We start from the raw sequence: 58,259 nt of genomic DNA on the forward strand, positions 1-58,259 counted from the left end.
CAAACACAGAAGTGGATGCTCACAGTCAGCTATTGGATGGATCACAGGGCCCCCAATGGAGGAGCTAGAGAAAGTAACCAAGGAGCTAAAGGGATCTGCAACCCTATAGGTGGAACAACATTATGAACTAACCAGTACCTCCCCCCACCCCCCAGAGCTCGTGTCTCTAGCTGCATATGTAGCAGAAGATGGCCTAGTGGGCCATCAGTGGAAAGAAAGGCCCATTGGTCGTGCAAACTTTATCTGCCTCAGTACAGGGGAACGCCAGGGCCAAGAAGTGGGAGTTGGGGGAAAGTGGGGGGGGCAGCAGGGGGGAGAACTTTTGGGATAGCATTGGAATGTAAATGAAATAAATAGCTAAAAAAAGAGAGAGGGGAGATAAGTAAAAGGAGCTAGAAACAAATTAGCTAGATGAACTAACACAAACCCAAAAAGACAAATATAGTATGTGTGCTCTTATATGTATGTGTTTCTGTAAAAACCTTCAAAAGCATGCTAAAATCTGTATAACCACAGAGGTTAGGTATAGAGTTAGGTATTAGCAGGGAGGAAAGATTCTACCTAGGAGGAGAAATAGAATATAGAGTTAAGGATGAATGTGGGAGAGAGTGAAATGGGAGAACCAAATAGAGGCTGGAATGGGATGTTCAAATGAAGAGGGCTAAGGAAGGATATCTGTGGAGGAGCATATAAAACTAAGGCCTTTTGAGGAGACATAAAGAAACCTAATACAGTAGACGCTTCCTAAAATATATACACATATAAAAGAAATCTAAGTGGAATCACCAAGTAACAGGAGAGGCAAAGCCCCAACTAAACATCTCTCACCACCAAATAAAATCTTCAGTTCCAGGAATAGGTTATCATCTAATCCTCTTCTTCACCAAAGGGGCCTATGGAACTCCCAAACAACTCAGACTATTGTCATAGCTATTGATTGTTCTCCATAAACTGATCATAAGGTTCTATCTCTGAAAACAACACCTACCTAACTCATTACACAGAGAGAAATCAAGCTGGTGAATACATAAAACATTCACCCATTTGTCTAGTACTCATGATACTCTGCACTCTCCCAGAGGTGAAAGGTAAACCCCAATCCAGCTACAAACTCTTTGATCTACAATGGTGTTTTGCCTGAAAGATGTCTTAGTCCAACAGTGGCACAAATCTTGTGGAAGTAACCAATAAATATCTGATTTGGTTTAAGGCCCAATTCATGAGAGAGAATCCATATGCAACACTGCTCAGGCAGCCAAGGACTTGATAATAGTCAGGCCAGAGAACTAAGAGAAAACCAAATACTACTGTTCTGCTAAAAGAACATAGCAGTAAAATGACTCCTAACAGCATTCTGCTATCCTTAAAGACCGGTGTCTTGCTCAGCCATCATCACACAGACATCTTCCAGCAGCAGATGGGAACAAATACAGAGAGCACAATTGTGTATTAGAGAGTCAGAGATCTTAAAAAACTAGGTTATAAATGGTATGTCTCCATTAAATCCTTCCCCTTGGGGCTCAAGGAACTCTACAGAAAGATTGTAAGAGCTAGTGGGGATAGAAAATACTAAGGAAACAAGACCATATAGACACAGCTAGACTTAGCCACATATGAACCCACAGAGAGGACCTGTACAGAGCTGGTCCTGATGGCGTTCCAGCACTGAGAAGGGAAGTGGACACAAACCTCCATTCCTCATCCAGAAACTATCTCCAATTTGTAACTGCTAGCAAAGGAGAAATTAGATTTCTCCAGTGGAGTCTCATGGGATTTACAAATCACTTAAAATAGGCCCCATATAAAACAAACTCAGTGATATTTGGGGTTGGGGAGTGACTCACAATAATTTGGGCACTTTTTAAAAACTATTTTACTTACATTTTATGGTTTTCAATTTTGCTCTTCTGGGAATTTTGTGTTTGTGCATGTCTGTGTCTCTGTGTATTTCTTGTGCCTTTTCTATGGTTCTGTTTATTTGTTTTGTCCTATCCTGGTTTCTTTTTATTTTATCTTATTTTTTACATGCTGTTTGTTTTACAATGAGAAGGGGAATGGATTTGCATTGATCAGGAAGCAGTGGAGATCTGGAAGGAGTTGGAGAAAGGGAAACTGTGGTCAGAATATATTGTATGAAAAATCTATTTTCAGTTTAAAAGAAATCAAAATTTTCCTATAACTAAATGGAAATAAAACAACACACAAAGCCTCTGGGACACACTAAAAGCAATCCTAAAAGGTCAATTTATAGCTCTAAGTACCCACAATAAAAAATCAGAAACAGCACAAATAAATGACTTAACGATTCAACTCAAGCAGTCTGGAAAAACAAGAACTAAACCCAAATCCACTATATAGGAAGAAATAATTTTAAAACATGGCATAAATTAATGAATTAGAAACAAAAATATACAAAGATTCAATAAATCTAAGAGCTCAGTTTTTAAAAAAAATGCAAGATTGACCAATTCTTAGTAGAATTAACTAAGAGAAATAAAAAGTAAACTCAATTTAATACAATTAGAGATTAACAAGGAAACAGAAGAGCAGACACCAAAGAAATTCAGAAAGTTACAGAGGAGTGTGTTAAAAAAAAATTCTCCACCTGGAAATATACACACAAGTAATATTATGTGGACTGAGAAGGTTATAGTTAAGAATATGTATGTTCATAAATAGTTAAGAATATGTGTGTATAGGCATGAACATATATGCCTGCAATAACAATGAATAACCCAGGGTCCCAAAATGAGTTATAGATCTGAACAAAGAATTCTATTTAAAAAAGGAGAGAGAGATTTTTTAAAGTATTCAAAGGCCAAATGTCTTCAATTCTACCCTCTCAGAATACAAAGACTGGTGGATCTCTGAGCTCCAGGCCAGCCTCGTCTACATAGTAAGATCCCATCTCAAAAGAAAAATGTCGCCTTTAATCCCAGCACTAGGGCCGCAGAGGCAGGCAGATTTCTGAGTTTGAGCCCAGCCTGATCGACAAAGTGAGTTCCAGGACAGCCAAGGCTACACAGAGAAACCCTGTCTCGAAAAACCGAAAAGAAAGAAAAAAAGAAAGAAAAATGTATTCAGCTTCCTTTACCATCAAGAAAATGAAAATTAAAACTACTTTGAGATCAAAGCAATAACTGACAGCAAGACCTGGCAGGAAGTAGTGAAAGAGGAAGCCTTGGTCACTTTTGCTAAGATTGAAAACTGGACAGCCACTACAGAACTCAGTGGGGAGAATCCTTGAAATCTTAAAATAGAACATAGGACCAGCTATACCTCACTCTGAAATACACTCAATGACTTGATATCCTACTAAGAGATAATTGTACTTTGCCACTTTATTCACAATAGCTAGGGAATGGAAGCAGCCTATATATCCATCAACTGGTGAATTAATTGTAAAAAGTGATATATTTACATAATGGAATTCTATTCAGTTGTGAAGAAAAAAATGAAACCATAAAATTCACAAGTAAATGAATGGAACAGTAAAACATGATATTGAGTAAAGTAGCCTAGACTCAGAAAGACACATGATTCACATTCTCCCTTACTTTCAAATCCTAGATACAAATCTTTAAGTGTATAGTTTGGCATAACCATAGAAGCTGGGAACGTAGAAGGAAACCACTGGAGAGGAGAGGGAGCTCTAGGAAGGAGGACAACAAGACACAGGTGCTATCGAGTGACTAGGTTTACAGGCCTACTACATATGACCTGTCTTCGATTGACAAGGCATCAAATGTAATCACAATCCAGTTGGTTGTTCCAGTACAGTCATGCCACTATTGCACCGGTGAGTGCATCTTGCCTAGCAAGTCAGTATTGCAACTTGTTGGCGTCCAGTGCTGGGTGAGATCATCAGTCGTTTGGTGGTGGTGGTGGTGGTGGTGGTGGTGGTGGTGGTGGTGTTTGGTTGGTTTTGGTTTTTGTCTTTTATTCAGAGGCCTGAATACCACTTTTAGCACTACAAAAGTTTGACAACAGAGAAGAAGACCCCTGGTCAGCTTGAAATTAATCTCTCTATGTCCTACAACCAAAGTATGTGGTGATGTCTTCAGCAATTCGATCCTAGTATCTATGATGGATAACTAGAAATAATGGCAATAGGCTAAGACACTTGCAGCTCTCTGGAGTCTCTCATAAGGAGGCATCCCATGTGGAGCACTGGGGTTTTCACTTGGCAACCTATGTCTTCGGGGAGCAGGATTAAGCTTCTTAAATAACATTATTTGAAGCTATTAGGTCTGCAGTTGGGTATGAAGGTGTCTTTCTCCCAAAATACCAGCTTCCTCAATGTTCCCTATAATTGGCGCAATCTCTACTTTCCAGAAGAGTCTACTGAGTCATCCCTTCTTCAGAAACTGGTCGTAAATGGATATCCACGTACAAAATCATACCCTAGGATAGACGTAGAGGGCAGAGGTGCTCTGTCTATATCCATAACGCTCTTATCTGCTCATGGAGCAAAGCCCAGCCATGTTGAAGTATACTTTTTAAGTGACCCAGAGAGACCTTATTAATCTGGCTTGACACTGATGCCTAGCAACTGAATGTCTAAAGAGTACAGGTAGAGTTGTGACCTTAGATTTGTTTGGTTCCAGTAGAATATTCTTAATTATTTTATCTCCCCACAAAGAACATGCATCAAAGATTTTCCATCATTCTTGCAGAGGAGCCAACTTAAATTTCTTTTTATTTTTAAATTGGTTATCTCTAGACAACTATGCTTAGATGAAAATACCTAGGAAACTCAGAAAGGAAAAAAAAAGGTACAAAATCTTCAACATCTGGTCTACATTCTCATATTCCATAACAAACCCTGGAGATAATTTGGTGTTTCCCTCGGGGGTATATGTGTGTTGGTGGGGTGGGGTGGGGTGGTGGTAGAAGATTTCTTTTACTACAATAAACATGAGGGTCAGAATCTTGGGAGTGCTGGCATTGGGTCACTAGCTTTATCTGCAGATAAACATTTTCACAAAACAGATAATGGCTTGTTTTCTACCTTTTACATATATTTCCCGAAGCTCACCAAAATGATTGTCTTCAAAGCCCATGTCCATTATCCCCTTACTGTGTTCCCTGCAATCAGCTCTCAGAATAAATACAGGGGCTGGGTTACAATTTAAAATAATGAGAGCCTGCAGGCCCAATGTCCTCACATGCAATACAAGGGTGTGGACTAATTGCAGGAGCACAATTTTTTTTCCTGCATTTGCCTCACTTTGATTGGTGGATTGGCGCTTTAAATAAAGGTTTCTGATCTTTCCAGAATGAGAGATACAGAGAGAGCCCCAGGAACAGTCCAGAAAAAAATTAATCTTCTTTTCTTAGAACTGTTTTGATTGGCATCATCAGGCCTGGGAGCACAGTGAATGTCAGCATCTAAGGTAAAATGTGATTTTATCATTTCCATGTGTTTGCTGTAAATTCTCTTTTCCTATCTCCAGATAACCTTTACAAAGAAGATTTATCTTCATTTATCACAAGATGCTGAATAACAGCTTATTTCAACCATTAGAATATTCCAGAAAATATATTACCATTAACCTAAGAAAATAAACTTATTTGTATGACTTTTTATAACTATGTTTGTGACTATTAGTGATGGTGCTAATTTATAAAAGTAAAGAGGATAAGCACACCTGCTGATCAGATCTGCTTCCATTCGAGAGTGAACTGACAAAATGCATCTCAAGGTTATTCATTTTTAGGAAGGAAAATCACTATCCAAGCAGATAAATACACTCAACTTTAACTTGAAGGCTGAGTCTTGACATGGTTCTGTGTTATGACCCAAGCATAGGTTGTATTTCAAATTCTGAGTTTAAACAAAGAATACAATTCTGTAAATGGTGACTGAAGGACGCATTTTATGAAGCAAAGCATAGCATTTAAGGAATATTCCTGGAGGTTGTTCTTAAACATTCATTCAAATTGCAGCTTCATAAAAATAAGTACTCAGATCCATAGCTTAGCTGCTCGTCACTCCATTCTGAGAGCCACTGGTTTAGCAGCATTTCGCTTTTGCATTTTAGCACTTTTGCATTTTTGAGTTTTTTAACCTGATTGTCTTTGGAAGAACAGCCACACACTCTTAGAAATATACTTTGACCACTATGAATGCAATTTTGCCTGAGGTAATTTTCCAACCCAACTGTGTTTTAGATTCCACTTTTCAAAATGAAGGGCCTGATCCTGTTCCTGTCCCTAGTGAAAATGAGCCTCGCCGTGCCGGTAAGTCCTTCCCTTACCAGGGATCTCAGGCTCCTGCATCTGACTACAACAACCCCAGAGACACTCTGTCCTGACACTTCAGGCATGCATTCACTCAATTTGTAGCTCCCAGTGAGTCAGTGGTCACAGTGGCTACATGTCAGCCTTATCATCAAAAGGGGATAAGTAAATATAATTTTTCTACTCCAAACAACAATTTGGAATATTTCAAAGGCAAATTTTATGTCTTATGTCACTCTTTTAACAGGTAGAAGACTACTACAGCATCCTAGTTTTCATCATGTTTTATTATCAAGTCCTTGCTAGCACTATGAAATCGAAATCAAAAGGAAAAATATCTCTTGGGGGGAGGAGTATATGTCTCTTTATATTAGCAACATTATCACATGGCTATAAACTGTAGTTCCAGTTAAAGCTAGTAATTAGCTGGCACATTTAGCTGTTCTACTACCCAACAAGAATTTTTAAATGAAAGAAAAATGGAGGCAGGCTCCCTAACTTGCCTTTGGATGATAACTGAGACTGGGGTCCACTTCAGCCATCAATCATCAATCTAAAACATTGGCACTCTTTGAATATACAGTGATCCACACGTTAGTAATTTAGAGTCACCCTGAGCAATGGGGAAATCACGTGTTTCCTAAGTGACTGCCTGTCAGATCAGGTGTCTCTGCTTTTAATTTTCCATAGGGAATGTATCCTCTGTCTATTCACATCCATGTAAAAAAATGTTCCTCTTTAACTGGTGACTTGAAGCAGATAGAAATCAGACTACCTTGCCCTGTAGTTAGAGTACTCCAAAATGTGGAACTGGGGCACTTACCAACAAAGGTCAAGGAGGCTGTGCTCTCATAATACCCCGAAAATCTGAACATCCTCCTGTTACACACACTGACATGCACATATGCACAGAGGCACACACAATCAGTCTCCTTGTCTACACAGCTCATCTTTTTCTCTACCAGAAGTGTTTGATGCACATTTTTAGTGCATTTCCTTTAACACATACCCACAATGAATTGTTTAGAAAATTTTGCACTGTAATTAAGAAAATGGAGTACTTGCATAAAAAAATTAAGGGTTAAAAAAAAAAGTACAGAGTGTAATACCTTAGCCTCTTACTCCTGAAGGATAATGGCCCCACTGTTCCATACTTGAGGGATGGATGGATAGGCAGGCAGACAGGTACTTTCAGTATAAATGAAGGAAATTACAATACTAACACAACATAAATGAGGATATCCATGAAATCAGAGAATTCTCAAGATCCAATTTTCTAGTAGGTAGAGTAGCTTATAATTGATCCAGCACATTGGAAGCTGGAAATATTGTGAATTAGAAGCCAGTTTTAGCTACATAACAAGTTCATACCCAGCCTGAGCTAATTACCAAGACCATATTTAAAATAAATGAGTCATTTTTATTTGAAATTTAAAAATCTAATTTCTCTAATTCTATTCTTCCAGTCTCCACTCACCCTCACACACTGGTATTTGTGCTTATTAACATATGAAAAATTAAAAGATGCTTAGAAAGAGAAGTATTTTATAATTTTGAAAAGCTATTTAGAAATATGTTTGTGCTTCACAACAGCATCCTACTTAGTACAAGAATACTTTTTATTTAAGGAAAGATACCCACTATATGATCTGAACAATTTAAATATATAATTTTATTATTTGTATTTATGCACATGTGTGTGTACATATGGGTATGTGCACATAAGTGTACATCCCCAAAGGTGTCAGAGGCATCAAACCCCCTGGGAGCTGTCATTACAGATGGTTATGAGCCACCTGACATGGATGCTAGGAACCAAACCCAGGACCTCTGGAAGAGCAACAGGGGCTGTTAATGGTGTACCATAAGTCCAGCCCTGATCTAAAAAAATTAGAGATCCACAAGCTTAAACTTAAAATAATCATTAAATAATAGCACATAAGACTTGTTAAAACCTCTTAAATGGGAAGCAAGATAGGTTCTGTATATGATTTTTCTCAATGAATAACCTCATACCATATCCCATAACCAAAAGCACACCCATATATAAAAAGCACAAGGAAATTCAACCCCTTTGCTTTTACATGTGATCATATTTATGACTATAAAAATCTTGTGTTTTCTTCCCTTCCTTTAATTCTCATTGTAAATGTTTCCTTTTAAAGCAACATAAAACTAAGATAAACATACACAAAAAAGCTGATGTGAGAGAAAAATTACTAAGTATAATAATTCCTCCAGATAACTTTAATTCTTCATTCTATCTGAAAATCCAAGTCATCTGAATAATAAACCAATATGGCAGCCTCTCCACTTGACATTTCATTCTGCAGTGACCTCCTACTCCAAACATACATTTAGAGAAGTTTCTCAATAAAGAACTCAAGATCATTCATATTTCCATTTAGGCATTTCCTCAACAACCTGGGGCTCAAGGCATGGCACCTCCTGGCATGGCTAGTTTGAGCCTTGAGGTATGTATCATCAGAGGCATTTGTGTGTGTGTGTGTGTGTGTGTGTGTGTGTGTGTGTGTGTGTGTGTGTGTGATTTCTATACTAGCATGTCCCTGATTGTAGATAAGCATGATGCTTTGTTTCTCAGTTTTCCTATTCCAGAAATCTTTGACTATCATTCGGAAGAATTCTAAAATTGTTAATGACGTTCACTACAACTTTATCTCATGATTCTACTTCATTTTTAAATTCAGAGATATTTTAAGTTTTAGGACATTCATATGTGAATTCATTCACATTTGATTCATATGTGAATCACAGTAACTGTAACAATTAATAATATATATATATAAACTATTTTCTGTGTTGAAACCCATTATTCTGTGTTTGGAAACAGCTTACATTTAGTTCTGTTGCTTATATCTTAGATGATAAAGTCTCATGACATAAACACACTTGGACACACTTTAGCTTTCTAAAACAAAGTGTTATCAGTATCAGTAACATGACTTTACAATTGCTCCTGTACAGGTTGCTTTTTTTTTTTAACTGCAGATCCCATAAATAATGCATTTTTTGTTTTGAAAACCACAGTGAAATAGGAAGATTTTATAACGAAGAAGCTAATGGAAACACAGATAAATTTCACAGTTTTTCACAAGGTCAGGCAAGATTTCATCTGAGTGCAATCAGTACATGTGTGGGCCAGATAGTTATTTCACATAGAAGCTAATTTCATTTAGGTGGTGGTTTTTCTCTCAGCTTTTAGCTCAAATTCAATACAAGCAACATTCTTTTCCATTTAAAAAGTAAATCTAGGCCAGGTGTTCACCTATAATCCCAACATCCAGGGAGACTGAAGAGAGAAGGAGGATCGAGATTTGGAGACCAACATGGACTGTCCAAGGAGACCCATCTCAGAAGGAAGGAAAGAGGAAAGGAAGGAGAGAAGGGAGACAGGCAGGAAGGGAAGAAGGAAGGAAAAAGAAATTTAAGTGAAGGAAAAAGAACGGGCTGATAAAGCAATAGTCTTACAACTGTCCATGTATTGTATTTGAAGGAACTGTTTTCCTATGTCTCAGTGTGACACCAGATTAACTAGTATTTTCCCATTTAATCAATGACAAAAGCAAATGTACTGTTTTCAGACTGAACATGACAAAGCTAGATTTTACATTTCTTTCTTTCCGTAACAATTTGTGTCTACTTTAGCTCTATTCAAGTTGCCTTACCCCAAGACTTGTATTGATATTAAATGTCATGAGAACTCAGTTGTGTCAAATGGACATCTAACATATGTTAGAGCATTAACCCACTTTTTCTTATAGACAATGAGACAGTTGGGAAGCTTGCAGGGACTCAACGCACTTTCTCAGGTAACTATAGGAGATGAATGAGATCTTCATAAACACTTTTTAAAATATTTATTACAGCATTGATAGTTTGTGGTTATGACAGCAATAGTAGTATAGTTTCTAGAATTTACTTATTAATAGGTAAATACCTAAACACTGAGAGAAGAAATGAGTGATTAAGAAAGCCTTAAACAGCCAGGCGTGGTGGCACATGCCTTTAATCTCATCACTCGGGAGGCAGAGGCAGGCAGATTTCGGAGTTCGAGGCCAGCCTGGTCTACAAAGTGAGTTCCAGGACAGCCAGGGCTATACAGAGAGACCCTGTCTCAAAAAAAAAAATCCTTAAGCAAAATAAAGTGTGATGGTCAAGCATGAGCCCCACTCCAGTAACCCCAGTCTTTGGGAGACTGAGGCAGGAAGAATGGTTTGAGTTCGCAGTCAGCCTGGGCTACACAGTTAATATCAAAAGACACATTTTAGTAATATTAGTATGTGCTGGCAGATGAAAGTAGAAATAATATAGCCAGTACTCAGGAGCTGATGCACAAAGAATGCAAATTCAAGGCCAAGCTGGGGACATGCAAAGTATAAGCCTTCCTCAGAACACCAACAAAATAAGCGATCGGAATATATACATTGAGTTACCTTAAGTAAAATAAAATTACTTATTACACTAATAATTTTGTTAAGTGGTCCCAAACACAAATTCCTAGAGTGATAAATCACCACCAAGTTTATGGTATATTGTGACACGCCCAAAACATAATTTAATTTTGTTGGAAGGGAGAATTGGCTTACCATTCCACACAAACCTGCATCACTTTTGCTTTTGGTTGCTATCTCACAATCCTGAAATGTATGTATGCTTTCTTTGTCTCTGTCAGTATTCTAGACTTGGCTTTGGAAAAGCACTTAATAGTTTATGGTTGCACGGACTCCTCCCACCGCATAACTCTTTCCCATGGATAGGACCAAGGGAACATGAAACCCAGCAGGTAAGCTAATTGCATCCATGTGTTCAAACTCAAGGTTTAAGACCTTTTCCTACTTTTGTTATTACAATAGCAGCAAACACAAATTAGTAATTGACCAAAAATTCCCCTAACACCAAATAAATCAAGTCCTATAACTCCTGTTACTTAGGGAATATTTTTATTTTAAATTTGTAATTTATTTCAAATATCCTCTGAAAGAAGAGACCTACAGTAAAGATATCAGGAATAACGATGAACCTCAAAAATAAAAACAGACTATACTCTGGATAACTTTCATTTTAATCAACATTTCCTAATTACGTAAAGACTAATTTCAAATGACAATAATCATCCTGATTGAAAACACAATGAGCCAAACAGGGACCAATATATTAATCTTTCAACTATTATTAATTAGATTCCTAATAAGTATATTATCCAAACTGTGGTCTGGGGTGGGGGGAGAGACACGAAAATAAGGACATGTTAGAATGGCTAAAAGGCTCATGGAATTTCCAACTGATGGGACATATTTCAAGGTGCTAATAGTGAGGTAGAAGTAATGGACAGCATAGGAGCTGACACATGAGCAATGGCTGAAGATGAAAGGCAGAGCCAAGTTAATATGAGACTTCCATACCCGTTCCAGGAGTATGCAGTTAACATACAGATAATATGCAGCCAATCACAAGTAACTGGTAAAAAACAAAACCCACAATAGTTTAACATTACTCTTAATTCTACATGGACTTGCATAACAGCATTATCTACAAGGCCACAATGACCATATGAATTGTGTTATTATTATTCCTTCACTTGATTGCTTCCAAAATAGATTTATGATGAAACATATAAGTATTTTGACTATCCTTTTAATAAATCACAAAATATTGTAAGTACTTATTACACTAATTCACATATCAGGTGTTTATTAGTAGCAATAATAATTTGTGAAATACCAAGGTATAAAATCTGTCAGTTGACTTAGGACAATCCCCCTTTTTTTTTTTTTTTTTTTTTTTTTTGCTTGTAATTTATTTTTCTATCCACATTACATCCCAATTGCTGTGCCCCTTCCTACTCTGTTCCCTGTCCCACCCTTACAAATCCCTCCCACAATTACTCCCTCCCCTTCTCAGAAAAGAGGAAGCCCCCCTTGGATACCACCCAACCCTGGGACATCCAAGCAAGACCAAGCATTTCCTCTCCCATTGACAAGTTCATATAAGCCAGTAAGAAAGTGGCGAGATAAAGATACATGCAGGTAGTGGTAGTTACCCAGAGGGAATGAGTCACACCCCCAAAGAGTGCAGGTGTCGAGATTTCCGCACCCCATGAAACAATGGTCCCAACAAAGGTAGAGAGGTAAGTATGTTTAAAACTTTCTCAAATACTTTCTCTGAAGTATCACCTCTGCCTCCTGTGTAAACTCTGCTTTAAGACTACTCCCTTCCAAACAGCAAGCCTCCAAGTACTTTGCTGTAGAAATTCTAGGCACTGTGGTTCAATGAACCATCTCTTTCTGACATTCTTTTCAAATTTCTCTACAGTATGAATATTCTTTGCCTGTGCATCCCCCACCTCTCCCATCACAGCCATCCTTGCAGCCTCACCAGCCAGGACTGAAACCCTTCCTCCAGCCCACTGCTGCAACCGGTGTCCAGGTCACACCCCAGAAGCCAGGGCCTCAGCCTCCAATGCACCCTGGACAGCTGCCCTTGCAGGAAGGAGAGCTGATAGCACCAGATGAGCCGCAGGTGGCACCGTCAGAAAACCCACCAACACCTGAGGTAATTCTTTGTAGCCCACCTAAGTTACTTCTTTAAAATCAGATCAGGATCACCCACTAACACAATGAAACAAAAACCAACTGGTAGGACATACTTAAATAATCACATCTCTCAGACCTAACATGCTAAAAAATGAACACTTTAATATTCTTTCATGAGACATAAATATCTATCTCAATCTTTTGCCATCAGAGATGCCAGGTTGCAAAAGATCTGCACCTCTAACCTTGGCTTAATTAAACCATTCCTTGGGAATAGGACACCTCAGAGAAGTCCAGGCTCACTACCTGGGGGTTTTCGGTGTTTTCGGTACAGTGATTGTGTCCTCTGCAGATAAAATACAGCTATGCAAAATTACCTTGTAATATTGTAAGGAAAAGAACAATGGACAGAAAAAGGAAGGTGCTATGTAACTCTCAATACTATGTGGCATGCATTTAATATTCCCTCATATCATCCTGACTACACCCTATAAAGAAAACATTATGAACCCTTTTAAGCCCAAGAAGATGCCAGGCTTCGGACACGCCTTTAATCCCGGGACTAGATCACAGGCAAAGACAAGAGGACCTTTGAGGTCAAAGTGAGCCTGATCTATAGATCGAATTCCAGGATATCCAGGACTACACAGAGAAACCCTGACTTTTAAAAAAAGAAAATCAATAAATAAATAAACCTAAGCTTTGAGAGGCTACAAAAATTTCCAAGGATTACACTAATAGCCGAGTCAAAATTGAAACCACTCAAGTATGTGCCAACTCCAAACCTCATTACCATTCACTCTATAAGGTAGAACAAACTCAAGATAGACATTATCATCTCCCTGTCATTCACTTGAGCCATGTCAATATAAGACAACTTTAAAAGAATAGGTTATCCCAAGACTTAGAGAATAAGACAGAGAGACATCTTAAACTGCTCTATTATAATCACAAACTAGAGGTGTACTCAGTTTGTCTGTTTTGAGTGACAGTTTTAATATTTCTTCATGGCACAGGTACCAATAATGGATTTTGCTGATCCACAATTTCCAACTGTAAGTACAGATTTCAATAAGGTTCTATCCTGGAGGAAAAATATATATGTGTCTATATTTCAAAGAGTTTGAGTGAATTTTCTTCTTTTCTTATTTACCTATAGGTATAGAGTATTTCTGAGTTTCTTTTTCTAAATATTAAGTGCTAAGTTTTCACACTAATCAATCAAAAAAATGTGTTCCTGGAACTCTTAAAAGTCCCTCAGTGTGTGCATATCATGTGTGTTCTTTTGTGATTGGGTTATGGAAGCCCACATTCTGTCAAAAGCATCAGGATGATATCCTCCAGATGCATCTATTTGCCTAAGAATTTCATGAATTCATTGTTTTTAATTGCCAGACCTGTGTCTCTAGTTGCATATGTAGCAGAGGATGGCCTGTCAGCCATCAATGGGAGGAGAGGCCCTTGGTATTGCGAAGATCATATGCCCCAATACAGGGGAATACTAGGGCCAGGAAGTGGGAGTGGGTGGGTTGGGGAGCAGGGCGAGGGGTGAGGGTAGAGGGGGCTTTGGGGATATCATTTGAAATATAAATGAAGAAAATATCTAATAAAAGAAAGTCCGTCCGTGGAGGTTTGCCTGTGTTGACTGCCTCTTCTGCGTTCCACCTCTTAAAGGTGTTCCAGATCGCCCGTTCAATATCTCGGGGACCAATGGCACACAACAAAGCATCTGCTGTAAGTGTCTGCTTTCTACATCCACATCTGTGTTTGAAACTACTTAAAAGGTTGATCTTGGGGAGGTTCACTTTTTTATAACTATTTTGTTCTGCTCAGTTTTACCCAGGAATGTTTTACATGTCTTATGGAGCAAACCAATTGGTAAGTCCACATTCTGTCAAAAGCAGCAGTTAAAAATCAATAGCATCTTGAGGGCTAAAAACTATAGAATCCATACCTAACACAAGATATTCCAAATATATAATCCATAAATACCTACAGTCATGATTTACATAGTAAAGTGGCACACTTTCTAATTGCAGAATTCCAATCAGACACAAACACAATCGCATTAAAGAAAAGGTTAATTTTAAATCTGTTAAATTGGCTCTATTTACTCAATAATAGTCAACTCTGTACTCTGCTCTGGACACAGAACTATTGAGTCCTAAGAGGATACTGAGTGGCTTTTGATATTGTCTTGAGTAGATGGCTTGAGTTCATACAGTGACGCACTGTTTCTTTTGAACAGAATGCTCCTGCCAGAATTGGCTTCATGAGTTCAGAAGAAATGCCTGTGAGTACTACCTTCTAACACTTCTTAAAACAATGGCCAGGGAGAACAGCTGCTGTCTACCAGAGGCAATGACTGTGAAAGAACCTAAAGGATTATTAGACTTCAATTCCTCTATTCTAAAACTGACAGCTCAATTCTGAAGCAATATCAAAAGATTTAAAACACTTCAGAGCTGAGAATGGTGGTGATGCACAGAATTCCAGCCCTCAGGATGTGGAGGCAAGAAGATCAAGAAGAGTTCAAAGCCAGCCCCTTGACTTCATGAGACCCTGACTCAAAAATAATTGCTTTTTCATCACATTTTCTAATCATTTGTTCCTGAGTGGTGGCTATTTTTGAGCCCAGGATTTTTGTTCTACTCCTCGTATGTGAACAGAAGAGTCACCCCTCCAAGAGAAGTCAGTAGAGTGAACCACAAATCCTTCAAAGTGAAAAGGATGTGTGGTTCATACAGATATCTCTTACCTTTTAGGACTATTTAGCTCCCCCCTCCCATGTACCTATAGAATTCTAAAACTTAATGTATTTCTTTTGCTGCCATGACCATGGGAGGCATAATCTAGGACTATTTATACTTGAGCAGAGCTGTGTGATTTTGTCATTGTTTTGACTTATTTTAAATCTCAATTTTAATTTTTCCATTACATTTATTGTGCTTTTCATAAAAAAAATTACAAAATATTTTGAGAGAGAGACAAAACATACTTAGATTAACTAATAAGAGGGTAATGATCATTCATCTTGAATATTTAATTTCAGCAAGTTGTGTTGGTATTATTTATATAAAATACTCTTTCCTCCTACTTGGCTTTTCCCTAGGCTTCAGCCTTGATGCCATCTCTAGAAATGGCTCCGTGAACTTCTGAACTGAGTTATCCTACTTTTCTTCCTCTTTCCTTCTAATAACAACAGGGTTGTTACCCTTATCCTATGAATGGGGCATTCTTCACAGGGAACCTATTTTCCAACTTAGTAGATTGTTAAGCCCCACAGCATGTTGTGTGTGTCCGGCACACAGAAACCACTAACAAGTGTGAGATGTTACTCTTCTTTTACTGGTAGCATGTATGTACATGTTTTAATTCAATAGTTATTGATTTGATATAGTTTAGCTACATTTTGCACCCTGACAGATGTAACTAGTAGCCATTTTTGGGAGAAAGGGTCAAGTTGTTGAGGGTCTAGAGAAATTTTTCTTTTTCTTATGCTTTGTTTTTAAAAAAGAAAGAAGGGGGAGATGGGAGGAGAGGGAGAGAGGAGGAAGAACTGGAAACAGGAAAGGAAAAGGAGGGAGGGGAGGAAAGAGACAGAAGGGAGGAGAAAAGGGTGGAAGGAGAGGAAGAGGGCAGAGGGAGGGAGGAGACACAGGTGGGGATAAGGGAAAGAGGAGAGGGAATGGAGAGGGGAAAGAAAGGAAAGGAAAGGAAAGGAAAGAAAGGAAAGGAAAGGAAAGGAAAGGAAAGGAAAGGAAAGGAAAGGAAAGGAAAGGAAAGGAAAGGAAAGGAAAGGAAAGGAAAGGAAAGGGCTAGGAAGAAGAGAAGGGGGAAAGGAAAATGAGAAAGAGGAGGAAACAGAACGGGGGACATAAAAGATAGATGGAGGGAAAGAGTTAAAACTCATACATATTTGAGGGATACTGAAAACATGTCCCCAGACATTCCTCCTCGACCAAGGCATAACGAAGCTTGTGTTTTGTTTCATGATGGTAGAGCCCTTTTCAACTGCTTACTGTTTTCTTAACTATGGCAGAGTAGTAGTAGAGACCTGCCTTTCCTGAAAGAGACCTTCTCCTACCCAGATAAGTGGAGAATCCTCTCCCCTATACTTCAAAGCCAGTTCTATAAGAAGTGTGTTTCGACAAAGCAGTCAGCCAACTCGCTGTTGTGTTAGTATTTATAGCTTCTCAGTGAATATAATTATGTACAATTGTATGGAATGAATAACACACAGTAATTGTGTCGCTGGTGGATGTTTGTTTTCCAGGGAGAAAGAGGAAGTCCCATGGCCTATGGAACTCTGTTCCCAAGATTTGGAGGCTTCAGGCAAACCCTTAGGAGACTGAATCAGAATTCACCCAAGGGAGGAGACTTTACTGTGGAAGTAGATTCCCCAGTGTCTGTTACCAAAGGCCCTGAAAAAGGAGAAGGTCCAGAAGGCTCTCCACTGCAAGAGGCCAACCCAGGCAAACGGGAAAACCCTGCTCTCCTTTCACAAATGGCACCTGGGGCCCATGCAGGACTTCTTGCTTTCCCCAATGACCACATCCCCAGTATGGCAAGGGGTCCTGCAGGGCAAAGACTCCTTGGAGTCACCCCTGCAGCTGCAGACCCACTGATCACCCCTGAATTAGCAGAAGTTTATGAAACCTATGGTGCTGATGTTACCACACCCCTGGGTGATGGAGAAGCAACCATGGATATCACCATGTCCCCAGACACTCAGCAGCCACTGATACCTGGAAACAAAGTGCACCAGCCCCAGGTGCACAACGCATGGCGTTTCCAAGAGCCCTGATAACCTTGACATAGCAGCTACTTTGTGTATGCACAAGCTTTCCAGCTTTGTCCCCATAGTACCTTGTTGCTAAAACACTTACTACCCTTCCGCAGTGAAGGTGTTAAGAGCACTAAGCATATATTAATAAATACAAGTGGCTAGAAATAGTGTAGGTCCCTTCTTGCTTCCATTCTTATCGAAATAAAATGTATCAACTGTCTCCGTGACTTAGAAATACTCTCAATGATATCAGAGCAAGTCTAAGTGTTAGCACTTGGTGGTAGAGCACGTAGCTGTCTTAGGCATTATAAAATTTCTCTTACTACATGACATTATTATGCCCAGGAAATGTGACACTGCTTCTTTCTCTACACAAAAGCACTTAGTTTCAGAATTCCAAAGTATTTCATTTAAACCTTATTAAATGGTGATTGGTGGAAAACCCTGACTGCTATTACTGGTTTCATATATTGGATTTAAAATTCTTATTTATAGAATATTTTATTTAATCTAGGAAAAGAAAAGGCAATTGGCCTATTTTAAATAAAGAATTTTTCTCACTGAAAATGTCAGGAATTGTATGCTTATTATTTATATGTATTTAAATAGTAAAGAAAAGCATACTCATCCCTTGTTTGCCACTCATTAACTTATTTATTTTATCCAAAGTTCTCTGAAGATTTACATAAGTCCTAAGCACTATGCAAGGTATAAGGTTTATGGTCTCATCCTTCAAAAATTAGAATGGACGCAACTGATAGGTATCACAGTAGTAACAAAACAGATGGTCTAAAGCAAGCTCAGTTACTGTACATACATTGTCTCACACTACTGCAAAAGATAAAAGTGTACTCAAGCCTACTATACATTACCAAAGTTCTATGAAAAGACCAGGTCCTGGTACCACGGAGAAGATGCTTCTGAGGGCCAGCCAGATGGCTCTGCAAGCAAAGACACATATCACCAGGCCGGATGACATGAGTTTGATCCCCAAGGACTCACATAGTGGAAAAAGAGAACTGACTCCCAAAAGTATCCTCTGACTGCCACATGTGTGTCAGGGCACATGCACACACATGCACACAAAATACATGTTAGTTTTTAAATTAGAGAGAGTAAGGCTTTTTGTCCAACCTAAGTGACATTAGAGGAGCAATGAAGGACCAGACACGTTTTCTTAGTAACATAAAGGTTTGCAGAATGAGGCCTCCAAGAGTAAGAAACTCAAGAGTCATTTGTATAGCAGTAACATAGGAAGTGGGATGTAGGAAACCACACAGGCTTACTACCAGGGACTAGCTGTGTACACATCAGAGCAGTCTGCCTGAAATAAGAGACTGTGAACCCAGTTTTAGACACCATTGAAAATGAGCCTCCTGCTCCTCTCTTTCCACTTTTACTAAGTTTTCTAACCCAGGTTTTGAACTCTATAAAATTAAATTCTACCCTATCCCCTGATCAGAATATGATCAAAGAAAAAAGAGCCTGAGATGTTTCCCAACCTAGAACACTTCAGGAATGTTAGGGAGCATGTTGTGACAATTTCCTGCCACTTCCTCTTCAGGCAGGGCTCTGTCCTCCCAAGCTTCATATACTGGGGTGGGAAAGATGCATAAGATAAAAATTAAGTTTTCCTTCTCAGTGACTGGTAAAGGTACAAGGGATGGAGAATGATTCCATGGGGACTAGCAGACACTTGCTGAAACTTACCACTGCAGACAATGCCTCTAAAAGAAGCATGAAAAGACATGTAATTGCATTTGAATTCTATTCTTGACATCATATCTTAAAATTTGTAAAACATTAGATATGAAATGTAATCTCTATATCTGCTCTTGATTCCTGTAACAGTGCTGCTCCACCCCAGGCTTAATGTTGGGATCGAGCTAAACACAGAGATAAATTGCTGAGTCACACATCCTTTTCATCTTTCCCAACTGACCCATTTGATAGAAAGAAGTCAGCACAATAGCAGCAGTAGCATCTAGAGGATAGATTTGTTCCCGTTATCTGATGCCGTTTTGCTTTTCCATCCACACTGCACACATAGTCCTCTGCTCCTTCCTTGTAATTCATAGCACTAGGGAGACCACATGTACTGTAAACATCAGATCATGGGTTCAAAGTTGCTTCTGCTATTAGTATGCTGGGTACTTAATAGTGGTAATATCTAAATCAATTTTTGTGAGAAAAAATATGTTGTTGAGTCCTTGAATGTCCTTTATCACTTCCACGTGGTCATTTCCAACACTGACTTGGTACAAACAAAATACCCACGGAAAGAGGCCAAATATCACTTGAAGGACGGCCATATTAACTATTGAGTTTCTTCATCCTGTTTTTTTCCTACTAGGCATTTACGTGAGAAAAAGGTGACTTCAAACTATATCCCACCCTGACAAGTTTACCTACCAACCTTTCTTCTAGACTCACCTCACCACTAATCTTTGATTTTATTCTTTTCAAATTCCCGACCAGGAGACAAATCTGGAATTTCCTGGATAAATATAATCCTGACTCTCAGATCATCTCCCTTGCCACACAAAACAGACGATCAGACACATCATTTAAATGACTACAGTTCCTGACAACTTCCAGCGGACACCAAAACACGACCCAGAAATCCATGAGCACACTGTCCTCTGCATAAGCTGCTCACAGGCAGAGCAGCCACACATCTGATTCCTCTGAGGTGGGGTACATTTCACAGTGATCACTGATGATTACATGACACAGCAGGGGTAAACTAGCGCTGCCTAAAGCGAACCTGGACATATGGCATGGCACTCCTTGTAATGACAGACCTAGAAGTGGATGGAAAGCTCTCAAACTTAAAAAAATAAAAATAAAGTGTGGGGAGCAAGAATGTGGAAACCTGAGTCTGTTGCTTCTGCAATTTGTGTCCTCTAGACCTGCTGCCATATCCTCGTTTTCACTGTTGTTGTACCCTGCTTTACAGTTCAATGGGTACATACACAACATAGTCAAGGGACTCAGATGACACAATCACTTTCAGCACCCACAGAAAAGCACTTTGTCTCTGGCAGTATAGGATTTACCTTTCACAAGGAAGCACCTGAGGTTACATGATGTTATCTTCCTGCCAGCACTGGCCATGTATCCCATATTGCTCTAGATACTTCTAACATATTGAAGTTTTCTGTGACTTAATATCCATATGATAATAGAATTTACTTTATAAAGACCCCTTTGTTTGTCATATCCTACTCCAAATGTTTAGCCTTCTGAGACACCCAATATGTGGTTTTGCTGTCTTCAGCACAGAGTCAAGTACTACTGGACTTTTTCCCTATAGGTAGCATAAGAAACAACAGCTTGCTGATACCCTCAGCTATCCCAACATGCCTCAGAACACAAGATCTTTAGAAATACAATTGTCCCATGAACTTCTACAGGGTTATGCGGAGTTAAGTTCTACCTGAAGCTTGCTACTTCATATTAATAGAGTGCTGTGGCACTGGTTCAATGTCCTGGGTAGTCACAATGCCTTATAAGATATAAATAACCAAGGACTCTGAGAACTGTATTATAACAGACTGCAAGGCAGTTTATCTAGTCCTAGATTAAATCACGAACTAGTATGTCCTTGCTTTTTAAAAGCAAATTGATTCTGACATTTCAAGTGAATGGAATGGAAAGAAAATGTTTACCAGATCAATAACTATGTATCAAGTTCCACCCTGGAAAGTAATATGCAACTAGTATCATTAATTGAATGAGTTCGCAATAGTCCACTTTAAAACCCCATGACACATAGTGCTCCTTCATAATTGCCAAGTAGGTTGATTAAAAGTAGAGATGATAGGACACCCTGTCAGCAACTCTAATCTCTTTAGCATCCTCTACAAGACAGAACACTTTATTGGGAATGATGAAGGGATGAAGTTCCAGAAGTTTCCTTCCAGCTGATATTTATATCTTATAAGGCATTCATACAATCAGGTTTCATGGCTGGTGTAGGAAGTATGGAAGAATATGGCTCGTGAGCAAGTATAACTATTAATACTATATACTATGAGGCTGAGGAAGAAATTGTATGATAGGTGCATTGAACCTGCTGTTAGATAGATGTGGAACAAAATCTCACTGCTCATTTGCTAGAAGCATCGATTAATAAACTACCAGTGATTTTCAGATCCTACACCACTGTATCATAGTTCCCCAGAAGTCTGAAGTCTAGATATCTCTCTTCACTCATGATACCAAATATGGTTTCCCCAGTAAAATGTCTCAAGTATTTTCACTGAAAGTTTAAGGAAATGTAAATGGTATAGACATGTAGCCATAATACAAGGTCATGCCCCACAGGGGATCTAGGTTTAGGAGCTAAAATAGGAAACCATGAATCCCACTATAAGTCCAGTTAGGTTCAGGGATCCTATAATTATTTAACACTTTTTAAATGTCTGAGAATAAAATATAATTACATCTTTCCCTCCATCCCTTCCCTTCCTCCAACTCCTCCCATGTTCCCATCTGCTCTCTTTCTCTCTTTCAAATGCATAGCCTCTTTTCCTTTGTCGTTGTTGGTCTGTTTGTGTGTACACGTATGTGTGGGTATGTGTATGTGTTTGCGTGTGTGTGTGTGTGTGTGTGTGTGTGTGTGTGTATTCCTAAATACATAATTACAAATTGCTCAATCCACATGTTACTTGCATGTATATATTTTCTGACTGACCCACTCAGTCTCCCTGGGGAAGACTATCTCTTCCCTTCTCAGCATTCCTTAGCTGCCTGTAGTTCTTTGTCTAAGCTTGAGGCCTCATGAGCTTTCGCCATCCACTTTAGCATGGCTAATGATGTCATCAATGTTCTGATCATGTTTAGGCAGGCATCCTGGTGAGACTTCGTGGGTGTAGCTCCTGACATTACTACATGACATTGCCTCATTGCAAATTGCCTGTTCCCATGGATCTTACAATCTTTCTGTCTCTCTTCTGCACTAAGCCCTGAGCCTTAGGTGCAGAGGCTGTTCTGTGGATGTGTCAATTGAGACTAGGCTCCACAACTCTGCATTTTGGTCACTTGTAATTTTCCATAGTAGTCCCAGTCTATAGCAAAGAGAAGTGTCTTTGATGAGGGGTAAAAACTACACTTATCCCACTGAACTCTGGAAAGAGATGTTGATCCTAGAATTCTTATGTGGAGCAACAACTTAACAAAATAGCCATTTACTTTTTTGCTAGAGAGCTATGATCATCTAGTGTCATAGTATCCTTGTCAAAAACCCTGATCAGTATTACAGCCTATAGTTTATTGTGGTCAGAGCATCTTCTGTGTCTCTGCGAGATAAATTCTGCTGTCTATCTGCTGTTTCTAATACTTATTTTTTCCCACTGAGCACTCAAAGCAGCTGCTTTAGTTACATTTGCTCTATGGAGACTAGAACCAAGGAGCTCATTTCTAACACCTTCAAGAAAGAGTGTTTACTGGGATCTTCTGGGGGAAAATGGTGAATCAGACTGGTCAATATAGTATCTCATAATACAAGTGCCTGGTGTAGCATAAAGACAATATTTGTATAACATTTGAATAGCATTAACTTATATCAGATGATATCATTTTTCCATTTACAGATGCAAAGAAGAGGCATCTTTGAAGATTTTTCTTCTCAAGTGTTTAGATTAAAGTAAACTACAGTGAGTAAGTGGGCAAACATGAATCATCTTGGGGAAAAATAAAGATTTAATTCCACCTATCCTTTTATGGGTGATAAAACTAATGCTCAGAAGAAAGATGTCTTCTTCATGTCCTAGTTGCTTTGAAAGGCAGAAATCCAGTCAATACTAACTGTACTGGCTAGTTTTGTGTCAACTTGACACAGCTGGAGTTATCACAGAGAAAGGAGCTTCAGTTGAGGAAATTCCTCCATGAGATACAACTGTAAGGCATTTTCTCAATTAGTGATCAAGGGGGAAAGGCCCCTTGTGGGTGGGACCATCTCTGGGCTAGTAATCTTGGTTCTATAAGAGAGCAGGCTGAGCAAGCCAGGGGAAGCAAGCCAGTAAAGAACATCCCTCTATGGCCTCTGCATCAGCTCCTGCTTTCTGACCTGTTTGAGTTCCAGTCCTGACTTTCTTGGTGATAAACAGCAGTATGGAATTGTAAGCTGAATAAACCCTTTCCTTCCCAACTTGCTTCTTGGTCATGATGTTTGTGCAGAAATAGAAACCCTGACTAAGACACTAACCCATACCTGTTCCATCAGAATTAAAGTATATATTTTCTTGAAATGCTATTGGAAGTTGTGAATGACCTTCTTCAAAAACTACATGGAAAGAAGTCACAAGACTCTGTCGACAATTTCACTGATTGCTCTTATGACTTAAAGTCCATCCTTGGATTAAGGTTAAGAAATTTTAATATAATTGTTTAAACACCAACCAGTGTATGGTATACATGAGATGAAATATTCAAACTGAACCAGATTAAGTGCTTAAGTTTCAGTAGGAGTTAGAATATTCTTTTCACAAAAATGAGTCTGAAAACACAAAAGCTGTGAACTTCATATGAGTTTCTCTTTGGTTCAAAACTGCTCAGCACTAAGCCCTCCTGGTAGTTCACACCTGTAATTCAGTGCTCAGACGGTAAAGGAGAGAGGGCTTCTGCAGGTACAAACCTACCCTGGGCCACAGTAAGGCCTTGCCTTAAAAAAACAAAACTGTTCTGCACTAAAAGATTACATCCTGTAGACAGCACGGCAGCCAGTTAAATGACATCAACAGACAGATGTGGTTCCATCTGGTAAAGGGAGACCCAACCAGAAGGATAGATGTGGTTCCATCTGGTAAAGGGAGACCCAACCAGAAGGATGGATGGTTGCTTTCTTCCATAAACGTAAGAGACAGAGAAGACAGAAGAAGCAACAGCAGCCATAGTCCACAGAAGCCAGACATTAGAAACAAAGATTTCTAGTCTAAGAAATGATCATTATAATGCTGTTTGCTGTAACATCTTTGCTGATGCCTTCAGCTGACTCTCTGAGCTTTCATCTTTCTTCCAGGCTCAGCAGCTTTTACCCAGAGACTCATCTAACAACCAGTTTGAAAATGACTTAAAGATAAGCTGTAGTGAGCACAGTGAAGGAAATAACTGTGGGCTTTCCATGGTGGATAGGCATTTACATTCTAATTTATTCACAAGCCAGACATGTATGAGCGTTAAAGATATGCTTTGGGGAAACTAGCATTAAAAAGGTCAACCCTGGAGTTACATGTCTAGCACATTTTAGACATCATTTTTAATGGCTTCTCCAAACATGAAGCAAGGATAGATTCCCAAAAGACAGAAACAGGAGAATGTCTATTAGTGGTGAAATACTGTTACTGCTTTTAGTAGGTAAAATTGAAGAGAAAGGGGAAGAAAAGAAGAGAAAGAAAAGGAGGGAGAGGGGGAAGGAGTGGGAAGTGGAAGGGAGAGGAGAGGAGGGGAGACTAACTGATTATCTGGGCTCTCTGTCTTTATCAACCAATAGCTAAGTAATGCCATTAGTTCTGTTCTGCACTAAAAGATTGCATCCTATAGACAGCATGGCAGCCAGTCAAATGACATCAACAGGCAGACGTGGTTCCATCTGGTACCAAGTCAACATAAAGAAAAATAGTTTTCCCTTCCACAGCAAATTTGGAAAGATTTTTGTCCTTTTCTTTGGTCTTGTATTGTGTGTGTCAAGCATGGTTTTTGTGGAGCTATCATGCTGTTCTAAGGATTAATGTCTATCTTCCATCTTACTGTTCTATAAAATGTGTTTGTTCAGTAAGGATCTGAGTGACTGACAAGTACCACGCACTGTGCTAGGCATTAGGAAGTAGTAAGAACAAGCTCATGCCTTTAATCCCAACACTCGGGAGGCAGAGGTAGGCGATTTATGAGTTCAAGGCCAGCCTGGTCTACAGAGTGAGTTCCAGGACAGCCAGGGCTACACAGAGAAACCCTGTCTCAAGAAAAAAAAAAAAAAAGGAAGTAGTAACAAACAGAATGCCATGTCTGTAGTTCAACCTCAGGTCATCACAAGCCTTATGGAAAAAGGACACTGGATATTAAATGACTGAAGAACATTCTCTGAAGAACTGATACTTGAATACAATTATTTCAAAACAGAAATTCCTGAGTCACTAGCAAAATGTCAGACATACAAACTTTTTAAAGAATTCTAAATAAAAACTTCCTTATAATTACAACCAGAAGAATAATTAAATGCCAGAGTGGTATCTGCAACCTAAATATTTCTAGTCTGGCATCTGTCCTAACCCCTGGCACATTCTGAAGCACCTTCTTGGTCATGGTGTGGCACCAATGGGAGAAAAGAAATTGGGCAACTTAACCTTGACTCCAACCTAATTTTATTTTAGCTTGAAAATGAAGTAAACAGTAAGCAGAAATCATCATACTAATTCAAATCTCAATTCTGCCCATTTTGACTGGTGCCAAACTTTCTGTTCCACAGTTTCCACATTTAAAAACAAGACAATAATATTATAAATCAGTGGGGATTGGTTTTACGGTAGAACTAAATCCTAAAATTGAGAAACTGGAAACAGGAGAATCAAGAATTTAAGGTCAGCCTTGGATATATGCCAGAATTAATCTAGCTTTGATACTTTGTCTCAAACAACAACAATAACAAAAACAGGGAGAAGGAGGAAGAAGAGGAGGAAAAGATGAAGAAGAAGTAGAAGAAGAAGAAGAAGAAGAAGAAGAAGAAGAAGAAGAAGAAGAAGAAGAAGAAGAAGAAGAAGAAGAAATTGAATTCACCATCCAAAATTAAATAATAAAACTCAACATTCACAATAGTGATTTCTACATATCAAGAATTCATCAAGTGTGGCATGATGGCACATGGCTATAATTCCAGCCCTCAGGAAGCAGAAGCAGGCAGATCTCTGTGAGTTCAAGTCTAGCCTGGTCTACAAAGCAAGGACAACCAAAGATACACAGGGAAACCCTGTCTTGAAAAACAAATAACAAGGATTAATCAGGTAACAGGTGTGGTTGTGAGTGCTTTGCTTTGTTTTGCTTTGTCTTGTCTTGTTTATTTTGTTTGAGATGAAATCTCATTCTGCAGCCCTGGGTGGCCTGGAACTTTCAGTATAGATTAGACTAGCCTCAAACACACAGAAATCTACCTGCCTCTGCCTTTTAACTGCTGAGATTGAAGGTATGAACCACAACACCTGGATATGACCCTAGTTTTTAAAGCTAGTTATACCTATAGTGTCTTTTGTTACACTTGTAAAAACATTCTTTATGCAATACCTGAGTTTAAAAGCCATTCTCATAGTGCACAAGCTCCTTGGTGACAAAGATAGCATTTGTTATATTCAATTCATTCTCCCCAGCCCTACAACAGCTCACCAAATTTTAATTAAGCACGCATTTCCCATAGTGATTGGGAAAAAAGCTAGTAAAAGTTTTCCCAGTAAAACTTGCCAATGGACACTGACTTCATTAAGGCTGCAACTTAGAACTCGCAATCTGTTCTCACAAAAGGAAGCTTATGGCACAACTAACCTAGCTAGGTTTTGTAGAACTGTCTTCTTCATGAACATAATCCCCTCCTTCATGCTTCCATAATCACCTACCATAGCAAGAAAATTCCATCACGCTGATGCAGGTGAGCTATATTTGCTCAGCTGAGACATTTTTGACACCTAGCAAGCCTAGACACTCTATATCCACTAGAGAAAATGGACACTATAATCAATGTTGTCACCAAGATTAGGACATAATGCCTATGGACACACAGAGGACAGAAAGACTGGCTCTGCCAAGAAAGGAAAAGAAAGTTTCACAGTGAATTTATTTTTAGGCTGCCTCTTAAAGTAGGGATGAATTTTTCCAAGCAGAAAAATTAAGAGGGAAGTTATGCATTCATAAGCCATTCATACAGACAGACAAATATGTAAAAAGATCGGAAGAACCCTGAAAGAAGAGTAGAACGCTATGACATACATGTCAGGATGTCAGGGAGACTGCATGGTGGTATGTTGATAAAATAAGAGAAGGTGATAGTGAACTTGTATAGCCACCTAACATGTGTGCACTGTGTTCTCTGCCTCCCAGAGGAACATCATGGAGATTATAGAATCATACCTGGAGTGGAGCAAAGTAACCAGACACACGTAGCATGAAAAGGGAAGATAGTGGAAACATGAACCCAGGTAGGACTATTTTCCATGTCTGTATCTTTTTTTCTTTTTTATTTAATATTTTTGTAAATTTTCCACAAGTACAGTATTTACATCATTTTCACACTTCCTTCTCTCCCTCTCATTTCTCCCATGTCCCCACTCTGCTCCCTCTAAAGTATATATGACCTCTTCTTCTATACTTATTATTGCTACATATACACAAACACACACAAACTTAGCATGTCCATGTAGTGTTGCTTCTATTAATATGTGTTTAAGGCTGATACATACATTGGGATTAGAACTGAATAAACTATTAGGAGCTCATTCCTCAAGGAAACAGATTTTCCCTGAGAGAGCTCAGTAGCCACTGCTTCATCTAATGGTGGAGCCTTAGGAAATCTCTTCTCCACATTAGCATGTCAATTAGTATGGTTATTATGAAGGTCTTGTTTGAAGCAGCAATATTGCTGAGATTTCACAGATACATTCACCTTTCCATGCCTAGATCTATCCTACAATCTCAGTCCTCTGGCTCTTACAATCTTTCTGACCACTCTTCCATGATACTCCCTGAGCCTTAGGTGTGGGGTTATGTTGTAGGTGTACCAGCTGGGATTGGATACCCTACATCACTGATTCATTGCATCTTGAATGGTTGTGGACCTGCCTCCATCTGCTGGGGAGAAAAAAAGAAGCTTTATATGATAAGGGATAAGAGCTACACTTATCTGTGCACATAGGATAAATAGAATGTAGTCAGGAATTTTACTAGTTAAGGAAAATGGCAGTAGCTGGTACTCCTCTATAGTCTATGGCCTCTTTGCCATGGGTAGGTGGCTAGGTCTATAGTACTAAGTATGAATTTTTCCCTACTGAACGAGCCTTAAGACCAATTAGACAGCTGTTTATTACTCCCAAGATATAAGTGCCACTGTTGCACTATAGAAGATATCTTGTGGTGTCAGTCACTGTGTTCTTGAGACATAATACACCTCTGGGTAGGACTATTGATTGTTCTCCCTTGATATATCACATGGCACCTTGTCAGATACAATGAGAGTTAGTCTTTGTGGAAGAGACTTTCAGGTCAATTCCAATCTAGTTCCTCCAAGTTCTGTGTCCAAAGATGAGATGTCTTCATCAATGGGATCCATTATCCATTACGTGTGTGTGTGTGTGTGTGTGTGTGTGTGTGTGTGTATAACAGAGAGAGGGGGAAAGAGATCCTCACTGTTGTTTGTTCTATCTCTATCTCTTGTTCTCTTTTTTCTCCCACTACTATTATTTGGTATTATAAGACTCCAATGTGAAATATGAAATCAATTGTTAAGATTAGCTCAAAACAGAATACCTCATGTGAAAAATGACCAATACACTGATAATCAATGCCTTCAAATCTAAATCTAACCAATTGTAGATACCATGGAAAATCAACTATCCAGAGTGTTGTGGCTCGTATCTCTAAACCCAGCATTTAGGGAGCAAAAACAGGCTGACCTTTATGAGTTTGAAGGCCAACCTGGTCTACATCATGAGGCACTCTTTCTCTTGATAGATAGATAGATAGATGATAGATAGATAGATAGATAGATAGATAGATAGATAGATAGATAGATAATAGAGGAGAGAGAATATATATGTATGTATGTATGTATGTAATGTATGTACATACACACTTTAGTTCCCTTATATATTCAATAAGAAAGTTTGATTGTCATGTTTTACTTAAAGGCACACATATTTCTTGACCACCTACTATGTTCCACATACTAATGATACAGCAATGAGTATGACAAACAAAATTTCCTGCCTTTAAAGCGCTTACACTGTGGCAAAAAGACAACAAAAGTTTAAGTTAGATAATATTTGTGTACTGGTGATGAGTGAGATGGAGAAACATAATGCAGGAAGGGAGGACAGGCAGGGTGGGTGACAAGGGAGCACTCAGGGAGGACTGAAAGTCCTAGAGGAGAAGGGAGCACTCACGAAGGACTGAAAGTTCTAGAGAAGGAAGTCTGGCGTAATCCCTATAAAGCACAAAGGCCTGTGTAGCTGGAGAACACAGGGACTCTACTTTAGAGGCTAGAGACCAGAGGGATAGGATCAGATCATACAAGGCCCTATGGGAACTACAAGGACTGTCTTCAAGTCAGGCTGTGATGAGGAGCCACTGGAGGAGAGCTGCAGTCCAACAAATACATTTAAAGTATCATTAGCTGCTAATTTGATAAGATGCTGAAGAGGAGCAAGAAACAGAGGCAACAGTAATGCAATGTTCTGGGCTACCGGGATGGATGAATGTAAAGTGGTCTCATTCTGTGTCTGTCTTTACAGTAGAACTGAACAGATGGCCTGAGTTAAGGACAATCCCAACCAAGACTTTAGGCATGTGAAACCAAAGCAACCAGGACATGACTCTATAACACTCCAAGTGTCTATGTTTTGTCAATTTTTTTCTTTCTTTGTGGTAGAGACTTCTATTTATTTAGAAACAAGTTTCATAAAAACTGAAAGTATTTACTGTCTTTTAAATCATTTCCTGTCTTCAGAAAGCGTTAGAGTAAAGTAAAGATTATAGTAAAAATTCTTTCTTAGAAATCCTACTAAAATATGCAGCTAAAGAGAAGGCTCAGCAGCTAAGAAAGCTGGCTGCTTCCAGATGACCCCAGTTTGGCTTCAGCATTCACTCCAGTGCCACAGGATCTCATACCCTCTTCTGGCTTCATCAAGCATGCGCACACAGACACACACACACACACGGCATATACTTATACAGACATATAAATAAATTTTTAAAACACACCCAAAGAAAAATGCTCACTTATTTCAAAGTCTCAGTCTTTTTCCAGTTACTTATTTTTTATTCTTTCCATTGTATTGTGTTCCGATATGTCTTGTAGATGAGCAGATGTTGAATTGTGGGTGCAATTCTGATCCTCAAAACAATCTTCTAATCAGAGGAAGGAAGAGCCAAGATCTGTCCAGAACTGGAAAACCCTTGCTGGTGACACTGAAATTCCTAACTCTAGTGCTGTTCTTTTGTGTTGTCTGCATTTGCATAGGCCTGGGATGAAAGGAATGCTGACAGTTCTCAGAGCAAATCCATTCCCTGGTATCCTGACCTCTGTGTATCTGAGACGTATACAGCTCCAGCTCCTACTTACTGATCAGTTGTGAGGAAGGTGCAGTTTGTTTGGTCTATAAAAATCTTAGAGTCAAACATACTTAGTAAAGATGATGTATGATAGTCATTCTTTGGATGGATGGGTGAATTTTGGTGAACACTAGTATAGTACAAAATCCATAAACAGGTTTGTAAATAAATGGTCCTGGTACATGGAATGGAGCCTGGGCTGTATGTATCCTTTCAATATAGACAGTCTGTGGAATGCTACCATTTCTGGGAAAAAAAAAGTGATTAGGTGTTGTCTGGGAAGAAATGACGTAAAAGACTAAATGAGCTTCAACATTTTCAATCATCTAGTCTGCTCTACCAGTTCATTTAGAAGTTGACTGGTCTTGCCTGGCATACAGCATACCCCCAATACTGAATTTTTTTTCTCCAGCAAGAAAAGCAAAGCTTTTCACTTTTTCACTTGCCATTAGATTGTTAAACATTCTTAATTCATGTCAGTATTTGGAACTGAAATTGTACAAACACATGTCATAAAAGTTCACAGCCTACTTCATCTTCATCTAGGAAATCTTTAAACAACACTGGAGCTGGTGTCCTGATGCCACTCATAAAAACATACACATTGTGTATGTAATGTGTGCGTGTGTGTGCATATGTGTGTGTAATGTGTGTGTATGTAGTCAGTGCATGTGTGTGCATGTGTGTGTGTATGTAATGTGTGCATGTGTGTGTGTGCGTGTGTGTATGTGCATGTGTGTGTGTGTGTTTTAGTAAAAAAAATTAAGATTGCATTTTTTTTTCAACAGTAACATGTTGCTGGTAAACGACAGTACATATTTGGCAGTGTAATTATGAATACTAAACAAGTTGTTAATGGCACTAAGCAGTGCCTAACACACAGTACAGAAAGGCAGCATTTTTATACATCCCAAGCTGATTGCACTGTGAGAGAAGAGCATCTAGGGGCATTTATTGTCACTACTTTCTGTTTTCATTTCATCTCTGTTTTATGTTTCTATTCTCAAAAACAGTTATTAGTTCATGGCTAACAATGGACATGAGCCTAATAGAATTAGAAGGCAGCATAGGAATCTCATAAAGTTTCCCCACAGTTAGTTGAGACAGGTATTTTTCTGTCCTGTCCTGTTGGGGGTCCTGTGGTTTGGGTTTAATAAAACATATTTCTGTGGTTTCCAGCCACCTTCAGTACACAATTCAAACACTGCTGGCCAACCTCACTCAGGAAAGGCTTCCAGGGATGGTCCTTCTGCCCAACTCTCAACACCTATTCACTTGACCTGTGACCCAAAGATGCAGTGAGCAGATACTTGAAACATAATAACTAGAGAGGGAATGAGGCAGCAAGTGTCCAGGCCATGAGCCATCACAGAGGTGTCTCCAGACATTAGAAACATTCCTTTCTACAGTTTATGGTATTTGTACACTTGCCACCTCCTTCAAATTTGCTACAGTTGTTTTTTATAAAAACATATATTCAAAATAAAAATACATTACTAAAAACATGTATTAGTTTCTTCATAGCTTTCTGTTCTTTGTACTAAAGAAGGTATCTTAAGGTTTTACAGCTTGAGAATTCACATGCCTTGTACCTACTGTTCATCCAAGCACCAAATACATCTCTAGTTTCCTAATACTGGAGTGAATGGGAAACACAATGGCACAGACTTTTATACCAAATACAGCACAAGAAAAGTATGGAAAAGTGCTCGAGTATATTGTTCCCATAATGAGATGGCATCATAACTATTCATACGAACGGCAGAGAGTAAAGGAACACCGACTCCATGTGGACGCTCACTGAGTCCACTGTTGCTTTTGGCACTCAGGACATCCAATCCCATGCCCTGTGGCCTTAGGTATTGGGTTACATTGTCCTAATGGAGAGAGAATATGGCAGACACACTGAGCTTCTTAAGCTGATCATGACTATATATACATATCAGAGGTGATTGCTCAGAGCTCCACAAAGTAACTACTACCTTTGAGGGTGGTCCAAATAAGTAACTACCCTTCAGCAGTTAGTCCTGCATGACCTAGGCCATGTCCTCCTCGTGAACCAAATGCTGAATTTAAAAAGGACAAAATCTGAAATGTTGTACAGATCCTTGGCTGACATTGTAAAGGTTTCTTGTTGCCATAGTGATAGTGGTTTTTATTCTGTTTGTTTGTTTGTTTGTTTGTTTGTTGAAATAGAATCTGGCTGCAAACTCATGGTATGGTTCCTGCATCACCCTCGTTGGTGCTGGTATAGCAGACATGCACTGTCATGGCCAGGTGTTCTTTTTATCTGATAAATAAGTAGTCACAGTAGTGATAAATTACTCAAAAATCTTAAGAATGTATCAGTGGTTGGTAATAAGGCAATTATTGAGAAACCTATCATTATAATTATAATGTAACATTTATTTACATATAATATTTATTTAAATTGGGTATTAAAATTTGTCTCAAGCTCTCAGGTAAACTATTAGAAATTTACTATACCTCATTTACATATGAGGAAACTGAGGCTTAAAAGACTAACTCACTTGGCCAAGACTTTAAAACATGAAAATTATAAAATCAAGAATTTAAATCTAATTCCACATCAATTTGTCATCCGAAGACACCATAAATAATAGTGGGTACCTAAGCCAGGCCTCTGCATGAACTGTTCCGAGTGGCTTTGTGACATAGAGCACTACTTACTTTTTTATCTGTGAAAGATAAAGGAAAAAACCAACCACCCTTCTCTTCCTCCTCCTCTTCATCCTCCTCCTATTTCTCCATCCTTCTTTCTTCTTCCTTCTTCTTCCTACTTCTTCCTATTATAAGGCTAGCTCACACTTAGGAAGATCTGGATAACTTCAGAAACCAACATGGTGGATATTTCAACATTCCTTGACACTATGACAGAGTGCCCAGCGCTTCTTCATTTAGTGATCCTACATGCTCTACCTAGTCAAACAAGCCACAGAAGCGTAGCATGCTAGCTGTACCCCAGAAAGGGTCTACATGAAAACTATAAATCAGTAAAAGTTAACTAACATACATCCACAAAAGTGCCTCGATATATTGATGAATCAGTCACTGGTTACTAACTGCACTCTATATTATTTCATTCATTTCATTGTATAATATTTCATTTGAAACTTAGGGGGCATTTAATATTACCCCCATTTTACTCAACATAAAAAGCAAACAAATTTCTAATAGTAAGATTAAACTTCTGTATGGTAACTCAAAACCTAGTGTTTTTCACCATATCTAAAAGTAATAAACCAAAAACTTCTGCTCCCAGTATTTTAAAACCTAGATCAGTTAGGGATGGTGACATGCACCTTTAATGCACTCAGGAGGCAGAGGCAGGTAGACCTTGGTGACTTCAAGGCCAGCCTGGTCTACATACTGAGATCCAGAAAAGCCAGGGATACATGGTAAGACCCTGTCTCAAACAAGCAAACCACCCTAGAGAATCTTAACAAACAGAGGAAAAGAGAAGGATATATGTTCTCTTTGGGTGGGCAGGTGGATATTTAAACACAAATGCACAAATTCTGGTCCCAGACTAAGAAGGCCTTCTTTTTTTAAGTGAGAATTAAATTGAATCCTGAATAACAAAAACTAGAAACAGATACACATAATAAAATAAATTTAAGGCACATTTTAAAACATGTTCACAGACAGTTGTAAGTGTTTAGAGAGAAGAAATAATTATAAAATGAGAAGTAATGAACGGAGTAAATGGAGAAAAGTCACAGCCTGGTTCCAAAGTATTTATAGAGTTAGGCAATTTTTAGGTGTCTGGGCTGGGGGAAGTTGAAGGAAAAAAATAATTTAAGTGTTTTTCATAATCTAATCCAATAAGCACCATTCACCCAATAAAAGTATAGATCTTCATGATCAACACCCAACATTGTAGCACAGACAACTAATATAAACAAACAAACAGTAGTAATTTTGTGACAACACCTAGTAACCAAAGCATTTATAAAAATCAAGACTTTGGGCTGGAGAGATGGCTCAGAGGATAGGAGCACTGGCTACTCTTCCAGAGGTCCTGGGTTCAATTCCCAGCAACCACATGGTAGCTCACAACCATCTGTGGTGAGATCCAGTGCCCTCTTCTGGCCTGCAGGCGTACATACAAGCAGACCGTGTAAATAATAAATAAATCTTAAAAAAAAAAAAAAAAAATCAAGAGTTCTCACCCTGGGTACGAAATTCATTCATTTATGTGTGCATAGGCTTTTCCCTCCTGAAATAAAACATGTTCAAAGGCTGGGGGGAAGGAGGGTAAACTGAGAAAGCAATCAGGAATGGAGTTTGGTGGAAACTCCCAGTAGCCTATCTACTGAGGCCAAAATAAAGTGTCCAGATTCTGGGGGGGCGTGCATGCATAGCCCAGGGCTGTCAATGCCATACTCCATCCCTACTGCCCCTAAGTGACCTACTTCTTGCAAATTTATGTCAATGTAAGCAGTGTTATACTCGCTACTCAATTACTATAGAATCAGACAAAGGGAGCCTGACACTGCTGGCTTCCTTTATCAGATACACCTTTGCAAATCTTGCATACATACAAATTGGAAAATATTTCTAATTTACTCAAAGACTGTCTTTAAGTTCTTTCTAACACTGTCTTATTCTTTGTATCCCTAAACTTTGGAACTATGGTCCCTAAAAACTGCTTTGTTGTATGGGCCAAGATGAGACATTCCACTCCCCATGCCTTGGAAGAATGGTAAATGTATAACCACTTGGTAGACAGAGACATAAGAAGTAGGAGACAGTGGCTAGAGGAGGACATCAGCCCACCCACAAAACCCAAAATTTGACCTGCCTGCAAATTGCAGAGGGCTAAAGATGGAGCAGAGATTGGGAGAACAATCAACCAATGACTGGCCCAACTTGAGACCCATCCCATGGGAGAGAGCCAACACCTGACATTATTAGTGGTACTCTGCTATGCTTGCAGACAGGAGTCAAGCATAACTGTCTCCTGACAAGCTTCATCCAGCAGGGGATAGAAAAAAAGGCAGAGATCCATAATCAAAGATCAGGCCGAGCTCAGGGAGTCTTATGGAAAAGTGGGGTATAGGACTGAGCAATCTGGAGGTGTCAAGGACACCACAAGAATACCTACAGAGTCCACCAACCTGGGCCCATGAGGGCTCACAGAGACTGAACCACCAGCCAACGGGCATGAAGTGGCTGGACCTAGGCCCCCTACATATTTGTAGTAGATGTGCAGCTTGGTCTTCATGAGGGTTGCTCAACAATCAGAGCAGGGGCTGTCTCTGACTTGGTTGCCTGCCATTTGATCCCTTTCTCCTAGCTGGACTGCCTGGTTGGACCTCCGTGTGAGAGGATGTGCTTCAACTTATCCCAAGGCACGGTGTTACCCAAGGAAGGCTTCCCCTTCTTTGAGGAGAAGGGGGATAACGAGAGAAGGGATTTGTGAGGGTGGGACTAGAGGAGAGAAAGGAGGGGGCTGCAATCAGGATGTAAATTGAATTAATTAAGTAATGAAAAAAAGAAGTAGTAGACAGCTTTTGGCACTAAACTTAGTTCTCGGTTTTTAAATGACAGCATTACACTAAGCAAACATATTCTGACAAATATGTTCTATTAGGAAGATATAGAAAGATCAGAGTAACCCAAGTCAACCAAAAATGCAAAGCTTGCTCTTGTCAGTAAAAAAGAAAATTGAATTTATTTAGAAGTGAAGTCTTTGATCAGGATGTAAAGTGAATAAATAAATAACGATAAATAACGAAGGAAACTAAAAACAAAAACAAAAAAGTGAAGTCTTTTTTATAAAAAAAAATCATGTTGCAGAAAAAAATAATACTAATCACAACTCCAAATGAATTCCTCGACTACAGTTTTTCCAAAGTTGTATCATCATAAACATGAGAGTTACTTGTCATTTTTGGCCAGCTCCTCTAAAAGTCTAAATCCCAACAACGAAGCTACATCTGATTTTTTAAAAGGAACTATACCCTAGGCTTTTATATAATACACAGCAAATAACTGAGTTGGTTATAGATATAACATTCCAGTTTAATTACATATTAACTATATATCAACTAGATCCATATCATTCCAAAACCTTTTGATGGTGGCCAGTGATTTGTGTCAGTAGCATATGGTTAATAGTCACTTTTGTTCCCAAAATATATTTGTATAAATGAAGTTTCTATACTTCAAAGCCCAAATTCACAAGGAAAGCACCTTCTAAATCTTACTGCTGTAAGCTTGTTTTTCTGAGCTGTTATTATAGATAATAAGAGACTCCATTCCACAGGTTCTATAATAACACATTATAAATTTTGCACTGGTTTTTTTTCCACTAACTCTTGTGATGGCAAAACCATTTTTCTCAAAGCTGATTGGTTGTGCATGTCTACAACAGTGCTTAAATGTGATCCTGCTATCAAGCCTCCTGACAAGGAGGGATCTTTTTATGTTAAGACTTTTGGGTACTGAACATGACACCTTCTTGAAGAATTTTTGTTTTATTATTAAGAAATAAATGTGTCTTGCTCCTTGGCTCTCTCTGGCTTCAGCAGTTTGTAGTCATTTCTACCATAGACCATTAAGAACATATTTCAAAGACAGGTTAACAAGGTTCAAGTTTACTTTTTATCTAGTGCAGCTTCTAAGTGGCATTGGGTGAGTATCAAAGATTATCAACATATATTGTATAGTGTCAAGTAATGTCCTTGTTTATAGATGTTTGTTAACTTTCCTATTGTATTTGTGGTGTTTCTAAATCACCTTTGTAGACTAACTTTTGATAAAAGTTTCAACTCTTCGTTTATTTGGTGTTTGTTTCTCTTGTAGGTTTTCTCCCAAACTACTCTGACCTCCTTAACACTGTACTTTTGCACATTTCCATAAAGAAGTTTTGTCAACAATGCACTAGCAGTGTCTCAAAATACGATGCCTGTCTCATTTTCTCTCTGATTTAGCTCTCATCCTAATCTTAAAGCTCCGAAGATTAAGCTCGGTTTTGAGGACCCTCTCATAAGGGTATGGTTGAATAAAATGATTACCATGATTTGGGCTAGCTACCCTTAGAGGTGAAGCTTTGGTATTTGGCTCACTTATTTGCTTTCTTTCCAAATTTGAGTTTCTTCTCATACAAAAATCCTTATTTTTCCCAAAAAGGCTTATGAAAGTTTTGGTGAAAACATGTTGCTGCTTCAGTGCAGAAAACCAACTTCTCTTCCAAAGCCATGTGACCTGGTGAGTATTTTATCTCCTCATTTGTCAGGCTATAAAGTTCACTAAGTGCACCTGAGAGGACAAACCTCACTAAAGTATGTAAGGCAATGAGGAAGATGTCAAATTTTACAGGTGTACTTCAGAGCAGCCTCTGAGTATTATTTTCAATCAAAAATATAATCAAAAATAATCAAAAAATCAGCTGTTATTCAGTTATGTTCGTTTACAGGTAGAAAGGACTCATCCGACATAATATGATAGTTTAGCAAAAACAAAGACATTATATATACACAAAATAAAGTGAAATGTCTCCTTTCATGGGTACAGAATCTAGAATTACTGTAACTCTACTGTAAAGATGAGATAAGATGGGTATCTGAATGAGATGAACACCCTGAGATACCAAAAAGCCTTGATCCACGACCTGAGAGATGTTTAGAAAGGGGATCCTCTGCCTACTCTCTTCTCACTTCCTGTGGTTTTGTAACCTTCACTAAATATATCAGCCTCAGCAGTTACTTTTCTAAGGAAGAAAAAAAACATGCATTTCTGTCTCTTCATTCTTAATTTGCCCTCACAAGCCTTTGAGCAAAAGTGCATCTTTAAAGGTCAGGTTATAACAATATTAAATATAGAAATAGAGGAAAAGAGGAAAAATTTAACACTGTGTAATTCTTCAGTTTATTCCATTAGAACGTTAACTAATGTCTATATAGCACTGTTAGATGCAGTATCTTAGAAAACTTAAGTCCTAATTTTTTGAAGTGTGCATTCATTGAACCTGAACGTACATACAATGAATGTGGTTGGACCTTACAATGCCTTCCTAAACCAACTTGGCAGAAAAAACTCAGAATGATAAATACTAAGGTTTTTCAGGTTATAAATTATCTCCCCCATCCCCTACCACCTATCCCCCCCAACACCATCATCTTTCCTTCTCAGCCTGACTTTGGCAAGTAATGTCTCGAAATGAACATACAGTCACAGTAGAATCTCTTTAGAGTTCTGAACTCTGACAGAAAAGCAAAGACATTAGTACCTAACTGCAGAGTGCCCAAAGCACAATCATTTTAATGTCCCAAGATAATAATCAGTTTTATATTCTAGGTACCAAATGTAAAGATGAGTCTCCTTGTTTTCCTGGGTCTGCTTGGTGTCTCTGCTGCCATGCCAGTGAGTATTTACGCCTATGTTGGGTCTTCCCTTTGTACTCTGTTGTTGCTTGACTCAGGGACAGCTGGCAGATTATTTCAGCTAAGGCTCTGCGTTTCTCCCTCAGTTCCAGATGCCAATGCCCCGAATGCCTGGATTTAGCAGTAAAAGTGAAGAGGTATGTATTATACTCTGCACCGGAGGAGACACGTGCCAGTCCTACCTAGAAGGTCAGGAAAAGGAGAGTATTGGTACTTTTCTTAGAAAATAAAAATTCTTGTGAACGGACTAAGGGAGGTAAAATTCAAAGTCTTGCATTCAAATCAAAGGAAAAAAAAATCCCCCGCCTCCGAGCCTACTCATGTGTTTCACTGTTGATATATGTTAAAATTTAGTTGTTAGGTCTGGAGTCAGTTTTATTCACTAGTAAAGAGCCATTTGTACTTGGGAGTGTTATAAAGTACATACTTGATTATATCTTTTAGCATAACTCAACCTAGTTATCATTAGTCAAATTTCATGCTCATTAGAAACAGGGATCTTTGTATGTTTGCTTGGGTGTTTTGGTTTGGTTTTGAGACAAGGTCTCTTTATTATGTAGCCTAGATGTCCTGGAACTCTCATCCTTCCTTCTTCATTTGGTTTTGGTAATCAATGTCTGCTAGTTAATACAAAATCACAATAGAATCCCTTTATATCTGCGAACTCTGCCTCAAAGAAACGTTAAGGAGCTAGTGCCAAACCAACCGTAGAGTTATAGAGAACAGGCTGGCCTTGAATTCACATAGACCCGTCTGATGGGATTAGAGGTGTGCCAGAGAAGCAATTATCTTTTTACCATGAAATTATCTTGTTCTAAAATCCTGAATTCTAAATAAACAGAACATTCAAAAGCTCCAAAGTAAATTATATCTATTTTCTATTACTCTATATTGATTCAATATGAAGTCTGACATCAAATTCAGGAATCTGGGGGCTGGAAAATTGTCTCAGTTGGTAGAGTTTGTGGTTACAAGGGTGAGTCTGATCCCCAGAACCTCCAAGTTTGGAGACAGTCACTTGTAATCCCAGCACTGAGGAGTGGGAACTAGAGGATTCATGGACCTCCCTGGCTTGCCAGGAGGAAAACCCAAAATCAAGGAAGCCGCAGATACTAGTGAAACTTAGTCTCATAACAGAAGGTAGATAACTCGTAAGGAACAATATTTAAGATGCCAGCTTCCATATGCACACAGATGAACACATATACAATCCTGTGCGCATGGGGCTGAAGAATGGTTCAGTGGTTATGAGCACTGGATATTCTTCCAGAAAATAGGGAATTTGATTCCTAGCCCCTACATAATTATCTGTAACCCCAGTGCCAGGGAGTCTGACATCCTCATATGTCTTCTTTGTACAGCACACACACACACACACACAGTAAGGCGCAGACATATGTGCAGGCAAACACCCATATGCATTAAATAAATGTTTAATATTTTTTAAAACTATACATGTATGAAAATTACATACTCCAGAATTTTTTAATGAATACAAATTTTAAAGTAATATATAATTAAGAAATTATGACTATTGTATCTTCAGACCATGAACTCAATTTAATTCTTCTCTTTCGTGAGTTAATTTGAATAAAAGCTTTTCATTTTATCCCACATTAATGGATTCCTTTCATTTCAGATGATGCGATATAATCAATTCAACTTCATGAATGCCCCACCAGTAAGTCCTTTATACTGTTTCTGACACTTTCTATTTTCTATCCAGAAGCTGTGCTGTGTTTGTCTTAGCAGATAACAGTGTTAATTACCATCCACAAGTCTTAGTTAAAAGATAACCATTAAAATAGTGAAGGAGAAGTCCTATACAGGTTGTCCTCTGATGTCTACATACACACACACACTATGGCTCATTCATATTCCACACATACAAACACTAAATCCATGCCATTTCAAAATCACTGATTCATGAATTCTAGGGGTTTGAAAATTATTTCATTTCCTTATACTTAATATTAAAAATCAATACTTTAAAATTAAAAAAAAAATAGTGAAGGAGAGGAGAAAAACCATTTCATTTGTTCCTAGTGACAAACATTCTTAGTCATTTCTGGGTTTTTTTTTTCCTACAAGTGAACATCATCTACTAATAACAAATATTCTTTGTGTCTCAGAAAACTGTTCTAACTAAAGTTTCTAGGAGCTTTTCACACGACTAATGGCAACAAACACAAGATAGTGGATACTATTTGAGGAGAGACCTCTGTGTTATCTTACACAATTCTCAAACTGTGAATCTTTTTGTATTTTGCTGGAGTGATCATGGGATATACTTGTGGTTGTATGCTAATTCTAGAGCAAATTAAACCATGACCGTCAGCTCATCTTCTAATAAAATTGTGTGATAGCCCAAAAATGCATATCTCATGCTACTGTCGTGATGTGGTTATAGGCTTCCTCGATTCTGTCCTAACCTTTCTGTTCAGTGACTGTCTTAAGGTCTTTACCTAAAGTCATCATTTTCAATGCTCCCCTCCTAGATTCTGGTTGGCCCAACTTTCCTTGCTGTTTTTGTGTCTGTGAACTGAAATTTCCACCAATGTAAAATCATGCATCTGTTTCTGGGTTTTGCTTATTTGTTGTTTGGTTGGTTTTGGTTTAGGTTATTTTGGTTTAGGTTATTTTCATTTTGGTTGTTTTATTTCATTTTCCTCTCATTTTACCTGGCCTTAGATATAGCAAGTCACATGAGTTTTGAATTTCCATAAAAAAATATATACTCAGAAAAACATAAGATTCTTATGCAAGGTGTGGTAGTACACCCCAAAAATCTCCACACTCAGGATTTCAGTGACATGAAGATTGTTGTGTGTATGCATGTGTGCAGACAAAGTGTGTATATGTGTGTGTGTGTATGTGGTTCAGAAAACAACTTAGAGCACACGTACTTGCCTTTCACGTTTCTTGAGACAGTGTTTCTTTGTTGCTTACACTGCACATACCAGGCTACCTGGACCATGAGCCTCCAGGGGTTCTCTTGTCTTCATTTCCCATCTCACCATAGGAGCACTGGGATTATCACACTATTGTGCCCAACTTTACATGCATGGTTCTGGCTAGACAGAATCAGGGTCTCACATTTGTGCCGCAAGCACTTTGCCCACTAAGCCATTCTTCAGCCACCAAGTTCTTGAACTGACATCTCTTATTGAAGTCTGCCTTTGATTAGTTTGACAGGCTTTCTAGAAAACTGAGGTCTCATTCAGTAAGACAAAATGAAATGAAGTCTTCATTAAAGATCTTGGAATCAAATTCCACTGGAGTTTTAAGCTTCTTGACTTGGTTTTGGAAACTTGACTTTAGAAGGTGGGACGAAACTGGACTTCAACCTCATTCGTTGTTACTGCTTTTGCTGCTCTTTCAGATGATGCCTATGGGCCCATATGGAAATGGTATGCCAATGCCTCCACACATGCCTCCACAGTACCCTCCATACCAGATGCCCATGTGGCCTCCACCAGTACCCAATGGATGGCAGCAACCCCCAATGCCCAATTTCCCAAGCAAGACTGATCAAACCCAGGAGACTGCCAAACCCAACCAGACCAATCCACAAGAGCCACAGCCACAAAAGCAGCCTTTAAAGGAACCACCAAATGAAGCAGCACGGGCCAAAGATGAAGCCCAGCCACCTCAGGTGAGGCTAGAGCAGAAAACTTCCATATCACATGCATAACCATACCTTAAAAGAGAGGTCCCCACCTGTCCAACATACATACTTCCTCCTAAATTTAGTACAGGTATTGCTATGTAAGAATATGATATTTAATTTTGACATTTATCAAAAGTTGCCTGGCAGGTCAACTCCAACCTTATTTAGTTCAATATTACACAAATATTATTGCCTTAAAGATCCTTTTAAAACACAGAATCAAGCTGTGGTTGTAGGATATGCCGATAACACCAGCAATCAGAAGGCTGAGGTAGGATCATAAGTAGAAGGCCACCATGGCTATGTGGTAAGATACTCCTTGAAAATAAATAAGAATAAAATATAATACAGTCTTACAATATAGAGTCTCATGACTACTAGTAGAAGAGTCAGGAAAGAAAGATCAAGTTATACCCCAGCCTTCATTGGTCAATTATACATATAACAAATACAAACTTAATAAAAAAGGCACTCCTAGATTTGTATCTCGTTTTCTATCATTTCTCTGCCATTTGGGGCAACTAATTTCTCTGACCTTCAGCTTCTCAAGCAAACTGAGAATAACAATGATGCATGGTTGAGATCTGAAAGAGTCCCATAACCAACTACCATTTGAATACAAGTGTTTAATAATATGATTATTACCATCATCTCTACTCAAAATATGCAGAGAGGGAGGGAGGGAAGAGGGGGTAGAAGAAGAGAAAGAGAAAGAAATTTGATGCAAACAAAAAATACAAGCTGTCTCTAGTTTTCAAATAATTATTATCAATTTCTGTCATTTCTCATTTTCAATGTCACTGCCAAATAACTTTAATTTGTCTTTCTTTCTAGCCATTCCCACCATTTGGCAATGGACTTTACCCCTATCAACAACCACCATGGCCAATTCCACAGGTAAGAACTTTCTAGATGCTATAAATTAAAAATAATATCAGTATGTAAAAATTAACATAAGTTTACATACTGACAATCAGCAGAGAATATGAAACAAAATCAAGTTAGTAATTATTCAAAAAAACTGATTAAAAATTGAATATATGTTTTACTCAGACCAGTTTGCAACATGAACAGAGTCACTAATAACATAATTTAACTATTTAATTTTAAATGGTTGTACTATAATGCCTCACAAAAGAAATTAAAATATCTTCATTGAGTATCATAATTTATTATAATGCAAAATAGCACTAGGCAAGAGAGAGTTTAAAACTAAGAAGCAAGCCACGATTACATTGTAATCTCTCCATCATATTTTTCTATCAACAGATACATCATTATAAAGAAATCTGCAAAGTAATACATGAATTCTCAAAGAGTTCTTAAAGTTTAAAATTAACAAAATAAAGTATAATATTTAACGTATTTGAACAAAAAGAATAGTAAAGGCAGTGGTTTTCACCCTTCCTAATGCGAAAACTTTTAATGCAGTTCCTCATATTGTGTGACCCCAACCTTATTATTTTCATTGCTACTTCATAACCATGATTTTGCTATTGTTTTTAATTATAATGTAAATAGCTGTGTTTTCTGTGCTCTTAGGTTACCTCTGTGAATGGGTCATTCAACCCCCAGAGGGGTTGCAACCCACAGGTTGAGAACCACTGAGTAACACAAGCTGTCGAAAACAGCTACACACCAAGAAATACTCAGTGACTGTTTACTTGGCTATGGAACAGAGTTTTTCTTTGTTTGTTTGTTTGTTTGTTTTGTTTTTCTTGTAATTTACTGATCAAGAGGGTTTTAATGAGAAAAAATTCACTCCTTATTTTTTTTTTCCTTAAAAGGGTGGCTTTGCCACATTAAAGGAAGGAAACATTCCAGAGAGTTTAAAAACAACATGATTTCCATATTGAAATGACTCTTAATCCCATTACATCAATCTCTTGATGAGAAGCAAAAACTGCTTCTCAACCCTTGCTTCTATGTAGCTATCTATCCCTAAGCTTTCATTTCTTTAAATTTGATGTACTCTTATTTTTTTTAACTTTCGACATTAGTGTACAAAATGACGGTTTCATTATAGCACCTTCTGTGTTTGTGTGTTGGTATTGTGTGTCCCTGTGTTGGTATTGTGTGTGTGTGCCCCTGTACACATGTGGAGACCAGAGGATGGTGCTCACTGTCTTCCTCAGTCACTCTCCACCTTAGTTTTGAGGCAGGGTCTCCTACTGAATCTGGAGTTCACATCTTTGGTTAGGCTGCCTGGCAACCAGCTCTAGGGATCTGCCCATCTCTGCTCCCAACACTAGAACTGCAGGTGCACGTGGTCACACCCAGCCTTTTTAGAAGGAAGAGTGCTGGGAATCTGAACTCTCGGGTGCTCAGCTTTCATGGAAAGCAATATTCCAACTGAGCTGTCTCTTCAGCTCCTAAGCACAGCACTTCCACATACATTTGCCTTCTTACTTTTTTCTTTTTATTTTTATTTTTTGTTTGTTTGTTTTTTGTTTTTCGAGACAGGGTTTCTCTGTATAGCCCTGGCTGTCCTGGAACTCACTCTGTAGACCAGGCTGGCCTCGAACTCAGAAATCCGCCTGCCTCTGCCTCCCGAGTGCTGGGATTAAAGGCGTGCGCCACTACCCCCAGCTTTTTTTCTTACTCATCCTCCTCACCAACTACGTTGTCTCCTCCTTGGCTCCTCTTTTGCTGGTTGCTTACCTTGCTTCTAAAAGTTCCTACTTTCACTTTCATGACACATATATTTTTTATTAGATATTTTCTTCATTTATATTTCAAATGCTATCTCGAAAGTCCCCTATACCCTCACCCTGCCCTGCTTCCCAACCCACCCACTCCTGCTTCCTGGCACTGGCATTCCCCTGTACTGGGGCATATATATTTCATTACTCTTTTCTGCCTCTCTCTTACTTCCTTTAAGATCTCTTCATCCCCTCTTTGGGCCCCCTTCTACTTTACTGAGTTGAGCACATGTGTACACACATACATGCGCGCACGCACACACACAATCTAGAATCCACATGTAAGCAAAAATGTGGCATTTATGGCTAGTTAAAATTCCTTGTGTAGACTGGTAGTGGTGAAACATGCCTTTAATCCCAGCACTTAGAAGGCAGAGGCAAGCAAATCTATGTGAGCTCAAGGGCAGCCTGGTCTACAGATCGAAGGCTATGCAGAGAAATACTTGTCTAAATAAATAAATAAATAAATAAATAAATAAATAAATAAATAAAATTCCTTATGTAAATGCACATATCTTTACCCAGTTTAAGAATCTTTGTGATATGTCTAGTGCTGCAGATATAACCTCAGAAATGGTCCTGCTAGGTTCAATAGACTGCTCTATTTTTAGATTTGTGAGTAACTTCCAGTCTAGCATCTCTAGTGGCTGTGTCACTCCATATTACCACTTGCAGTTTCTAACAGTCCTCTTCCCCACATCCTTGACATTTGTGTTCCTTAACATTTGTGTGCTGGAATGAAAACCTTTCTATGTTGAGATGCTATCTTAAATTAATTTAAATTAGTTCTGATAGTTAAGAATGTTCAATATTATCATAAGTATTGGCCATTTGTATTTCTCCTTTTAGTAAATGTCTCTCCACTCCATTAGACCATTTACTATTTCTTTTAATATTCAATGTTTGCAGTCCTTTCTACATTCTTCACATTTATCTCTTAAGTATAGTTGGCAATGATTCCTTCCCACTCTGTAGCGAGTGTCCTCACTCTGGTGACTGTATACTTTGATATGCAAAAAGCTCTTTAATCTCATGTAATCCTCCCATTTGTCAATTCTTGGAAGTCTACTGTGCTACTGGAGTCTTTGTCAGAAAATTCTTAACATGTCTGAATCTTAAATACTTTTTATATGAGTTTTCTTTTATTAGCTTCAAGTCTTACATATAAGCTTTCCACACATTTAGAGTTGGTTTTGGTGTAAGGTGAGAGATATGGACTTAGTTTAATTCTTCAGCAGATGGATAAAGTTTTCCCAGCACCATTTGTTAAAGAAGTTGTCTTTTTTTGCAATGTATGTTTTTGACACCTTTATTGAAAATTAGGTGTTTGCAGCTATGTGGATTTAATTCTGCATTTGATTTTCTATTTTTTCTGTTTTCTTCTATTTTCTGTTTGTACCAATGTCATACTAAATTTGTTACTATAGCTCTGTACTGTATAGAGCTATATCAGGTATAGTGAGATAACCAGAATTTCTCTTTCCATTTAGAACTTTTCTACTTATTTTAATCCTTTGTATTTTCACATAAAAATTGTATAATTATTCTTATTTCTGCAAAGGATATAACTGAAATTTTGATGGATATTGAATTAAGCATATGGATCACTTTTAGTAATATGATCATTTTTATAATCTTGAGTTGATAAGTCCATGTACATTGACTTTTCTTATGTGAGAATTCATATTTTGTTAAGAAAATTAACTTCAAGGGTACACAAAGAGTGTTAAATATAACATTACAATTTAATCTCATATTGTTGTGTGCTCTAATATAGATACTTGGAGCCCACTATTACTCAAATATTAATATCTGTCTCTATCTTTCTCTCTCCTTTCTCCTCCCTCTCTTCTTCTTCCCTCCCCCGAGATAGTGAGGTAAAGTGATTGATAAGACAGGATATTTTTAATAAGATAGCCTAGGGTCATCTTACAGCTTTATAAAAATAGTACTCACAAATGGATCATAAGTAGTTAGTGAGTCTAATGGCTCAGGAGCACGAAGTTCACAAAACGATGCATCATTACTAATGAGCCAGTTAAACATACCTCCTGACTTACAAACAAATGGCAACATAGAAAGTGCTTTCCAGAGCTGAGGAGTGAGCTTAGTGGGTAAAGTGCTTGCTGTACAAGCATGGAGACTTGAGTTCAGATCCCCAGCATCCCTCTCAACCCTAGTGCTGACGAGAGGAGACAGGAGAATCCCAGCTCTTGCTGGCTCAGCTACTCTAGCCAACCAGTGAGCTCCATGTTCAATGAGAGATCCTACCTCAAAAGGTAACGTGAAGGAGGAAAGAAGACAGCCAACACCAACGTCTGGCCTCCACACACATACGCACATGCACATGTACACAAACACACACGCACAAGCACACATAACACACACAATCATACACACATATGCACACACATACAAACACACACATACACAGACAATCACACACACAAACACGCACACATAGACACAAACACACATATACATACAATCACGTACACATTTCTAGTCCAGTCTAATGGCGCACAACTGTAATCCCAGCACTTAGAAGGCTGAGGCAGGAAGATTGCCAAGAACTCAAGGACAGCCCAGATACATAATGATCCTGATATAAAACAAGATCCTGCCTTAAAAACAAAGAGAAGAAAACAAAGTGGTTGGTTCCTGTGCTCACTGTGCTTTTCATCTTTCAGAGGGGACCACCAACAGCGTTTGGACGGCCAAAGTTCAGCAATGAAGAAGGAGTAAGTACAAGTGGCTCTGTCACCCTGGTTAAGAACTATAGTCTATCAGCTGCTATCATTTAACCCAATGCCAGAAGAACTTAAAACCATCGCTAAAAACTTCTTTAACTCGAGCTCTCAAGTTTTTTTTTTTAAGTGAAATAAAATCAAGCCAGTAGTGTGACTAAGTGTGATGCAGTGCTAGTTGTGGCAGCACAGGCATAGTCTCAGCACAGCAGACAGCTGCGTGGCTTCGTCCCTAAACCCAGCACCACTTCCATGGTGTATAATTCCTCTACATGTATTGAAAGACTGCACACAGATTTGCTGTGGAAACTATTAGCTTCTTTGCAAACTTGATAGTGAACTCTAGACAGTGAAACACACAGAAAGAAATTAAGATCATCTTAGGATATTCTCTTCACAGGAAATTACATTATTGTCTAAATATCTCATTGAATAAATACTGAAATCCAGAGAACATACATTAATATCCAATCTTTCCTCTTGGGTTACAGGATAAACTGGACCAAACCCAAGTCTTATGATACGATGCCATTTTTACTAGATTCCAGGAAAGTAAACAAGTATGCCCAGCCAACTCTTAGAATGTCAACAGATAAACTGTTCTAGTGGCTTTGAGTCCACCCTGGACTTGGCTTACTCTTTACCTCTAGCTATGTGGCATGCACTCCGTGAAAGCAGAAATATATACCTTTGCTGGAGGAGGAAGGAACAAGGTATCACTAAAGTAATGCTGGTGAAATATTATTTCAATAATATCACAGGACGTTTAAAATACTATATCACTATAAAATACCCACGTAAGAGTGTACCCTTACTTAGAAACTAGAACTTCAGATTTTCATAAAATTTAGCAAGTAAAACAGAATAATTCAGACATAAACATAGGCTTAAATCTGTGTCCTATCTCTTGGGGAAACTAAGGCTGGGGATATAGCTCAGTAGTAGAAGACTTAACTACCATGCCTATGTTTAATCACCAGCACAGGGGAAAAATTAAATAACTAAATGATACACACATGTCTAAAAAAAATCACATAGGTTGTTAATTTAATTCAAAATTATTATTAAGTATTTCCCACTGGTCTAGAAAACTAGAATACCAAAACAATATTTTTACTTAAAAGCTTCCCATGGAGATGTCAAGTGGAAGGAGCCCAGTGAAATAAGCAAGTCAAACCTGCTGCGCTGGTAACCACAGCCGAAGGCTGCAGACATAAGCAGCAGAGCCTGAGTCCAGCACTACTCCTGGAGTCAGGTGCACCTGGCTGTGGCACTCAAGCTGCATCTTGAAGTCAAGTGTGCTGGGAGGGGTGAGGGTGTAGGTGGGAAACAGTTAGAAAGGGAAAGGCCATGTGCAAAGACAAGAGAATTAACAGTGGAGGCAATTTGCAACCACATCAAGTTTAAGGAAGAGGAACTAAGGTTAAAGGTCATGGCCATGATTCAGATGATTGTAAACGTTTTAAAATGTTTAGTACAATATGTAGCATTTATTAGAAACAAAATTCCAGATATGAAGATCTAGAGAAAGATATAGATATATTCTCATTTGACTCTCAGGACAAATTGTGTGGTTTTTACTATTCTATTATTATTGTCTCCATATTACAATTGAACTGTGAATTCAGCCAACAGTTATAGCCCTAAAAGTGGTAGAAAGTACTGCATTACACATGTATTTAGCACCAAGGCATTCTGCTTTCTATGTTATGCTAAAGAAGTTATAGTTTATTCTTTAAGGGAAAGGTAATTCTAAACACATACTTAAAGAGAAAAATGTTTAAATTCCCAGAAACAGATCCCTAGTGTCTCCGACTCTGATGGAAATCATAAAGTAAAGTAAGATTACACATACAGTGGTCACTGAGAAAGCAATGTCAATACTTTGGGAGTGGTAGGCAAAAAAAGACAGGGCAAGGCTGAAAGTTCAGATAGAACATTTGGACTTGGTAATTAACTGTCTGGGGAAATAAGATAGAAAGCAGAAGCTGGGGCAACTGGGTTTGAGATTAGAAAATGCTCCTTAGATACAGGATAATGACGTTTGTGGGGAGCTGAACCCAGTTCTGGGTGCGTTCAGTTGGAAGAGTCTGGAGCCTTACTGATTGGACCTTCAGCAAGAACCGTAGGACAGGCTTTTGCCTTTGTGAAATAAAGGCATGTATCCATATTTGAAGTTCAGGATCAGCAACAGAGGAGAGTAAAATGAGAACACAGAAATGAGGAGGGAAGGGGATGGAATCAAAAACAAAAACTAAATCATGATGTTGCCCTGCCTGTAATGCCAGCACTCTGAAGGCAAAGACAGGAGGATCACTGCAAGTTTAGCACGACACTGATCCACATAGCAAGTTACAGGCCAACCAGAGTTATATGGCAAAACTCTATCTCAAAAATAAATAACTAGATACAATATCAAGAATTATAACAGTTAACTTGGACACTGTAGCTCACATGTGTAACCTCAGCACTCAGGGGCTCAAGCATGGGGGTTTTCACACATTCAAAGCCTAAGCAATAGTCTCACACTGTGAGATCCTAGATCAAAAAGCATTTTAACCCTAAGGTTCAGGATGTGGGCCTAAACCCTAGAGAGAATACTAAGCACCCAGTGGGTAGAACAGAGGCCTCGAACCTCTAGGAGAGTGTAGGCTGTCATGGTATGAGAAGCCTGTGGAGGAACTTTCCCACTTACACTAAGCAATTCCAAGCAACACCATGGAAGCAAACAAAGAATAATTCTCCTTTCCTGTCTTCTTTCCTATAGAATCCTTACTATGCATATTTTGGATATCACGGCTTCGGGGGTCGTCCTTATTACTCAGAAGAGATGTTTGAAGATTATGAAAAACCCAAAGAAAAAGATCCTCCTAAACCAGAGGACCCACCCCCAGATGACCCACCCCCAGAGGCTTCTACAAATTCAACTGTGCAGGATGCTAATGCTACTCAATCAATTCCTGGAGGCGGAAATGACACCAGCCCAATAGGAAACACAGGCCCTGGGCCGAACACTGGGAACAATCCTACAGTTCAAAACGGTGTCTTCCCTCTCCCTAAAGTTAATGTTTCAGGCCAGGGAGTACCAAAAAAACAAATTCCGTGGAGACCAAGTCAGCCAAATATTTATGAGAATTATCCTTACCCAAATTATCCTTCAGAAAGACAATGGCAAACCACTGGTACCCAGGGGCCTAGACAGAATGGACCTGGCTACCGAAATCCACAAGTTGAAAGGGGTCCTCAGTGGAATTCCTTTGCTTGGGAAGGCAAACAAGCTACTCATCCAGGAAATCCAACTTACCATAAACCTCCCTCTCCTACCTCCGGAGTTAATTATGCAGGAAATCCAGTCAATTTCGGAAGAAAATTACCAGGGCCAAATAAACCATTTGTGGGAGCCAATCCGGCCTCAAATAAACCCTTTGTGGGAGCCAATCCGGCCTCAAATAAACCCTTTGTGGGAGCCAATCCAGCCTCAAATAAACCCTTTGTGGGAGCCAATCCGGCCTCAAATAAACCATTTGTGGGAGCCAATCCGGCCTCAAATAAACCCTTTATGGGAGTCAATCCGGCCTCAAACAAACCCTTTATGGGAGCCAATCCGGCTGCAAACAAACCATCTATAGGAACCAATCCAGCCGCAAACAAACCATCTATAGGAACCAATCCAGCCGCAAACAAACCATCTATAGGAACCAATCCAGCCGCAAATAAACCCTTTGTGAGAAACAATGTAGGTGCAAATAAACCCTTTGTGGGAACCAATCCCTCCTCAAATCAACCATTTCTGAGAAGCAATCAGGCCTCAAATAAACCATTTCTGAGAAGCAATCAGGCCTCAAATAAACCATTTGTGGGCACCAATGTGGCCTCAGTGGGTCCTAAACAGGTCACTGTTAGCCACAATATGAAAACTCAAAATCCAAAAGAAAAGTCACTAGGTCAAAAAGAAAGAACAGTCACTCCTACCAAAGATGCAAGCAACCCCTGGAGAACTGCTAAACAATATGGAATTAACAATCCAAACTATAATTTGCCTCGCTCTGAGGGCAGCATGGTAGGCCCAAATTTTAATTCCTTTGATCAACAAGAAAACTCCTACTTCTCAAAAGGAGCTTCCAAAAGAGTACCAAGTCCTAATATACAAATCCAAAGCCAGAATTTGCCCAAAGGAATTGCTTTAGAGCCAAGAAGAACCCCATTTCAATCAGAAACTAGAAAACCTGAGTTAAAACATGGCACACACCAGCCTGCATACCCTAAGAAAATCCCTTCTCCTACAAGAAAACATTTCCCTGCTGAAAGAAATACCTGGAATCGTCAAAAAATCCTTCCACCCTTAAAGGAAGACTATGGGAGGCAAGATGAAAATTTACTTCATCCGTCCTATGGCTCTAGAGGAAATATTTTTTACCATGAATATACCAATCCTTATCATAATGAAAAATCACAGTACATTAAAAGCAATCCATGGGATAAGAGGGTCAGCTCTCCCAGTACTATGATGCGGCCAGAAACCCCACAGTACACCATGACTTCTCTAGACCAGAAGGAGACAGAGCAGTACAATGAAGAGGACCCAATTGATCCAAATGAAGATGAATCTTTTCCAGGACAAAGTAGATGGGGTGATGAAGAGATGAACTTCAAAGGAAACCCAACAGTTAGGCAGTATGAAGGTGAGCACTATGCCTCAACCCTAGCGAAGGAATACCTTCCCTATTCCTTAAGTAATCCACCAAAACCCAGTGAAGATTTTCCTTACAGTGAATTCTATCCCTGGAACCCACAGGAAACTTTTCCAATATATAACCCAGGTCCTACTATAGCACCACCTGTGGACCCCAGAAGTTATTATGTTAATAATGCCATAGGACAAGAAGAAAGCACTCTCTTTCCTTCATGGACCTCCTGGGACCACAGGAATCAAGCTGAGAGGCAGAAAGAGAGTGAGCCATATTTCAACAGAAATGTCTGGGATCAGTCAATGAATTTACACAAATCTAATATACCAAACCATCCTTATTCCACTACCTCCCCTGCTAGATTTCCAAAAGATCCAACATGGCTTGAAGGTGAGAATTTGAACTATGATTTACAAATTACTAGTTTAAGTCCACCAGAAAGAGAACAGTTGGCTTTCCCAGACTTCCTGCCTCAAAGTTACCCAACAGGTCAAAATGAAGCACACTTATTTCACCAAAGTCAAAGAGGGTCTTGCTGTATTGGTGGCTCCACAGGACATGAAGACAATGTGCTGGCTCTACAAGACTACACTTCATCCTATGGTCTTCCACCAAGGAAGAACCAAGAAACCAGTCCTGTGCATACAGAAAGCAATTATATCAAGTATGCAAGACCTAACGTTTCCCCAGCAAGCATCCTACCTAGTCAAAGAAATATCTCAGAGAACAAACTAACTGCAGAAATCCCAAACCCAAGTCCATTTGGAGATGGTGTGCCTACTGTGAGAAAAAATACTCCATATTCTGGAAAGAATCAACTAGAGACAGGAATTATGGCCTTTTCTGAAGCCAGCTCTTCTCAGCCAAAAAACACACCCTGTCTTAAAAGTGACCTTGGAGGAGATCGGAGGGATGTTCTGAAACAATTTTTTGAAGGCAGCCAGCTGAGTGAAAGAACTGCTGGCCTTACTCCCGAGCAGCTCGTCATTGGTATTCCTGATAAAGGCTCTGGCCCAGATAGCATACAAAGTGAAGTCCAAGGGAATGAGGGTGAGATGCAGCAGCAAAGGCCACCTACCATCATGAAGTTGCCATGCTTTGGCTCCAAATTAGCAAAATTTCACTCTTCTACCACTGGACCTCCAACTAACAACGGAAGAACGACCCTACTTAATGGTGCTCTCTCCACACCCACTGAAAGTCCTAACACATTGGTTGGGTTAGCTACTAGGGAACAATTTAAAAGTATAAACGTAGATAAACTTAATGCAGATGAACACACTACACTCGAATCTTTTCAAGGAACCAGTCCACAGGACCAAGGCTGCTTACTGCTTCAGGCTTAGGGATCGCTTCAACTAAACATCCTTGGGGGATGGAAAAAAAAAAAAAAACTAGCAATCCTATGTCAATGATTCTGCAACTTTGTACCCTGAGACTTGATTACCTTCTTATGACCCCTAAGCCTTTTTCTCTCCCAACAGTAGAAATAGTGGCCCAGGTAGAGTTAATGAGATTGGGCCTCTGGGGCTGGCTGGATCCAGCACTGTAACAAGTTAGTGCTCACTTAAGAAAAAGCATGAAGGCCATGACCATTCCTGCCTTGAAACTTGGAAGCTATTTGATTGTCTGAGTTAGTTCCCTCTTTCTTGTTAACTTATCCTGTTTCTCTCAAATTACTTACAATGCTCTCTGGTTTTGCACATCTAGCTGGCTGTTGAGTTTTACATTTTCATACAGAGGTCTGCACACCAGTATGGACCTTATGCACTCTTTCCTGTATGTTGTTTCTGTGTGTTCTATTTCTAGTTAAGAGTCTCTTTGGCATGTTTTCTCCCACTGTCTCCTTGCTCTCTTCTCTCTCCTTCCTTCTCCGTGCAGCTCGGTGTCCCTCACATTCTCTCTCTGTCCATCGTTTCTCACATGCTGAGATACTGACTGGCACCACTGGCAGTTCCTCATGTCTGATGACCCCTTCATGATTTCCTTTCCCTTCAATTTTCTGTTCTGTCTCCAAATGTGGAACTTTGATTTTTTTACCAAAATTAACCTTTCCTCTCTATTTTTTGTTAAATTTCTTTTTCCCTCACTTTATATATACAATTTTCATGCATTAAGACTATACATCACCTTCACTCTCTGAATCCACTCTGCAAATTCTACTCTCTTTTTCTCAGCCAAACCATCACTGTAGATAACACGTCTGAAATAGCTGCTTTTGTTGTTAATTTTCTCATGACCTCTCCACATAGACAGCCTGGTTGTAAAAGCACATTCTAGGAGAATGGAAGACAGCCTAGTAACCAGATAGATCATAGAGCTTAGGAAAGTGAAAAATGAAGAAGAGAAGAAATTGTCACTCTGGGACTGAGCATCTAGGAAAAAGACTCTCACTGTACTGTGCCACCAATTTTCAATCTCCAAGATCTGCAGAGGACATTTCTTGAAATACTACCTTATGCAGATAAAGCACTCAATGTTTAGTTTTCTTTACTAGTTCAGTATAAATTATTGTACCATTATATATTATGATGATTATGTTTATGCTTCATATCCTTGTAGATTTTTCCCAGACACAACTTCCGGGTATCATGATTAAATAGTGTAAATTATTTTGTAAAGTAGATATTTCTATATTGTCTTGCTTAGAAAATATTTGAGTTTTATTGATATTATTTTTACTGTTATTAAAGGCATTTTGGCCTGTTATCTGAATATTTCCTGTTTTGAGTCTGGGTGTACATTTTTTTTCTAAATTACCTACAATGTTACTTTCTATTCCTAAAGACTGTCTTGAGAAAATGTTCCTTTAATAGATTTTATATGACCTCAGAAATTTGGTGAAACTTTCCTGAGAAAATTAACTTTGCCCTTGACTCCAGTATAATGTCTTACCAATAGGAGATTCATAGTAAACGTTTACTGGTTGGCTGTAGTGTTACTGGCTCTTTAATGCATGTAAGCTCACACTGCCACTTACTCTTCCTGTGAGAGGTGTGCAGGGATGCAGAGGAAAGCACCATGTTTCCTAGCGTTGTGTTCAGAAGCATCCGCCCTGGCCCACTGCAGACTGTGCTGCCCACTGATGGCCTAAGTTCCCTCTCACCCTACAGTTTGATACTTCGATCATATTTTAAAACAACAACACTAGCTTTACCCAAAAGTTTCACAGTGAATACTTGTACTACCAAATGTTCACTTTGTGTTTCACCATAATGAATGGGTAGCACAGTCATTTTGGCAAATAGTATCATGCCAAGAGTGATGAGCCCAAGGCACAGAGATAGAAGTATTTATCAAACCAGAACTGATATAAAAGTTTTAGTGAAGAACAGACACTGTGGACAAAAACATAGTGGGCAAGGTCTCATGCTCAGAGATGAAAAGGAATCATGTGGTTCTTTCATAACAGTTAAGAGAGCTTGCCCTGTGAGCCATTCACATTGAGTTGCATCAGAACAAAGTTTGAGATGGCAGCTCCCTATCTTGAGGTAGTCAATGTGCTATAACATCATTTGCCTCGTTGGGGACCAATAGGAATGAGACCCGGATTAAAAGGTGCTAAGTTACTGAGTGTGGTGCCAAGCAGTAATGATCCAACTACTGCCAACTGAGTAAGTTTCCTCTGTAGGGGACTTTGGTTTTTTTGCTGTCTTGTAGGTTTTTTTTTTTAAGTTAATGTAAATTTTTATTGTTTTGTGGTGGACTTATGGTATTAAATTTTTTCCCTTTGGCTTTGGCCTTTTTGTCTCTATATGTTGGCCCATTCACATCTGTGAGATAATATCTCTGTCATCTGTAATGCAAAGTGTAAAAAGAAGAATGTGACCAAAAGCAAATCTACTAAACTCGAGAACATAATAAAAAGAATGAAAACTGTTCCTGTAGATGATGCTTTTTCCTATTAGCACAGGGGGCTTCTCCAAGCCTACCTAACAGGCATGAGTTCCTTTCATTAAATGCATTGCTCACTCTGTGTCCTGCTTAAGATGTCCACAAAGCTTTTGAGGTCTAAAGTTAAGGGGCATGTACTAAAGGTTCTGAAAACAGCATATACCTTAGCTCTCGCACCTCCGCCCTGCTACTGCTACCCACTTCTACAGTGGACGACGGGACCTAACAGTTGCCCTCTGCTGATTCTAACGTAGCTAGGTATGACCTCCATTTCCCAAGAAAACAACTTATACAGAATAAATCATATCTGAAGGTAACAGAACATAAGACAGTCCAGAGGCCCATACATACCATCTGTCCCAGCATCTCCGGAGGCACAAGTCAGTTCTCTGAGATAAGCTTGGGCTTCCCACTCTGTGCATGGTGAAGTAGAATGATGATGTGCAGGGTCCAGCTGATCTTATGAGAATTAGACATGGCAGACATTACCATGGAGACTCTTCCTCCAGGTTTCTGGAGCATCTAAAGATGTAGCCAACACATTTAAATTTTGCTGTTCAAACCAGAGTAACAAATTTAATACTTTTTGTCAGTGGTGGTGGTGGGTTTTGGTTGGTTGATTGGTTGGTTTTCGTTGTTGCTGTTTTGTTTGTTTGTTCATTTGTTTGTTCTGTTTTTTTAAGACAGGGATTCTCTCTGTAACATCACTGAATATCCTAGAACTCACCTCATAGAACAGGCTAGCCTCAAACTTACAGAGGTCCACATGCCTCTCCCTCCCAAGCTGGAATTAAGGGGTGCCCATGACCAGCCATTTAACACATCTTTAAAGAGAGTTTTGAGTTACTTTTATTGTTTATTTAGGCATTCCTATCTGTTCCTCTTGTCACATTTAATCCAGTTTCAACTACCACCTTCAAAATATAATTTATCATTGTACTGGCTGGTTTTGTGTCAACTTGACACAGCTGGAGTTATCACAGAAAAAGGAGCTTCAGTTGAGGAAATGCCTCTGTGAGATCCAACTGTAAGGCATTTCTCAATTAGTGATCAATGGGGAAAGGTCCCTTATGGGTGGTGCCATCCCTGGGCTGGGAGTCTTGGGTTCTATAAGAGAGCAGGCTGAGCAAGCCAGGGGAAACAAGCCAATAAAGAACATCCTTAATCATCAGGGAAATGCAAATCAAAACAACCCTGAGATTCCACCTCACACCAGTCAGAATGGCTAAGATCAAAAATTCAGGTGACAGCAG

The 58,259-nt window shown here is 38.9% G+C and overlaps 2 protein-coding genes across 4 annotated transcripts; both read left to right on the forward strand.

Moving 5' to 3' along the window:
- The first annotated feature begins 5,281 nt into the window (after positions 1-5,281).
- Ambn (ameloblastin) lies at positions 5,282-18,153 on the forward strand. 2 transcript variants are annotated; one of them, XM_021163778.1, is made up of 11 exons: positions 5,282-5,396; positions 6,175-6,243; positions 8,652-8,717; positions 10,026-10,073; positions 10,937-11,047; positions 12,622-12,816; positions 13,814-13,852; positions 14,472-14,531; positions 14,631-14,675; positions 15,046-15,090; positions 17,074-18,153. In XM_021163778.1, exons 1-11 carry the CDS (start codon positions 5,382-5,384, stop codon positions 17,602-17,604), a joined length of 1,224 nt encoding a protein of 407 aa, XP_021019437.1. In that variant the 5' UTR covers positions 5,282-5,381; the 3' UTR covers positions 17,605-18,153. The 2 variants fall into 2 exon arrangements, with proteins under 2 accessions (XP_021019437.1, XP_021019436.1); XM_021163777.1 differs by having other exon boundaries at positions 12,577-12,816; positions 17,074-17,804.
- A 19,923-nt stretch (positions 18,154-38,076) lies between these two features.
- Positions 38,077-54,458, forward strand: Enam (enamelin). Of its 2 annotated transcripts, XM_021163994.1 has the most exons (10): positions 38,077-38,130; positions 39,220-39,285; positions 39,398-39,442; positions 40,945-40,986; positions 42,688-42,960; positions 43,810-43,872; positions 48,368-48,418; positions 49,740-49,742; positions 51,192-51,818; positions 52,263-54,458. In XM_021163994.1, exons 1-10 carry the CDS (start codon positions 38,077-38,079, stop codon positions 54,456-54,458), a joined length of 3,420 nt encoding a protein of 1,139 aa, XP_021019653.1. The 2 variants fall into 2 exon arrangements, with proteins under 2 accessions (XP_021019653.1, XP_021019652.1); XM_021163993.1 differs by lacking the exon at positions 49,740-49,742 and having other exon boundaries at positions 39,392-39,442; positions 51,192-54,458.
- Positions 54,459-58,259: the final 3,801 nt, after the last annotated feature.

This window comes from Mus caroli, chromosome 5, assembly GCF_900094665.2.
Source record: "Mus caroli chromosome 5, CAROLI_EIJ_v1.1, whole genome shotgun sequence".
Taxonomy (NCBI): domain Eukaryota; kingdom Metazoa; phylum Chordata; class Mammalia; order Rodentia; family Muridae; genus Mus; species Mus caroli.

What these genes read in the sequence shown, in the direction of transcription:
- Ambn (XM_021163777.1), top strand. An exon ending in GGGAACATGAAACCCAGCAG is followed by an intron (nt 11,048 to 12,576) that starts GTAAGCTAATTG and finishes ATTTCTCTACAG; the next exon opens with TATGAATATTCTTTGCCTGT. An exon ending in CTGATCCACAATTTCCAACT is followed by an intron (nt 13,853 to 14,471) that starts GTAAGTACAGAT and finishes CACCTCTTAAAG; the next exon opens with GTGTTCCAGATCGCCCGTTC.
- Enam (XM_021163993.1), top strand. Translation starts at nt 38,077, where the DNA reads ATGTTGCTGCTTCAGTGCAGAAAACCAACTTCTCTTCCAAAGCCATGT. An exon ending in TTCCAAAGCCATGTGACCTG is followed by an intron (nt 38,131 to 39,219) that starts GTGAGTATTTTA and finishes TTTATATTCTAG; the next exon opens with GTACCAAATGTAAAGATGAG. An exon ending in ACTTCATGAATGCCCCACCA is followed by an intron (nt 40,987 to 42,687) that starts GTAAGTCCTTTA and finishes CTGCTCTTTCAG; the next exon opens with ATGATGCCTATGGGCCCATA.